Raw genomic sequence first — 72,089 nt, forward strand, 5'->3', positions numbered from 1 at the left:
CCAAAGTCGACAAAAGAGCTACGCTGACATTAAAAGAAAAGATATAGAATTTGAAATTGGAGAGATGGTCATGCTTAAAGTTGCACCTTGGAAAGGCGTTGTTCGATTTGGTAAACGAGGGAAATTAAATCCAAGGTATATTGGACCATTCAAGATTATTGATCGTGTCGGACCAGTAGCTTACCGACTTGAGTTACCTCAACAACTCGCGACTGTACATAACACTTTCCACGTCTCGAATTTGAAGAAATGTTTTGCTAAATAAGATCTCACTATTCCGTTAGATGAAATCCAAATCAACGAAAAACTTCAATTCATCGAAGAACCCGTCAAAATAATGGATCGTGAGGTTAAAAGACTTAAGCAAAACAAGATACCAATTGTTAAGGTTCGATGGAATGCTCGTAGAGGACCCGAGTTCACCTGGGAGCATGAAGATCAGATGAAGAAGAAATACCCGCATCTATTTCCAGAAGATTCGTCAACACCTTCAACAGCTTAAAATTTTGGGACGAAATTTATTTAACGGGTAGGTACTGTAGTGACCCGAACTTTTCCATGTTTATATATATTAATTGAGATTGATATTTACATGATTAAATGTTTCCAACATGTTAAGCAATCAAACTTGTTAAGACTTGATTAATTGAAATATGTTTCATATAGACAATTGACCACCCAAGTTGACCGGTGATTCACGAACGTTAAAACTTGTAAAAACTATATGATGACATATATATGGATATATATATATATATATATGTAGTTAACATGATACTATGATAAGTAAACATATCATTAAGTATATTAACAATGAACTACATATGTAAAAACAAGACTACTAACTTAATGATTTTTAAACGAGACATATATGTAACGATTATCGTTGTAAAGACATTTAATGTATATATATCATATTAAGAGATATTCATACATGATAATATCATGATAATATAATAATTTAAAATCTCATTTGATATTATAAACATTGGGTTAACAACATTTAACAAGATCGTTAAACTAAAGGTTTCAAAACAACACTTACATGTAACGACGAACGATGACTTAACGACTCAGTTAAAATGTATATACATGTAGTGTTTTAATATGTATTTATACACTTTTGAAAGACTTCAATACACTTATCAAAATACTTCTACTTAACAAAAATACTTACAATTACATCCTCGTTCAGTTTCATCAACAATTCTACTCGTATGCACCCGTATTAGTACTCGTATAATACACAGCTTTTAGATGTATGTACTATTGGTATATACACTCCAATGATAAGCTCTTAGCAGCCCATGTGAGTCACCTAACATGAAATATCTCATAAAATTACAAAAATATGAGTAATCATTCATGACTTATTTACATGAAAACAAAATTACATATCCTTTATATCTAATCCATACACCAACGACCAAAAACACCTACAAACACTTTCATTCTTCAATTTTCTTCATCTAATTGATCTCTCTCAAGTTCTATCTTCAAGTTCTAAGTGTTCTTCATAAATTCTACAAGTTCTAGTTACATAAAATCAAGAATACTTTCAAGTTTGCTAGCTCACTTCCAATCTTGTAAGGTGATCATCCAACCTCAAGAAATCTTTGTTTCTTACAGTAGTTAATCATTCTAATACAAGGTAATAATCATATTCAAACTTTGGTTCAATTTCTATAACTATAACAATCTTATTTCAAGTGATGATCTTACTTGAACTTGTTTTCGTGTCATGATTCTGCTTCAAGAACTTCGAGCCATCCAAGGATCCGTTGAAGCTAGATCCATTTTTCTATTTTCCAGTAGGTTTATCCAAGGAACTTAAGGTAGTAATGATGTTCATAACATCATTCGATTCATACATATAAAGCTATCTTATTCGAATGTTTAAACTTGTAATCACTAGAACATAGTTTAGTTAATTCTAAACGTGTTCGCAAACAAAAGTTAATCCTTCTAACTTGACTTTTAAAATCAACTAAACACATGTTCTATATCTATATGATATGCTAACTTAATGATTTAAAACCTGGAAACACGAAAAACACCGTAAAACCGGATTTACGTCGTCGTAGTAACACCGCGGGCTGTTTTGGGTTAGTTAATTAAAAACTATGATAAACTTTGATTTAAAAGTTGTTATTCTGAGAAAATGATTTTTATTATGAACATGAAACTATATCCAAAAATTATGGTTAAACTCAAAGTGGAAGTATGTTTTCTAAAATGGTCATCTAGACGTCGTTCTTTCGACTGAAATGACTACCTTTACAAAAACGACTTGTAACTTATTTTTACGACTATAAACCTATACTTTTTCTGTTTAGATTCATAAAATAGAGTTCAATATGAAACCATATCAATTTGATTCACTCAAAACGGATTTAAAATGAAGAAGTTATGGGTAAAACAAGATTGGATAATTTTTCTCATTTTAGCTACGTGAAAATTGGTAACAAATCTATTCCAACCATAACTTAATCAACTTGTATTGTATATTATGTAATCTTGAGATATCATAGACACGTATACAATGTTTCGACCTATCATGTCGACACATCTATATATATTTCGGAACAACCATAGACACTCTATATGTGAATGTTGGAGTTAGCTATGCAGGGTTGAGGTTGATTCCAATATATATATAGTTTGAGTTGTGATCAATACTGAGATATGTATACACTGGGTCGTGGATTGATTCAAGATAATAATTATCGATTTATTTCTGTACATCTAACTGTGGACAACTAGTTGTAGGTTACTAACGAGGACAGCTGACTTAATAAACGTAAAACATCAAAATATATTAAAAGTGTTGTAAATATATTTTGAACATACTTTGATATATATGTATATATTGTTATAGGTTCGTGAATCAACCAGTGGCCAAGTCTTACTTCCCGACGAAGTAAGAATATGTGAAAGTGAGTTATAGTCCCACTTTTAAAATCTAATATTTTTGGGATGAGAATACATGCAGGTTTTATAAATGATTTACAAAATAGACACAAGTACGTGAAATTACATTCTATGGTTGAATTATCAAAATCGAATATGCCCCTTTTTATTAAGTCTGGTAATCTAAGAATTAGGGAACAGACACCTTAATTGACGCGAATCCTAAAGATAGATCTATTGGGCCTAACAAACCCCATCCAAAATACCGGATACTTTAGTACTTCGAAATTTATATCATATCCGAAGGGTGTCCCGGAATGATGGGGATATTCTTATATATGCATCTTGTTAATGTCGGCTACCAGGTGTTCACCATATGAATGATTTTTATCTCTATGTATGGGATGTGTATTGAAATGTGAAATCTTGTGGTCTATTATTATGATTTGATATATATAGGTTAAACCTATAACTCACCAACATTTTTGTTGACGTTTTAAGCATGTTTATTCTCAGGTGATTATTAAGAGCTTCCGCTGTCGCATACTTAAATAAGGACGAGATTTGGAGTCCATGCTTGTATGATATTATGTAAAAACTGCATTCAAGAAACTTATTTTGTTGTAACATATTTGTATTGTAAACCATTATGTAATGGTCGTGTGTAAACAGGATATTTTAGATTATCATTATTTGATAATCTACGTAAAGCTTTTTAAACCTTTATTGATGAAATAAAGGTTATGGTTTGTTTTAAAATGAATGCAGTCTTTGAAAAACGTCTCATATAGAGGTCAAAACCTCGCAACGAAATCAATTAATATGGAACGTTTTTAATCAATAAGAACGGGACATTTCAGTTGGTATCCGAGCGTTGGTCTTAGAGAACCAGAATTTTGCATTAGTGTGTCTTATCGAGTTTGTTAAGATGCATTAGTGAGTCTGGACTTCGACCGTGTTTACTTGAAAAATGATTGCTTAACAAATTTTGTTGGAAACTATATATTTTTAACATGTGAATATTATGTGATATATTAATCTCTTAACGCGTTTGATATTATGTGATAGATGTCTACCTCTAGAACAAGTCCCATTGACTCACCTAATAATAATGAAGGGTCAAATGTAAATTGGAATGATTCGTGGACTGATTCACAAGTTTCCGAAGAGGAACCGGAAGAAGAGTTGGAACCGGAAGAAGAGTCGAAACCGGAAGAAGAATCGAAACTGGATGAAGAAATAGAACCGGTGGGGGAAATAATAAAACGGTTAAGTAAAAGAAAATCTCAACCAACCGACCAAGGTTAATTATGGTCAATGGTGTTTCCGCCAAGGAAGCAAAATATTGGGAGGATTACCAATTCTCCGATGAATCGGATTCCGACGAGAATTCCGATGATGTTATAGAAATTACCCCAACTGAATTTAAAAAGGCAAAAGAAAATAATAAGGGAAAGGGCATAAAAATAGAGAAATCTAATTCCAACCCCGATGAACTTTATATGTATCGTCAACCCCCGAAGTCCTTAAGTTGTAACAATGACCCGGGAACCTCTAAACCACCAGGTTTTTCTAAACCAATGTGGAAAACGACGGCTCGTATTAGGGGAACATCATATATCCCTAGAAACTTGACAAAACGAACCAAAACCGAAGAAGAAGAAACAATCGAGTCGGAATAAGATAGTTGTATTCGTGTGGTGCAATATATGTAATATAGTGTGCTTATGCTTTATGATATATGTAAAAATTGCTTGTATTAATAAGTTTTTTTTTTTTTTTATGAATCTAACTCTTGTCTATTTTACAGTATAAAAACACAAAATGGATAGACAACCCAATATTTTAAGAGACCTACCCGGAGACAAGATTGATGAAATCTTGTCTAGAGTCGGTCAGAATTCTTCGGCACAACTATTTAAGGCGAGATCAGTTTGTAAGACATTCGAAGAACGTTCCAAGAATGCCTTGGTTTATAAAAGGCTTTCGTTCGAAATATGGGGGATATCACATTGGGAAATCCACAAGTTACGATGTGTTTACTTTGACGCATATATTGCGGGGAACCCAAATGCTATTTTACGCAATGGGTTAAGAAATTATTTTGACTCAATATATCCGAATATTGGACTTCGTGATTTAGAAAAAGCGGCTAACATGCAACATAAAGAAGCTTGTTATGCTTACGTATTAGTAATGTTCGCTTCTCACCAAAGTGAGAACAAGAACATCGGGCTACAACTATTAAACAAAACGTTCCCACAAGTGACGGAGTCGGTAATTGGGGTAAGAAATGAGGTTTTTAGATTGTTACGGGACTGTTGGACATTACGTAACCCTCTTCCCTTTGACGACGTTACAACACGCTGTCTTATCAACGGCCATAACGGTTATGTTCCACAAGACCAAGGATGGGAAGTAATCCTAGTAAAACCAGAATGCATGACTTGTTTCTGGACGTATGAATTACGTGTCTTTATTGCCTTTGCTGAACGACTTGTATACTAGCTAGAATTATCTTCACAACCATCTTGTATCAAATTTATTGTGTGCTATATTTCATGCTATATGTAAAATAAGCGGTATTGTAAGTTTGTAAAATATTGTGTAAAAGTTTGAACGCGAAATATTATTATAATCAGTTTTTCATATAGAATTGTAGTAGTTGAATTGTATATTAGCTACTAAGTATGAATTTAACGGGTAGGTACTACCCGAATTTAAACTTATAAAATGCTAATATGAAGAAAAAGCTTTTATAAATGAGTTCATATTATGCTACGAAATACTATTAACTACTCTTAATATTCTGTATGATTAACTTGTTCCATTTGACTATTTTGAAGGAAATGGCACCGACTACTCGACACACCGTGAATATGAATGAAGAGGAATTCCGTACTTTTCTAGCTTCAAACATAGCCGCAGTACAGGCTGCGCTACATATCAACAATAACCCTGGATCTAGCAGTACAGGAAATCGTGTAGGATGCACCTACAAAGAATTCACTGCCTGCAAACCTTTGGAATTTGATGGAACCGAAGGACCGATCGGATTGAAACGGTGGACCGAGAAGGTCGAATCGGTGTTTGCCATAAGTAAGTGTACTGAAGAGGACAAAGTGAAGTACGCTACGCATACCTTCACAGGTTCTGCGTTAACATGGTGGAATACCTATCTAGAGCAAGTGGGACAAGACGATGCGTACGCACTACCGTGGTCAGCATTCAAGCACTTGATGAACGAGAAGTACCGTCCCAGAACCGAGGTCAATAAGCTCAAGACAGAACTTAGAGGGTTACGAACCCAAGGATTTGATATTACCACGTACGAAAGACGATTCACAGAATTGTGCCTATTGTGTCCGGGAGCATTCGAAGATGCGGAAGAGAAGATCGACGCGTTTGTGAAAGGATTACCGGAAAGAATCCAAGAAGATATAAGTTCACACGAGCCCGCCTCCATACAACAGGCATGTAGAATGGCTCACAAACTAGTGAACCAGATTGAAGAAAGAATTAAAGAACAGACTGCTGAAGAGGCCAATGTGAAGCAAGTCAAAAGAAAGTGGGAGGAAAACGGTGATGATCTTACTTGAACTTGTTTTCGTGTCATGATTCTGCTTCAAGAACTTCGAGCCATCCAAGGATCCGTTGAAGCTAGATCCATTTTTCTCTTTTCCAGTAGGTTTATCCAAGGAACTTAAGGTAGTAATTATGTTCATAACATCATTCGATTCATACATATAAAGCTATCTTATTCGAAGGTTTAAACTTGTAATCACTAGAACATAGTTTAGTTAATTCTAAACTTGTTCGCAAACAAAAGTTAATCCTTCTAACTTGACTTTTAAAATCAACTAAACACATGTTCTATATGTATATGATAAGCTAACTTAATGATTTAAAACCTGGAAACACGAAAAACACCGTAAAACCGGATTTACGCCGTCGTAGTAACACCGCGGGCTGTTTTGGGTTAGTTAATTAAAAACTATGATAAACTTTGATTTAAAAGTTGTTATTCTGAGAAAATGATTTTTATTATGAACATGAAACTATATCCAAAAAGTATGGTTAAACTCAAAGTGGAAGTATGTTTTCTAAAATGGTCATCTAGACGTCGTTCTTTCGACTAAAATGACTACCTTTACAAAAACGACTTGTAACTTATTTTCCGACTATAAACCTATACTTTTTATGTTTATATTCATAAAATAGAGTTCAATATGAAACCATAGCAATTTGATTCACTCAAAACGGATTTAAAATGAAGAAGTTATGGGTAAAACAAGATTGGATAATTTTTCTCATTTTAGCTACGTGAAAATTGGTAACAAATCTATTCCAACCATAACTTAATCAACTTGTATTGTATATTATGTAATCTTGAGATACCATAGACATGTATACAATGTTTCGACCTATCATGTCGACACATCTATGTAGCAACCCGACTTCATAAACCCAAAAACGCGTACAAAAAAAAAAAATTTGGCAGTGCATCTGGACGGCGTCCAGCTCAGAAGGGTGGGACGGCGTCCAAAGTTTGGGATGGCGTCCAGCTCAAACAACTGGGACGGCGTCCAAGCAATTGGGACGGCGTCCCAATGGTCTTCCAGCTACTGATCACGGGTCCAACTCACACGAGCGGAAAACCCGCTTCCCGACACTTTCAAACGAAAACCTTTTTACCACAAGTCAATATAAGTGAAACTAAGAGATTTTCATCATCAAATCAAGTTTTACATCAACGGGCCCACATCGCCCATTTTACGACTTTCGTTCAAAAATAAAAGTTTCGACCAAATATAAGTTTAAGTTCCAAACGACACTAGAGCATGGTGTTTGGGGTTAAACTACCCAATCTCGGTCGAACTCCAAAAGCTAACACCCAAAAGCATCCCCTAACAAAACAAGCGGGAGATCACTAATCCAAATGAATGCTCTTACCCTTGTCAATGCCCGAGCCTATAAAAAAAGTAAACAACGAGAGGGTAAGCAAAGCTTAGTGAATGCAATAATTATACATACATATATATAACCCATCTATTTGCAATCACAATTACCGAATACCTTGTACGAACTTGAAACTCAAATTAGCATAACATCATACCCGAAATACTTAACAAGTCGCACATTATCACAAAACCGCATTAGCATATACTCAACACAATATATTTAAACAATATGCCAAACAATCAACAATCTCAATATGGTTAACCATAACGCTATGGTGCTACCGGCTCGTGGTTCACACCATACGCAATTGAGTCATACTCTTTTATAGTGCTACCGGCTCGTGGTTCACACTCGATGCTACCGGCTCGTGGTTCACATCTTAGTTTATAGTGCTACCGGCTCGTGGTTCACACTCGATGCTACCGGCTCGTGGTTCACATCTTATTTTATAGTGCTACCGGCTCGTGGTTCACACTCGATCACACACATGTTATGGCACTACCGGCTCGATGGTTCATACCATAACACCCACAAATAAATACGTCATATACACATACGTATAATTACTCCACTCACCTTAGAGTCTTCGTGAAAGATAACCGAACTTGCCACTTCAATGTAACGTACCTATTACATTTTAGCACATAATCAATTCACAACTCAAGTCGGTCAAGCAACTCACTCAAAAATCTAGAGTCTTTTGACCCAAAGTGCAATCCCGACCCATTTTGCACCCTTAACCCTAATAATGGGTTAACTTCACCTAAAACCCTAATTCTAGCCATTAAGGTCTTAACACACATTTAATTACCAAGTTGACTCGTTTTCATACATGCAAGACAACCTAGGTCATCAAAGACCCATTTGACCCATTTCAAGGTCAACACACCCATTTGGGTCACCCACAACCCAAATGACACCCACTAACATTAACTATTAGTGTACTAGTGTTTACTTAGGTCTTTAAGACCTATTTACACCATTTACCCTTTCAAAACCCTAGGTTAGTCACCATTTGGGTCTTCATGACCCAAACTTACCCAAAACCCCCAAATCACTCATACATGGGTTTTATGTACAACATTAACCCAAACCCTAACCCTTAAACATATTTACTAGAGAAATCAATTTTAGGGCTTACCACCACAATCAAAACGAAGCTAACGAGGAGATGAACAACTTCAATGCTCGAGCTAGAACCCGAAACAAGCTTCTTCCTCTCCTATTTGAGCTTTCTCACACTTAAGAGCACTCTCTCTCTAGAATTTAAGTAGATGATGTTTGGTGGTTGTGAATGGAGTAATGAGGCTCAACCAAACTGATCTAGGGCCTTTAATTCGTCCACCAAGTGAAATTACCAATTTACCCATCTAAAATATTTAAAAACCCAAATCTGGCTCGACAGATCATCTGGACGGCGTCCAGGCCTTCATAATGGGACGGCGTCCTAGATTTTTGGACGGCGTCCAGGCCTTCATAATGGGACGGCGTCCCAGATTTTTGGACGGCCTCCAAACCAAAAGAAAACAGGATCTTACAACTCTCCCCCACTTGAACCGGATTGCGACTTCGCAATCCACGCCGCATGACAAGCAGGAAGATAAACCAAGACAAACTCTTCGGGCTCCCAAGTAAACTCGGAACCTTTACTTCGCTGCCATTGAACCTTGAAAGTTCTCACCTCTTTATTCCTCAACATTTTCACCTTCTAGTCAAGGATAGCAATCGGTTCCTCGACATATTCTAACTTTTTGTTTAGCTCGATCTCGTCTAAAGGCATCCATGAGGAATCATCCACAAGACACTTACAGAGGTGGGAAACATGAAATGTATTATGGATCCCCGCAAGCTCTTCGGGTAATTCCAATCGATATGCAACTTCACCAACACGAGCTGAAACCTTGAACGGCCCAATAAACCGAGGAGCTAACTTTCCCCGTTTTCGAAATCGAATAATACCCTTCCATGGCGAAACCTTAAGCATCACCATATCGCCTTCTTGGAACTCAATCAATCGCCTACGTCTATCGGCATACGACTTTTGCCTATCTTGAGCCTTCTTCAAATGTTCCCGAATCAAATCGATCTTGCTATTGGTCTCTAAAACCAAATCGGCACTCCTGATCTCTCTTTGACCCACTTCTCCCCAACAAACGGGAGTTCGACACCTACGCCCATAAAGCATTTCGTAAGGTGGCATCCCGATACTAGTATGATAACTATTATTGTACGAGAATTCCACCAAAGGCAAATGCTCATCCCAACTACCACCAAAGTCAATGATGCACGCCCGTAACATATCTTCCAAAGTTTGATTCGTACGTTCGGTTTGACCGTCCTTTTGAGGATGATACGCCGTGCTCAACTTCAATTGCGTACCCATATCTTCATGAAACTTTTCCCAAAACCAAGATGTAAAACGGGTATCTCGATCCGAAATAATAGATATAGGAACCCCATGTCGCGAGACCACTTCCTTGATAAAAAACTTAGCCAAGGCCTCCGACGATATCGCTTCTTTAATGGGAAGAAACAAAGCGCTTTTTGTCAATCGGTCAACTATAACCCAAATCGAATCGAATTGGGTTCTCACCGTTTTAGGTAACTTTGTAATGAAATCCATGGTAATGTGTTCCCATTTCCACTTCGGGATTTCTAACGGTTGCAACTTACCATACGGCTTTTGGTGTTCGGCTTTTACTTGTAAACACGTGACACATTGCTCAACATACTTCACAACATCACGTTTCATGCCCGGCCACCAATAATCTTTCTTCATGTCAAGATACATTTTCGTCGCGCCCGGATGAATGGAGTATTTTGACTTATGTGCTTCATCAAGTAGCACTCGTCGGTAATCACCCATCTTAGGCACCCACACCCTTCATTGGAAAGACAACAAACCACGCGGACCTATAGTAATAAACTCCGATTGGCCCACGATTCACTCCGTATGCTTGTTGTGAACATAAGCCTCTATTTGAATCTCACCAAGCTTTTCAAGAAAATCGTTGGTAATAATCAAACGTAACGACCCCACTTTTATCGCCGGATGTTGACTCTTTCGACTCAACGCATCCGCGACCACATTCGCCTTACCCGGATGATAAAGTATTTCACAATCGTAGTCTTTCACCACATCCATCCACCTACATTGGCGATAATTCAAATCTCATTGATTAAAGAGATGTTTCAAACTCTTATGATCCGAATAAATCGTACACTTGACACCATACAAGTAATGGCGCCAAATTTTCAACGCATGCACTACCGCCGCCAACTCAAGATCATGAGTCGGATACCTTGTTTCATGTTCCTTTAATTGTCGAGAGGCATAAGCGATGACTTTACCTCTTTGCATTAGAACACACCCGAGACCATTTAAGGAAGCATCACAATAAACCACCATGTCTTCAACACCTTCCGGTAACACTAACACCGGAGCTTGACACAACTTCTCTTTTAACAATTGAAAAGCAATTTCTTGCTCGTTCTCCCAACCAAACCTCGCATTCTTCCTTGTCAATTTCGTCAACGAAGAAGCGATCTTAGAAAAATCTTGGATAAACCGACGATAATAACCGGCCAATCCGAGAAAACTTCGGATTTCCGTAGGCGTAGTCGGTCGTCCCCAACTCTTCACCGTTTCGATCTTCCCCGGATCTACTTGAATACCGTTTTCGTTCACAATATGACCAAGGAATTGAACTTCCCTTAGCCAAAATTCACATTTGGAGAACTTTGCATACAACTTCTCCTTTCGTAGCGTCTTCAATACTTCACGCAAATGATGTTCATGTTCGTTCATACTTTTCGAGTAGACTAGTATGTCGTCAATGAACACTATTACCGACTTGTCCAACATAGGTTGGCACACTCGGTTCATAAGATCCATGAATGCCGCCGGTGCATTCGTAAGACCAAAGGGCATAACTACAAACTCATAATGCCCGTAACGCGTTCGAAAAGCCGTTTTCTCTATGTCTTCCTCACGGACCCGCATTTGGTGATAGCCGGACCGTAGGTCGATTTTAGAGAAATACGTTGCACCTTGAAGTTGATCAAACAAAACGTCAATCCTAGGTAATGGATAACGATTCTTGATCGTCACTTTATTCAACTCACGGTAATCAATGCACATACGCATACTACCATCTTTCTTCTTCACAAATAACACCGGAGCGCCCCACGGTGAAGCACTCGGTCGAATAAAACCCTTCTCGAGCAACTCTTGGGTTTGATTTAACAACTCTTGCATTTCCGTTGGTGCTAAACGATAAGGAGTTTTAGCAATGGGAGTAGCTTACGGAACCAACTCAATACGAAACTCAACTTGTCTTTCTGCCGGAACACCCGGTAATTCGTCCGAAAAAACGTCTTCGAATTCACTAACAACCGGAATTTCACGAATAGGTGGTGGCTCATTGCGAGTATCAACAATGTGAGCAAGGAAAGCCATGCCACCGGTAACAACAAAACGACGTGCCCGTGCAAAAGTGCATATCGGCACCGGTCTCCTTCGCTTATCACCATGAATAATTAACTCTCCCCCACTTGGGGTCTTCACACGAATAAACTTATCATGACATGTAATATCGGCTCTATAACGATCGAGCCAATCCATACCAACGACAATATCAAAATCGCCCAAGGTCATTGGAATGAGATCAATTTTAAAGGTTTCGGCACCAAAAACAACCTCACAATTTTCACACACATCAACCACTAGCACCGTCTTGCCGTCCGCTATTTCGACTTCTATCGGACGACTTAACTTAGCTAACGGTCTATTAAGTTTAGGCACAAATTTAGGAGACACAAACGACAAATTTGCACCGCTATCGAAAAGAATCCTTGCCTGATTAGAATTAACCATGTAAGTACCTGAGACAACTTCGTGCGATTGTTTGGCTTCATCATTGGTCATCAAGTAGTTGTGACCCCTAGCCGTGCCCGCCGCTTTCTCTAACCGTTTAACATTATCATTATTCAAATCGGGACATTCCGGCCTCTTATGCCCCTCTTTACCACAATTAAAGCAAGTGATTTTGGTCGACGCCTTGGTGCAATCACGGGCCATGTGTCCTCTTTGATTACAATTATAACACGTGGGCCCGAAACCCCCGGAAACACCCTTCTTCACACTATTAAAGCTTTCGGAGCCTTTCTTGGACTTCTTATTTGAAAAGTTCGAATGACTTGAACCCTCAAACTTCCTCTTTGAAAAAGTAAAATCGCTCTTTCTTGGCACCTCCGGCTCAAAACCCCGAGCAAATTCAAATAACTCGTCAAAAGACTTAGCCATACCCCGACTAATCTTACCCTTGTACTCATCATTTAAAGTGCGGTAGAAATCCTTCATTAGCTTGTGATCATCACCAACATACTCCGGGCAAAAACGAGTCTTTGCCAAGAAGGTAGACTTTAGAGTAACTAAGTCCATTGAACCTTGTTGCAAATGGTGCAACTCGTCCCGGATTCTATCGAGATCGGAAGAAGTTCAGTATTCCTTGAAAAACTCCTTCTTAAATTCTTCCCACGTCAAGCCCATACATTGTTCCTCACCATACAAGTTGATTTTATCATCCCACCATAACTTAGCCTCTTCTCGTAGCATGCTAGAGCCATACCTCGCCTTCTTCTCGGGAGGACATTCCGAGGTACGGAAAGCTCCCTCGATGTCGGAGATCCAACATGTACTTTTTAAAGGATCTCGTACCCCATTAAACATCGGGGGTTGAGCGTCCTTGAAATTCTTGTAGTGGAAGTCCCGCCTTCCTTCACCTCCTTCACCACGAGGATAAATGTTTCTAGCATCAAGGGCCCCTTCGATAGTGGCCTTCATTCGTTCATTTATCAAATCGGTCACCTGCCCATCGACCGAATCTTGAAAGACCTTTCGGACGTCCGTAAGAAAATCCGCTTTTAACTTTTTAAAGACGGCCTCTACCTTGGCCGAAAACTCGGCGTCCTCGTTTGTACTTCCGTTATCATGATCGGGACCGTTTCTCGTCTTCATTCTATAAAACGAAATAGGTTAAACCACAAAAACGAAAGGACAATTTACATATGTATATACATATATGCCACACTACTCCATCTCGCTCAATAATCGTCGTACATTGCTTGTTTAACACGATTTGCACCCGTGACAACGGTAGCTACTCGTTGTTACGCGAGCACGTCGCATTCACTTGCTAATACAACGTCCGTCTTGCTTGATGATTGCTAAACACAACGCAAAACAATTAGCACAAGGTTAATTCTCATAAACCAAAGCACTAACAATTCCCGGTTAGACCCAAAGTCCTACAAGTCCCGCATAAGGCGCTCACACAATAAAGTCTAAGTCTAGGTACCTATCTCAAGTCGCCTAAATCCCTTAGACCATGCTCTGATACCACTTGTAACAACCCGACTTCATAAACCCAAAAACGCGTACCAAAAAAAAAAATTTTGGCAGTGCATCTGGACGGCGTCCAGCTCAGAAGGGTGGGACGGCGTCCAGCTCAAACAACTGGGACAGCGTCCAAGCAATTGGGACGGCGTCCCAATGGTCTTCCTGCTACTGATCACGGGTCCAACTCACACGAGCGGAAAACCCGCTTCCCGACACTTTCAAACGAAAACCTTTTTACCACAAGTCAATATAAGTGAAACTAAGATATTTTCATCATCAAATCAAGTTTTACATCAACGGGCCCACATCGCCGATTTTACGAGTTTTGTTCAAAAATAAAAGTTTCGACCAAATATAAGTTTAAGTTCCAAACGACACTAGAGCATGGTATTTGGGTTTAAACTACCCAATCTCGGTCGAACTCCAAAAGCTAACACCCAAAAGCATCCCCTAACAAAACAAGCGAGAGATCACTAATCCAAATGAACGCTGTTACCCTTATCAATGCCCGAGCCTATAAAAAAAGTAAACAACGAGAGGGTAAGCAAAGCTTAGTGAATGCAATAATTATACATACATATATATAACCCATCTATTTGCAATCATAATTACCGAATACCTTGTCCGAACTTGAAACTCAAATTAGCATAACATCATACCCGAAATACTTAACAAGTCGCACATTATCACAAAACCGCATTAGCATATACTCAACACAATATATTTAAACAATATGCCAAACAATCAACAATCTCAATATGGTTAACCATAACGCTATGGTGCTACCGGCTCGTGGTTCACACCATACGCAATTGAGTCATACTCTTTTATAGTGCTACCGGCTCGTGGTTCACACTCGATGCTACCGGCTCGTGGTTCACATCTTAGTTTATAGTGCTACCGGCTCGTGGTTCACACTCGATGCTACCGGCTCATGGTTCACATCTTAGTTTATAGTGCTACCGGCTCGTGGTTCACACTCGATCACACACATGTTATGGCACTACCGGCTCGATGGTTCATACCATAACACCCACAAATAAATACGTCATATACACATACGTATAATTACTCCACTCACCTTAGAGTCTTCGTGAAAGATAACCGAACTTGCCACTTCAATGTAACGTACCTATTACATTTTAGCACATAATCAATTCACAACTCAAGTCGGTCAAGCAACTCACTCAAAAATCTAGAGTCTTTTGACCCAAAGTGCAATCCCGACCCATTTTGCACCCTTAACCCTAATAATGGGTTAACTTCACCAAAAACCCTAATTCTAGCCATTAAGGTCTTAACACACAGTTAATTACCAAGTTGACTCGTTTTCATACATGCAAGACAACCTAGGTCATCAAAGACCCATTTGACCCATTTCAAGGTCAACACACCCATTTGGGTCACCCACAACCCAAATGACACCCACTAACATTAACTATTAGTGTACTAGTGTTTACTTAGGTCTTTAAGACCCATTTACACCATTTACCCTTTCAAAACCCTAGGTTAGTCACCATTTGGGTCTTCATGACCCAAACTTACCCAAAACCCCCAAATCACTCATACATGGGTTTTATGTACAACATTAATCCAAACCCTAACCCTTAAACATATTTACTAGAGAAATCAATTTTAGGGCTTACCACCACAATCAAAACGAAGCTAACGAGGAGATGAACAACTTCAATGCTCGAGCTAGAACCCGAAACAAGCTTCTTCCTCTCCTATTTGAGCTTTCTCACACTTAAGAGCACTCTCTCTCTAGAATTTAAGTAGATGATGTTTGGTGGTTGTGAATGGAGTAATGAGGCTCAACCAAACTGATCTAGGGCCTTTAATTCGTCCACCAAGTGAAATTACCAATTTACCCATCTAAAATATTTAAAAACCCAAATCTGGCTCGACAGATCATCTGGACGGCGTCCAGATTTCTGGACGGCGTCCAGGCCTTCATAATGGGACGGCGTCCCAGATTTTTGGACGGCGTCCAGGCCTTCATAATGGGACGGTGTCCCAGATTTTTGGATGGCGTCCAAACCAAAAGAAAACAGGATCTTACAACTCTCCCCCACTAGTTACAAAAAATCAAGAATACTTTCAAGTTTGCTAGCTCACTTTCAATCTTTTAAGGTGATCATCCAACCTCAAGAAATCTTTGTGTCTTACAGTAGGTTATCATTCTAATACAAGGTAATAATCATATTCAAACTTTGGTTCAATTTCTATAACTATAACAATCTTATTTCAAGTGATGATCTTACTTGAACTTATTTTCGTGTCATAATTCTGCTTCAAGAACTTCGAGCCATCCAAGGATCCGTTGAAGCTAGATCCATTTTTCTCTTTTCCAGTAGGTTTATCCAAGGAACTTAAGGTAGTAATTATGTTCATAACATCATTCTATTCATACATATAAAGCTATCTTATTCGAAGGTTTAAACTTGTAATCACTAGAACATAGTTTAGTTAATTCTGAACTTGTTCGCAAACAAAAGTTAATCCTTCTAACTTGACTTTTAAAATCAACTAAACACATGTTCTATATCTATATGATATGCTAACTTAATGATTTAAAACCTGAAAACACGAAAAACACCGTAAAACCGGATTTACGCCGTCGTAGTAACACCGCGGGCTGTTTTGGGTTAGTTAATTAAAAACTATGATAAACTTTGATTTAAAAGTTGTTATTTTGAGAAAATGATTTTTATTATGAACATGAAACTATATCCAAAAATTATGGTTAAACTCAAAGTGGAAGTATGTTTTCTAAAATGGTCATCTAGACGTCGTTCTTTCGACTGAAATGACTACCTTTACAAAAACGACTTGTAACTTATTTTTCCAACTATAAACCTATACTTTTTCTGTTTAGATTCATAAAATAGAGTTCAATATGAAACCATAGCAATTTTATTCACTCAAAACGGATTTAAAATGAAGAATTTATGGGTAAAACAAGATTGGATAATTTTTCTCATTTTAGCTACGTGAAAATTGGTAACAAATCTATTCCAACCATAACTTAATCAACTTGTATTGTATATTATGTAATCTTGAGATACCATAGACACGTATACAATGTTTCGACCTATCATGTCGACACATCTATATATATTTCGGAACAACCATAGACACTCTATATGTGAATGTTGGAGTTAGCTATACAGGGTTGAGGTTGATTCCAAAATATATATAGTTTGAGTTGTGATCAATACTGAGATACGTATACACTGGGTCGTGGATTGATTCAAGATAATATTTATCGATTTATTTCTGTACATATAAATGTGGACAACTAGTTGTAGGTTACTAACGAGGACAGTTGACTTAATAAACTTAAAACATCAAAATATATTAAAAGTGTTGTAAATATATTTTGAACATACTTTGATATATATGTATATATTTTTATAGGTTCGTGAATCAACCAGTGGCCAAGTCTTACTTCCCGACGAAGTAAGAATCTGTGAAAGTGAGTTATAGTCCCACTTTTAAAATCTAATATTTTTGGGATGAGAATACATGCAGGTTTTATAAATGATTTACAAAATAGACATAAGTACGTGAAACTACATTCTATGGTTGAATTATCAAAATCGAATATGCCCCTTTTTATTAAGTCTGGTAATCTAAGAATTAGGGAACAGACACCCTAATTGACGCGAATCCTAAAGATAGATCTATTGGGCCTAACAAACCCCATCCAAAGTACCGGATGCTTTAGTACTTCGAAATTTATATCATATCCGAAGGGTGTCCCGGAATGATGGGGATATTCTTATATATGCATCTTGTTAATGTCGGTTACCAGGTGTTCACCATATGAATGATTTTTATCTCTATGTATGGGATGTGTATTGAAATGTGAAATTTTGTGGTCTATTATTATGATTTGATATATATAGGTTAAACCTATAACTCACCAACATTTTTGTTGACGTTTTAAGCATGTTTATTCTCAGGTGATTATTAAGAGCTTCCGCTATCGCATACTTAAATAAGGACGAGATTTGGAGTCCATGCTTGTATGATATTGTGTAAAAACTGCATTCAAGAAACTTATTTTGTTGTAACATATTTGTATTGTAAACCATTATGTAATGGTCGTGTGTAAACAGGATATTTTAGATTATCATTATTTGATAATCTACGTAAAGCTTTTTAAACCTTTATTGATGAAATAAAGGTTATGGTTTGTTTTAAAATGAATGCAGTCTTTGAAAAACGTCTCATATAGAGGTCAAAACCTCGCAACGAAATCAATTAATATGGAACGTTTTTAATCAATAAGAACGGGACATTTCATTCTTCCACCATTCTGAATTTTTATTTTTTTTAGGTTTTATGAGATGAAGACTTCCTGTGAACTAAACCATGGTCTAATGCTACACGCTTTGATCACTAAACGTAATAATGACACCCTTCCAAGTGAATTGGTATCATTAATCAGAGGTAAATTGGATGGAGTAAGAAAAGAATCTAGGAACGAAAATAATAAGTTACAGTTTGGTAAAGGAAAATCGAAATTCGCAGCGAAAAGAAGAGCACGACACCTTGAAAGATGTCACAAATGCGGAAAATGGTCACATGAAGGAAAATGTTCGACGAATCAGACATATTCCAATACCGAATTCGTTACTTTATGCAGAGATGGACCGTTCATATGTTTTGAAGAAAAAACGTTGAATGCTCGAGGTTACGCCTATGTAGCTATGGAAAACCAATTAGTCCGACTATCTTATGAGTGGGCTAAAGCAGGTCACTGAGAATTCTATTTCACAGGTAAGTATGTACAGTTTTTATTTTTATTTTATTGCTTTTAACCTTTTGATAATAAACGCTAAATTGTTCGCTATAAAGTATTAAATTAGTATTCAATAAAATTAGGTTTTGCGACCGAAATTATTGATGTCATACAAAAATTTATTACATCACTGCGAAATTTACCGTTTATTCTTAAGGTATAAATATCTTTAATCAATCAACCCAAAATATTTCAAAAATTCGTCAGGAGTAAAACTAGGTAATATAGCCGAAATTACTTTACCGAAAAGAGGAGCGTATATTTTTAACAATATTTGATTGATTAAAGTGAGATAAAAGACCAAAAAGATTTTTAATTTTATTTTTACTTTGTTTTTAAAATTAATATTAAATTATTATTGTAAACTTTTTAAAATCAATATATTTAAGTTTGTAAATATTTGAAAAATTAATATTTTTAAAAATAAGTTTGTATGTTTAAAAAAAAATTTTAATATAAAGTTTGTATTAATAATATGAATTTTTAATTTTATGCATTTTAAATTTAAGTTTGGTGTGAATTTAAAAACAAAAATTTACTTTATTTCACTAAGATAAAAATATAATTTTTAAAATTCGTCGTGAGTTGAAAACTAGGTCATTGAACTGAAATTGCTCTACCCAATGGAGGGACGAGAACTTTTATTATTATTATTTTTAATCTTATTGAATTAAAGTATGCCAAAAACATTAAAAAAAAAAAACCAAAAATCTTTGCTTTTAAAACAAAGGCCAATATGTTTGGAAACTTTGGTAAAATTTAATCAATTTTCTACGCTAATCACCCTCAATAATTTAAATTGTTACTGATTTTTTGCAAATGAGGGCATTGCAAGATCTTAAGTGTGGGAAAGGGTTAAATTCTTTCGGATTTTTAAAATTTTTAACTTATACACTTAGTTACCGTTAAAAATACTAGTAACACAGTAGTTGTATTAGAATCTAGTGCTCTCTGATAATAAAGAACAGCCCTAGTCTTATATACTGACTACCCAATTCTAGTAAAAATTTTCAAAATTTTTAAATAAATGAATTCAAAATCGTGTTTATACATATTTATGAACGATAAAACTAGGTGTTAACACCGAAATTATTGTTACCTCGTAAAATACATAAATTGAGAAACAACCCAAAATGTTAGAATTCATGACAATAAAAAGGCAAAGAAAGGAAAATAAAAGCCAAGTGTGGGAAAATTTACCAAGTTATTTAAAACATATATCACATGTTTTTGTACAAATAATTGAAGATACTTTTGTTTTGGACAAAATTAACCATTTTACCCGGAAAACTGTAATATATTTGAAAGAAAGATGGATCTACACGATGAATCAATTCCATCATTAAAAGAAAGTAAAGTCTTCCGAAAAAGACACGCGATTCTTGATTTAGGTCAGGAAGTTGTCGTCCAGACCACCTGTAGGTTGACGAAAAATCTAGAAAAGTCATCACTAAAATCAGCAGGTAATCCACGGACCTCAGCATCAAACAGGGTCGCCAAGTGATCAGACTTATCCTAACCATGAGAGGATCTGTCTTGTAAAATGGGGAGGACGCCGTGCAAATTAGCTTGATAAGACTAATGAATCAGATCCCCAGAAAGGATAATCTCCTTAAAAGATCAAAAATCAGCTTTTAAGCCTGATATTACTCAATCCTAGAGATTGATCTTAAAGATTGAGAATTACAAACTCATGGAATTCAATGATATCTAAACTCGAGCTTGAACGAGAAAATATTTTGATAAAAATTACAAACCGATTTGTTTTCTGAAAACCCATTTTCAATGCGTTCATTACCATTGAACGTAAAATCCTAGGAATTCACCTGGAATTCATTAGGTCACCTGAACCAAATCGGGTGTCAACGGCAAGAACGGTGGTTGCATAGCATGGTCAAAGACAGGACCTTGTGCCAGATCGGAAAATTATAAGGGTGAGCTTTACTATTACTCCTACAAAGGATAGTAATTGAATCCGACACGTTATAGACCATAAATAAAAGCATGTCAGGGGACATTGCCTTAACAGTTGCTTGTTCAACGCTTTCCTTTACAACCGGACGGTAGTTTACCGAAAGGTAATATACGGAGCAAGTAAACTGGACGTGTTGCTTTCCCAATACAAGGTTAGCAAGTGGGTAACACAAAACCATAAGTTTTGAGCTAAAATTTTCAAATCTGAAACCCACACAACCCACATAAACATTTTGCAAACACCGGTGAAGGGTTATTCCGGAAAACTTATCTAGGGTAAAAGCTAGATTAAATTTTCAAAAGATCAAATGTTTTCATAAAGATCCAATTTCCTTAAGGATCTAAATTTTTATAGTCATGTGGGACTGTAAACCACATCGTTATTATCATTGTTTATACCGCCGTATAGAAATCACTGATGTACAAAGTGTGAAGAATAAAGAAGTGATTCTAGTAGTTTTATTTCAAGACTATATTGCTTGAGGACAAGCAACGCTCAAGTGTGAGAATATTTGATAATGCTAAAAATGAACATATATTTAATAGCATTATCCCTCAAGAAAGACAAGCTTTTAGTTGCAACTGTTCTATTTACAAGTGATATTCATTTAAATAATAAAAGGTGAAGACAAAAGACAGATTCGACAAATTGAAGACGCAAACGACTAAAAAGCTCAAAAGTACAAAGTACAATCAAAGTGGTTCAAATTATTGATGAGAAACGTCTCAAAATTACAAGAGTACAAGACGCGAAACGCAAAATACAAGATATTAAATTGTACGCAAGGACGTTGGAAAATCCGGAACCGGGACCTGATTCAACTTTCAATGCTCGATGCAACGGACTAAAAATTACAAGTCAACTATGCACATAAATATAATATAATATATAAATAATTCTTAAAATTATATATATATTATATTTATATTTTAAAATCCATCGGCAAGCTAGGATCCAAAGTGTGTGAGCTGGAATCCAGTGCTCCGCACTCGCGGTACTTTTGTGAAGGAAACTACAGCACTCACGGAACTCTACAGTACAACGTGGGCCTATAAAAGCCATCGAATTCTGCACAAATTTTACATCTTTTTCTCTTCTCATTCATACGTAAATATATATATATATTTATATTATAATTTTAATTTTAATTTTAATTTTAATTCTAATTCTAATAATAAGGGTATGTTAGCGAATGTTGTAAGGTGTAAGTCGAAATTCTGTCCGTGTAACGCTACGCTATTTTTAATCACTGTAAGTTATGGTTAATGTTATTTTTATATTAATGTCTCGTAGCTAAGTTATTATTATATTTATTTAATATCGAAGTAATCGTGATGTTGGACTAAATATTAAAATTGGATAATTGGGCTTTGTACCATAATTGGGGTTTGGATAAAAGAACGACACTTGTGGAAATTAGACTATGGGCTATTAATGGGCTTTATATTAATTAAATGATACCTCGTTAATTTAATATATAGACTTATAATTTGACGTATTTATATATAACCACATACGCTTAACTGGGTACGGTGGGCGGGATATCTATAAATACCAATAATTGTTCATTTTACCAGACACGGAACTGGATTAATAGTTAATAGACTTGTTGAAACAGGGGTGGATTACATTCAAGGGTAATTGGTGTAATTGTTAACAAAGTAGTAAAACCTTGGTTTACACGCAGTCGATAACCTGGTGTATTCATTAAACAAAGTATTAAGACCTTGTTACAATTCGAATCCCCAATTAGTTGGAATATTTGACTTCGGGAATAAGAATAATCTGACGAAGACTTTCGCACTTTATGATTATGACTGATGGACTATTATGGACAAATCCGTATGGACATATCGAATAATCCAGGACAAAGGACAATTAACCCATGAGAATAAACTAAAAATCAACACGTCAAACATCATGATTATGGAAGTTTAAATAAGCATAATTCTTTTATTTCATATTTAATTGCACTTTTAATTATCGTACTTTTTAATTATCGCAATTTTACTTTATCGCACTTTTATTTATCGCAATTTCATTATCGTTATTTGCTTTACGCTTTAAATTAAGTTATATTTATTTTTTTACATTAGGTTTTAACTGCGACTAAAGTTTTAAAAATCGACAAACCAGTCATTAAACGGTAAAAACCCCCTTTTATAATAATAATACTACTTATATATATTTTTGTATTTTTATAAGTTAAAACTAATATAGCGTTAAGCTTGTTTAATTTTCCCTGTGGAACGAACTGGACTTACTAAAAACTACACTACTGTACGATTAGGTACACTTCCTATAAGTGTTGTAGCAAGGTTTAGGTATATCCATTCTATAAATAAATAAATAAATATCTTGTGTAAAATTGTATCGTATTTAATAGTATTTCGTTGTAAAAATAATACTATTTCCTAGTACACCTCGCATAACATCAGTTATAATCTGTGAATCATCACGTTCCATTAGAAACTCAGCATGACTTACTATAATATAATCACGTTGATAAAGTGTCATTATATTATACTAATTCATGCTTCAGTTCCCAACACTGCTTCAAAAATATTCATAATTTAAACTCGAAGGTTTACAGAATATAAAAACTAAACAGTTTCTTTTATGATGTAATACAGATAACTCGAGGAGATAAATGATTTCAGATAAGAATAGTTATGAAAATATCTTCAGAAATATCGAGGATATTTATAATGAAAGATACGATGATATCTTAGAATTTCTAATATCGAAAGATGATGAAGAAGATTTTGTCCGTAAAAGTTTAGAGTCAGGAGCAAGGTATTCATTAATGACTTCAGCAGACACTGAATCATTTGTATTCTTTGAAGGCAGGTTTAGTCTTTGTGATTTGTCCACAGCCTCTTTCATGGTTTGCTCAATCTGTTTTCCCGTTCCAAACCTTCTATTTTTCTGAGCTTTGCCAACACACTATTCTTTATTATCAAACTTTTGGCTGATAAAGTCGTTTACAGTTTTTGCTGCTTTATCAGCATTTTTCCAAAATTCAGAGAACTAGTTTCGCAGTTTGAGGTGTTTTTCAGAAACTTCACCTTTGAAGTAAAGAAGTCTAGGAGATAGACATTATATGTATATATATATAACTGTTGGCGTAGAATTGCTGCGAAATTCGAAATAGTGATTGCTAATTCCCGGTAGTTGGTATGGCAATTACCGTTACAAGATGTGGATGAGTACATGATAGGGTTTCAATGAACAATTATAATGGTTTTTCGGAGAGACTTTAAGTCACAGATTAATGAATTTACTGGTACATTTACTGTTAATGTGGTGGAACATGAAAGGTTCCCTAGTAACAAAAATGTATATGCCAGGGTTACAAGTCTGAAAGGTCGTCGTTGACTGGTTGAACGGTTGATAATACTGGATACTTTTGAAAAGGAATTGCAAGGTTATTTTCGGTAAAACAATGCTAATGGATCTTGCACAGATTTAAAGTCAAAGTATAGCTTTGAAAGATGTAGAGATCTGAGAATGATGTCACCGGTTCAAAGTTATGACTTGAATTCTGATCCGTCAATATCAGAATATGTAATTGAATTTGTATGAAAATGATTGTATATCGTTGTGAGCATTGTTAATAATTTTTGAATTAAAGTTGAAGAATGTACAGTGTAACATATTAATTGCGAACTTAAATATTTCCCGGGTATTATCTACCGGTTAAAGATTTCACAATTAATATTTTTTACAAAAGAATTTTTATTACTGTCTCTATGAAAATATATGTATGTATATTTTCTTCAGATGTAATACAGATTTAATGAGTTAATATCATATTAAGCTCATTTGATTTTCGGCTTGACTTAGAAATGATTAATCTTTTAAAGATTACATAATCTTTACGGAGTATTTCGCTAATGAAATCAATACTTCATTATTTATTCTTATTGATATTCCTTGGTGAAGGGTGTGGTGATCGTGGAATTCTTATGAACTTCATAAGATATAAATGATGTTTTCGAGTACATCGAAGATAAAAGTGTAAAATCAAACATGTAGTTGATTAATACACTAAGTTCATTATGAAATTGAATTCATTGAGTTGAAACAGATATTGTAGTTAACGATGGTTAAGCCGTTAATGAAGGATGTATATCATAGCATATTAGTAAAATGAATTAACCGAGTAATACCTAATAGTTAAGATTCACACGTAATAGCTTAGTACGAAAAAGATTTATGATGGTTTTAAAATTTATATATATAAGATATACATATAAATTCTTTAGAGGAATTGAGTTATTACTTCATAACTCATTGATACAATATACTCGTTGTTGACAGTGTAGTGACCCAAACTTTTTCATGTTTATATATATTAAATGAAATTGTTATTTAAATGATTAAGTGTTTCCAACATGTTAAGCAATCAAACTTGTTAAGACTTGATTAATTGAAATATGTTTCATATAGACAATTGACCACCCAAGTTGACCGGTGATTCACGAACGTTAAAACTTGTAAAAACTATATGATGACATATATATGGTTATATATATAGTTAACATGATATTATGATAAGTAAACATATCATTAAGTATATTAACAATGAACTACATATGTAAAAACAAGACTACTAACTTAATGATTTTGAAACGAGACATATATGTAACGATTATCGTTGTAACGACATTTAATGTATATATATCATATTAAGAGATATTCGTACATCATAATATCATGATAATATAATAATTTAAAATCTCTTTTGATATTATAAACATTGGGTTAACAACATTTAACAAGATCGTTAACCTAAAGGTTTCAAAACAACACTTACATGTAACGACTAACGATGACTTAACGACTCAGTTAAAATGTATATACATGTAGTGTTTTAATATGTATTCATACACTTTTGAAAGACTTCAATACACTTATCAAAATACTTCTACTTAACAAAAATGCTTACAATTACATCCTCGTTCAGTTTCATCAACAATTCTACTCGTATGCACCCGTATTCGTACTCGTACAATACACAGCTTTTAGATGTATGTACTATTGGTATATACACTCCAATGATCAGCTCTTAGTAGCCTATGTGAGTCACCTAACACATGTGGGAACCATCATTTGGCAACTAGCATGAAATATCTCATAAAATTATAAAAATATGAGTAATCATTCATGACTTATTTACATGAAAACAAAATTACATATCCTTTATATCTAATCCATACACCAACGACCAAAAACACCTACAAACACTTTCTTTCTTCAATTTTCTTCATCTAATTGATCTCTCTCAAGTTCTATCTTCAAGTTCTAAGTGTTCTTCACAAATTCCAAAAGTTCTAGTTTCATAAAATCAAGAATACTTCCAAGATTGCAAGTTTACTTCCAAGTTTTCTAAATCCATTCCAAGTAATCATCCAAGATCAAGAAACCTTTGTTACTTACAGTAGGTTATCTTTTTAATACAAGGTAATAATCATATTCAATCTTTAATTCAATTTCTATAACTATAACAATCTTATTTCAAGTGGAAATCTTACTTGAAATTGTTTTCGTGTCATGATTCTGCTTCAAGAACTTTCAAGCCATCCAAGGATCCTTTGAAGCTAGATCTATTTTTCTCATTTCCATAGGTTTATCCAAGGAACTTGAGGTAGTAATGATGTTCATAACATCATTCGATTCATACATAAAAAGCTGTCTTATTCAACGTTATAAACTTGTAATCACTAGAACATAGTTTAGTTAATTCTAAACTTGTTCGCAAATAAAGTTAATCCTTCTAACTAGACTTTTAAAATCAACTAAACACATGTTCTATATCTATATGATATGCCAACTTAATGATTTAAAACCCGGAAACACGATAAACACCATAAAACTGGATATACGCCGTCGTAGTAAAACCGGGGGCTGTTTTGGTTGGGATAATTAAAAGCTAAGAAGAACTTTGATTTAAAAGCTATACTTCTGGAAAAATGATTTTTCTTATGAACATGAAACTATATCCAAAAATCATGGTTAAACTCAAAGTGAAAGTATGTTTTTCAAAATGGTCATCAAGATGTCGTTCTTTCGACGGAAATGACTACCTCTTTCAAAAACGACTTGTAACTTGTATTTCCGACTATAAACTTATACTTTTTCTGTTTAGATTCATAAAGTTAAGTTCAATACGAAACCGTGGCCACTGGAATCACTCAAAACGGATTAGAAACGAAGAAATGGCGAGTAAAACAAGATTGATAAAAACTACTCATTTTACCTACGTGAAAGTTAGTAATAAATCTATTCCAACCATAACCTAATCAACTTATATTGTATATTATGTAATCTTGAGATACCATAGACACGTATACAATGTTTCGACCTATCATGTCGACCCATCTATATATATATTGCGGAACAACCATAGACACTCTATATGTGAATGTTGGAGTTAGCTATACAGGGTTGAGTTTGATTCCAAAATATATATATAGTTTGAGTTGTGATCAATACTGAGATACGTATACACTGGGTCGTGGATTGATTCAAGATAATATTTATCGATTTATTTCTGTACATCTAACTGTGGACAACTAGTTGTAGGTTACTAACGAGGACAGCTGACTTAATAAACTTAAAACATCAAAATGTATTAAAAGTTTTGTAAATATATTTTGAACATACTTTGATATATATGTATATATTGTTATAGGTTTGTGAATCAACCAGTGGCCAAGTCTTACTTCCCGACGAAGTAAAAAATCTGTGAAAGTGAGTTATAGTCCCACTTTTAAAATCTAATATTTTTGGGATGAGAATACATGCAGGTTTTATAAATGATTTACAAAATAGACACAAGTACGTGAAACTACATTCTATGGTTGAATTATCGAAATCGAATATGCCCCTTTTTATTAAGTCTGGTAATCTAAGAATTAGGGAACATACACCCTAATTGAAGCGAATCCTAAAGATAGATCTATTGGGCCTAACAAACCCCATCCAAAGTACCGGATGCTTTAGTACTTCGAAATTTATATCATATCCGAAGGGTGTCCCGGAATGATGGGGATATTCTTATATATGCATCTTGTTAATGTCGGTTACCAGGTGTTCACCATATGAATGATTTTTATCTCTATGTATGGGATGTGTATTGAAATATGAAATCTTGTGGTCTATTGTTACGATTTGATATATATAGGTTAAACCTATAACTCACCAACATTTTTGTTGACGTTTAAAGCATGTTTATTCTCAGGTGAATACTAAGAGCTTCCGCTGTTGCATACTAAAATAAGGACAAGATTTGGAGTCCATGTTTGTATGATATTGTGTAAAAACTGCATTCAAGAAACTGATTTCGATGTAACATATTTGTATTGTAAACCATTATGTAATGGTCGTGTGTAAACAGGATATTTTAGATTATCATTATTTGATAATCTACGTAAAGCTTTTTAAACCTTTATTTATGAAATAAAGGTTATGGTTTGTTTTAAAAATGAATGCAGTCTTTGAAAAACGTCTCATATAGAGGTCAAAACCTCGCAACGAAATCAATTAATATGGAACGTTTTTAATCAATAAGAACGGGACATTTCAGACAGCACTGACTGTGCTGGTGAGGCTAAAGGTACTGTTGATGTTATTGGTAAAACAAGTCTAGCTTGTGTCTTACGCATCATTCTTGTCAGGGTTTCTATTCTCCCTTCTACATCTCTATTCATCTGATTTATGGTTAGAAATAGGATAAATAATCTCTAAGATTTTAGAGATTACATAATCGTCGTAGGATATTTCTCCAATGAAGTTATGAATCAATACTTCATCGGTTATTGTTGTTGGTACTCCCTGGTATCTATGGTGCGTATAACGTTGATGTTCAAGGTACATATTGTGATGTTGAGGCTTGCGGTGCGGATGTTGTTGGTGGTGGTAATGGTACTGTTGGTGTTGTTGTCAGTGGTACTGTTGATGCCGGTGATTCTGCTGGTGCTTGTAACCTTTGCACCATATTCTCCAAAGCCACCACCCGAGCGCGAAGCTCGTTGACTTCTTCTACTACACCGAGATGATTGGCGGTTCGGACGAGCGGATGAATAAGATCCAGAATTTGAGAGAGTATATGATCATGACGAAATATTCTGGAGATGAGAGAGAAAATGGTATTACGAACAGGTTTGCCGGTAAGTGCTTCAGGTTCTTCGCCAAGAGGGCAATGTGGTGGATGGAAGGGATCGCCTTCTTCTTGTCTCCAATAATTAAGTAGGCTACGAACCCATCCCCAATTCATCCAGAATAGATGATGGCTAATTGGTTGATCCATTTCGGTTACACTGTCTTCGGAATTCAGGTGAATATCCATATCGGAAAGGCTGTCAGAGTTTAAGGAATTTGAACTAGATACGGGATCATCTTGTATAATTAGGGAGATGATTTTTGATATGAATTAGACTATAGAATTTAGTTTGGTATTCTTCAATACATAATTTACATATGTATATATAATACCAAATTCCATAAATCACGGAGAAATTTTCGGAAAATGTCAGGAAAAGTTTACAGTAACAGATACGCTAAGATATGAATTTTGTCTATACACTATTCATGCAATCAATGCAGTAAAACGTGTCTAGACTAGGAATAATAAGCATGTAATTTCCGACAAGAAATGATAAGCAAAACTTTTGACATGCAGACACGGTCGAAGTCCAGACTTACTAATGCATCCTAACAACTATCAGTTAGACACACTCAGGCAAGACCTGGTTCGCTAGGACCAACGCTCTGATACCAACTGTGACGATCGCTCCAAATCCATATGGAAGAACACGTCATTCATCGATTTCATTGCGAGGTTTTTGACCTCTATATGATACGTTGTAAACATTGCATTCTTTTGAAAAGGCACACCATAAATGAATATTTAAATCAAAGGTTTTCTACATCTAATGATATCTACATATAGACAATCACCGTAAATAATAGTTTACAACAGTACTTCCGTTGACAATGCAGTCAAAATAAGATATATGGTGATGATTTGGTGAATGCAACGTTTCCTTGAAAAATATGCCATGTAAGACTCCATGCACATAGCTTGTCTAACATATAAGCAAACAGCGGAAGACTTCTAGGGAACCTGAGAATAAACATGCTAACAAGTGTCAACAAAAAGGTTGGTGAGTTCATAGTTTTAGTGTTTCGCATAATCTGTATATAAAAGTGGATCACAAGATTTCAGTTGTTTCATCCAGAAACGTTTATCAAAATATTCTACAAAATTGAGCACCCTGGTAACTAAACTTAACGTATATATAATTTATACCCTTTGTATAATCATCTTAATAATACACGCAAACCAACGTGTACGCTTCTCAAATAGCATACGTCCGTTAAAAGGCTAGTGCTCTAGCTCGGACGGGGATATCAAGCTCTATGGATCCATATATTACTACTAGCGCCCACCAGTTCTTATAACTGGCAGTTACTAGTTACCAAAGCTAAGGGATTTTCGGTTTAAACTCAGTGTAGAATTTAGTATGTACTTGTATCCATTGCGTTTAAAATAAATTGCATGTATTCTCAGCCCAAAAATATATATTGCAAAAGCAATTAAAAAGGGAGCAAATGAAACTCACCTTAGCAGCATATAAAGTCGTTCACCAAAATGTGACCGAAACTCGGATTACCAAATAACCGTAGATCTCAACCTAGAGAACATATGTTGGTCAATAAATGTCTATCAAGCTAGGTCTGGTCTTAGTGTATCACAATCTTAATGCTCGAGATCGACATACAAAAGTTATCCAAAGTCATTTCAAAAAGTCAATTTTGACAATAGTTCAACAAAACGAGACATACCTTATATAAGGAGTCATTTACTCGGTTGGTAATATTCAAAAATCTATTTTATCAATCTCGTAAACAAGTTGTTTAAATCTTAATTGCAGATTCAAAAGCAATTTCAATTACGTCAGTCATAATTCAGTTGATCATATCTCTTAATCCGTTCATCGAAACTATTCGATATCTAAATGAAAAGTCATTGATTTTTCGCCAGCTTTTCAAAAACATGCATATCATATACCTTTTACCAGTAACATGTGTATTAAATTCGTGATCTATTATAAACTATTTAACGACAAAATTAATCGTGCTAGCATGCATAATCCTATATACTCGAGCACTAGTCAGGGATACACTATTAATATATAATAGATAAGATATAAATGCTTACGTATCAATATTGTGATTCAATATTGTAGGAAAGTACGTAGACGCAACGGAGATGATAAATACTAGTTTGACTCACGAGCAAAACACTTGAACAATACTCAAAACCTCCTTAGTAATAACCCATAGTTTCCTTAGCTCTATCCCGCTTGAAAACCCGTTTTAAAAGTGACACGCTCATGACCTCGTCGTAGTATTTTAAGTGATATAATTAGTAATAATAATAATACTACTAATAATAATAAAATAAATAATAATAATCTTAATAATAATAATAATAATAATAATAATAATAATAATAATAATATTAATAATATTAATATAAATAATAAATAATAATAATATTACAGAGGGAGTAGTATAGGTGTAAACAAAACTCGAGCAGAAACTAGCATTTTATGGTAACTTTTTAGAATCTGATGCCCATGCGATCGCATGGGTTTTTAGTGTATTTTCCATGCGATCGCATGGCCGCCTGATCCAGCTCAAAATGTTTTTATTTTCTTGTTTGTCGATATATTATTATATAATATATATAATTTAAATAATTAATTATATATTATATTAAATTCATGTGCATAGTTGACTTGTAATTTTCGTTCTGATGACTCGTACGTTGTCACTCGACTTATGTCCCAGTTCCGGTTTCTCGAACGCATTTTCGTACGCTTAGAAAACTCGCAATTTACGTTTTGTGACTCGTACCTTTGTCAAAATATAGTATTAAATTATCAATAAACTATATCTTTCAAAGTGTATCTTAAACTTTCGAGTGTTTTGGTCATTTACTTCTATAAATCATTGTCTCGCTATTTGTTAATATATATATAATAACAAATCGTTTTATGACCAAGTTAATATATATTTTCAACATTCATAAACACGTTTTAAATATATGTCGCAAGTTATTCATATAATTAATATTCCAACTTATCATATATATTCAAATAAATATTTAAACCAATAAGTTTAATGTACGGTATCAAACAATTAATACATTGCTACGTTTTCAAGTTATAGTATATATATATATGTATCTATATACATATAATTGTTCGCGAATCGTCAAGAATAACTGAAAGGTATATGAATATATGAAAGTAGTTCAAAAATTTTGAGATTCAGTTTTACAGACTTTGCTTATCGTGTCGAAAATGTTAATCATACGAAGATTAAGTTTAAATTTGGTCAGAAATTTCCGGGTCATCACACGAAGTAAGTGGACGATCTGGAGGTTTTGTGTTTTCAATTTGTTCAAATTTTGAATGAGTATTATACGGATTGCTTCTGTTATGAGCTTTATTGAATGGACCCTTTAAGTCTTTTCGTCAGCTTTATTGAATGGACCCTTCAAATTTTGATGTTGTTGGCAATGACAGATTTGATATTCGGTTTTAAAGCTGGATATAAAGTGGTTAAGTTTCTTTCAAGATTGGAGTCTTATCGCAAGCTTTTCACATTGTTATGTGGGCATCAAACACAAAAATTGTCATTCACATCATCATTATTCTTGGATGTTACAACCATGGATTTGGTTCCACAACGCATAATGTTTTGTTACATAATCATTGTAATCTCTCAAGATGAGAAATGTTTGTTTTGACTCTTTCAATTTTTGTTTAAATTTTGGTGACCTTGTTCCCAAAATTCAATCCATTGTATCTTCGGGCCAATATCATTGTTCGATTAATTTTGCTTCCAACTCATTGTTTGATGAATTTTGTTTCCAATTTATATTATCTTATTTTTTTGGCCAAAAAAAAAAAAAAAAAAAAAAAAAACTATAATGATTACACGCCGAAGCTTGAAAACCTTATGAAATACTGGGTAGTATTCATTATCTGTTTTTTTGACTAGCAAATGTAGTACTATTAGGAGTGGGCAGTGTGGCAAGCACATGAAGTGTTGGGGATTTAGGGTTTTAAGAAAACAATTTTGTCATCATTTAATTATTATCATGTACATACATATAATAACAATAACTTTAAGCGGAAGCGTATTAATTATATTGAATTAAATAAATCACCAAAAACGGATCAATATGATTTATACGGTTAAATAAATTAATAACAAGAGAGATAAAAGATTATACCTTTCTTGAAGAACCGGATTGAAGGAAGAGAAACTAACAACCAAAAGTATGATTGCCGCTAGGGTAGTCCACACTACACTTCGAACAACGTCAAACAGATGTGCTAGTCCCGTCAAGTAATAATAAACAATCACTAGGATTATTTATATGAATTGTAAAGACCAAAAATATAAAATATTTGATTATGTTTTCGTTCTTCAAACTAAAAGAAAAGGTTTTGTTTGTCGCACACGTCGAACCACGAAAACAAATGTTGAGGTATTCTGCCGTCGAAAAGAACACGTTTTATTATGTTCCCTTTTATTTTCGTGGTACAAAAGAATAGTGTGTTTTGTATATTATATCAAAATAAACCAATAGAGGCTATATTTATATAACAAAGTAATAAGTCGGTTCCGTAAAACGATTTCGATGTCAGTTGTAAAAAGGGATCACAATTCTATTGTGATTACTTTTACTTATCCAATTTAGCCCAACGTCTTGTTAAAGTCCAGTACATATATTCCTTTACAATTCCAATTGTAAAGAGTAAATATAAATATTATATATTATATTAATTAATACATTAATTAATTTCATTATTACTTTAATAATATATATTTCATATATATTATTAAATGACGTCTAGGTGTATAAGTGTGTGACCCCGAAAGCTCACATTAATTCAGCTATATAGTTATGTGTTGTACCTTGCGTATTAATCCTATATGAATATCCGTTACACCACCCACACGCAGACACGCTAAACGGCTTCCCCACCCCTTCATTCCACACGACCACACCCATCATCCATCTATTTTATTTCCTCCTATTATTAAATTTCACGTTTTTTTTCTCTTCAAAATAACTACGTAGTATTAATTAATTAATTAATGATGATGATAGCAAAAGTTTCTTTCTTCAAATAGTCAAGAAAGTAATAACTAATGATGATAGCAAAATGTTTTTTCTTCAAAACGTCAAACAATCAGCCAATCACATGTCTACGTCACAAATATACACATTTTCATGAATATTTATAATAGTTCTAACTCGAATCTACAACTTTAAAATTGTTGTTAGTACCAAAAAAAAAAAACTATGGCTTGAGTGGTATGAGGTGTGATTCAATTTGGGGTACTGCTAACTCAGGTTCAATTCTCACTCCAAGCAGGGAATTTCCAACCTTTGATGGTACTGCCAACATCAATGCGATTTGGGAAGGTCTCTTGAGGGGGGGTTTCCCAACCTTCGATGGTACTGCCAACATCGTCGCGAATTGGGTTTCCTCCTAACGTGTGTGTGGGTGACAAATGAGAGTATTCGATGTCGATATCGCCGTTATAAAAAAAAAATATATATACCCAAAAAAACTAATTATACATTGATACATTTGTTTTAAGGATCACTTTCTGTAATGATTAGCATATATCTTAAACACTGTCAACTTCATATGGCAAAGAAAAAAAAAATATTAAAGACCTTCTTTGATCACACAACAAATAGGAATTTGTAATCATCAATCAAAATCATAATAAAGTTTTATATAAAAAAGAAAAATGCGAAAATGACAAATTCAATGATACACTATTTATGTTACCAAAAAAAATTCTTAAAAAATAAAAACAAAAACAAAAACAATATCGTCACATTCAATTTTGAGTTATTGACCTGGATCATGCCAATATCTATCTTCAAATAAATATAAAATAAATAAATAAATAATAAATCCTGCCATACGTATTCATCTTATACATACACAAACAAAAACTTGCACATTTTTCATCAAACACACCTCTTACCTTCTATTACTATTATTACTACTATATACTGGTATATACATTTATCAAATTCTCATAAATCAAATATTCTTGATAATTAACAATGGCAAGGTGGTGGGACAGTGCTCGCGAGCTACGGCCATTACTGCACTTGTTGTTGCCGCTTTGTTTTCATTGGGTCGCTGAAGAAATGACAGTTTCTGTGCTCGTTGATGTCACGACAGAAGCTCTTTGTCCTGGCGAAAATACGTGTTCTGAAGCTATTTATCTCAATGGTCTTCAACAAACTGTACGTATACATGCTATCTTTATTTGATCATAATCATAATTTATGCTTAATTACTACTCCGTAGTAGATATATTATCAAGTTATGCAACGGATAATTATTATCTCTTCACCTTTTTTTTACATAGTTGTAGCGTGATTGTGATAAAATTAGTACAGTAGTATTAATTGGACGATTCCGATTAAATGCAACGTGGTGATTAAATTAGTGTTAGGCCATGATCATAAACTAATATGCTGTTTAATTACTTTCTAGGTATTATTATTAAAATTGTTTATTATTTATTAGTGGATGATGATCACGTTTTTTAACTACTCCATATTAGCTTACTTGACCAGAAATTCCCCAATTTTTTTAATTTGATTTAATATTTATCTTTTGGTCCTAACCATCCAAAAATATGATAGTGGTTGTGTTGAGGACTTGAGGTCATGATATATTAACGAGAGAATTTCACTTGCAACATATTTTACGATGTTAAGAAAGGGTTAGAAACGGTTATAAAATAATCCAGTTAAATTGCGTACATTAGAGTAAAAACACTTGTCCACACAGATTGGCAAGAACATAAAAACCATATCCGTTTTCCTTTTTTTTTTTTTTTTTTTTTTGGTGCTTCGTCTATTTGTGTATGAAATGATAATAAGTACTGTAGTAATTTTTGCTTTCTAGCTAAACTGACCATGTTTTGCATATGAATGGGTGGGTCATGATGAAGAGTTGAATGGCACATGGATTCTGCCAACCTTTGGTTGTTTCGTGCATGTACATTTTTGTTCCTTTTCTTTTGAATGTTTCTAATTTTGTGTTTGTGATAACCTTATACTTCAAAAGGGAAAGTAGCGTAATAAAATAAAGAAAACCCAGGATATAATGAGTCATGAATGAAATGGAATTTGACCCAATGGTAAATGTCAAACCTTAACAAATATAAATAATTTCGAGATAGTCTAATTCCGTTATTAATCGTTTAGATAGCATTTGGATTAAAGCCTATTGGTACTCATATAAATAATTTTAATTGTTCATTGTTATAAACTAGTGACTGAAGCCGATTGTGGTGAGATTTGGTAAAAATCCTTTTATAAATGGCTCTGTTGTCTTGGGGAGGGTTGAGCTTGCTTCTTCTCCAAAGTCTTCTTGGTCATTGATACGAGCTGTCCTTAATAGAACCGATCTTATTCTCTAAACAATCGGAATTTCGTACTTCTGTTGGATCCTCCCTATCTCCTGATCGAGCTTGTGTAGGTAGATGTTGTCTGGTAGGGCCGATAGTAATACATTGTGTGGGACGGAGTATAGTAAGGGCCCTTCTCCGCCCCTACGAGTCGTCTAGCAAAAAAGACTTTCTGAATGGGGTAAAAGAACTTGGGGCCACCGATCTCTTCCTTAAAGATGGGGATGAGTCGATATCGGCGGATGGTGTGAAAACACTTCCTGATGTCGAATTCCAAGAACTAGCGAGAGGTTCCCCACTCTTCTTTGATCCGTCTTAGGGCCGAGTGGCAGCCTCGACCCGAGCGGAAGTGCGATGTGTCTGGAAACTCGGGATTGTAAATGGGTTCGAGTACCATCGCCTCTTTCATGATCTTGTTTATATGTAGAACTACTGTGAGCGGTCTAAACTTCAACCCGTATTTCTTTCTTCATATTATATTGTAAAGGGGAGCAAAGCCCAATTTTTTCTCCCTATGTTGATAGATCAAGGGCCCTCCCACCGTCGGTAGTGGCTAGAGGTGGTGGCGACGTGATGCTAATAGCGGTGCCGTGGTCGGAGGTCGGCGGAGCTTGTTTGTGGTGGTTGATGGAGATTGAAAATGGTGGTGTGTACTTAAGAAATTAAATAAAATTAGAAAATGTATAAACACCAAAAATCCCTTGTAAACAAAACTAAATTAGTTACAGTTCACATGGTGTATTTGTAATTTCACAGTTGTTCGTAAATAGTATATATGTATAATGTATAATATAATATAATATAATTTTCAATAATATAATACAAAGTTGTTCAATAATTACTAGTAATAAACTTAACATTACTACTACGGAGTATTTTTTAAAGACAATAAATTCCTAATATATACGTAAAAAAAAATAAGACTAGCAAACAACTAGTAATTACAGTTACAATTCTTAATGATAACATCGACCGCGGACTTTAAAATAGATATTAGAAATCATAAACACAATTTTAATCTACATCAAACACTACTACTACTACTACATGCTAAATAAAGATTCAAGATTACTAAAACGATACATACATACCAAACTTTTATTAGGAAAGTATGGTATGCTTATCTTTCTACATTGTGTAATATATACTTTCATCAAATCAAATATTCAGTTGTTTTTTCAGTGCATCTCATTTTTGGATTTGCTGATATGATAGGTTTATGTTTCGTGTCTGTATTGTCATGTACGTAGATTGTAGGAATATTCAAGATGATCATGCTTCCAGTTTTAGGACAACTTTCAGATGAATATGGACGTAAACCGCTGCTCCTCGTTACAGTATCCACAACTATAGTCCCCTTTAGTAAGTGTGTTCTTCAAACATATTTTATGCCCAATTTATTCATCAATATATTGCATTACATTACATTGGGTAATTATAAAACTATTTTATTTTTATTACCATTTCATCTCTCAGCCCTGCTAGCCATAAGTGAGTCGAAAGCATTTGTGTACGCTTATTATACTCTTCGAACAATTTCATATATCATCAGTCAAGGAAGTATTTTCTGCATTGCTGTCGCGTATGTGGTAAGTCTCGTTTAATTATACTTTCCTTTTCTAAGCATTAAACAAAGGTTTGATTTAGTTATTATTTGATTATTAAAATTGTTCAAAAAGATAAAGGAATATGTATCACTTTCTGATGCTGCAAACTAGTCCAGATGACCTCAAAAGTCAAACCGTATCTGTTGGGATATTTTTCAACACAATATGGATTATTCACATAGATTACATAAACGGGAAGAGTTAAAAGTCTCCTTTTTCGCAGGCAGATATTGTTGATAACAGAAAGAGGGCGGCTGTTTTTAGTTGGATAACAGGTTTATTTTCTGCATCACATGTTATAGGAAATCTCCTGGCGCGTTTTCTTCCCGAAGAGCATATATTTGAGGTATGATGATCTTACTACAGTAGTATACAGTGTAAAAACGAGCGGGTCGTAACAGGGTCAGGTTAGAATGGGTAATTAGTAATACGGGTCAAATTAAGTGACCAGCTTTTTCTGTTCCTTTTACCTTCATTAATATTAATATGTTTAAGTCTAGTTTCTTCAAAATATATGATTCAAGGTGTCGAAAACTTTATCAGTACAAATTGGGCGACTTTTGACCCGTTTGACCTTCTAACTCAACTGGTCAAAAGTGCTACTTCTAGCTTAGCATAATATGCCATTTGTAATTTTCTTTAAACTTTTTTCTAATAAGATTCTTCTAATTCAGGTTTCAATAGGTCTGTTGATCGTGTGTCCGGTTTATATGTCAATCTTTCTGGTTGAGACAGTTAAGTCGACCCCGAAGCCCGAACAACACTCGTCTTATTTGAGTAAATCACTTGCAGTTGTTCAAGAACGTTATAAGACGATGAAATATGCTGTAACTATCGTCTTAAGCACGTATGTGTATTTCAACAATATTAGTACTAATTAATTTCTTAAGTTATTTCTAATGTTACTACTTCGGTGTTATTCATTACAGTCCAACGTTGAGCAGCATCTCTGTCGTCTCTTTCTTTTATGAACTGGGAATGTCTGGCATCAGCACTGTTTTACTGGTATACTTAATATATAGTATCTGTGAATATATTCACATTTCTTATAAATGGTTAGATACTTATAAGATTCAGATGTTAGATACATTACTAAAAGTCAACGTTAGTCAACATCCGACTCGGCCCTGACTCATCCACGGCTTCCTTTTAATGTTGGCAGTATTACCTGAAAGCAGCATTCGGTTTTGACAAAAATCAACTTTCAGAAATTCTAAGCATGGTTGGTGTAGGTTCAATTGTTTCTCAGGTTTGTTCTTCTACTTTAAAATACAATTGTGCTCTTAATTTAATAATTGAATGTTTATATAATTGTGTTCTTAATTCTAACAAAAAACATGTCTTCATTGGTTTCTAGTTAGTGGTGCTTCCGCTAGCTAATCCATTAGTTGGAGAGAAAGTAATATTGTGCGCAGGCTTACTAGCATCGATAGCTTATGTACGTTCACTTCATATTCGCTCGACCAATACATTCTTTTTGTAATATAATCTCATAAATTTGGAGTTTTTGCAGGCATTGCTTTATGGCTTTGCATGGGCTTCTTGGGTAATATCTTTGTAACTCATTTCATTTGGTTCGAATGGGTTGATTTTGGCTGTGCTTTATTGCAAACGAGTGAATCATATAAATTGGTACGCATTTGCAGGTACCGTACCTTAGTGCATCATTTGGTGTCATCTTTATCCTTGTTAAACCGTCTGTAAGTTCTCTTACTCGAAATTGACTCTACGTCCTTAGTTTGACTTGGACTGCTCATTGTTAAGTATCTGATGACACTTGATCATTTCAACAGACTTATGCAGTTATATCAAAAGGGTCAAGATCAACTGATCAGGTTTGTATAATCATTTTAATTTACATTTTACTACAATTTCACTTCCATTTTGTATGTCCTATTTTCTCTTATTTGGTGCTGCCCATTAATTAAGCGGTGGAAACAAAAACTTAGATTTATTAAGTGTATTTGGCTAATTGAATCTCAGGGAAAAGCGCAGACTTTTATTGCTGGTGTGCAATCAATTGCGAGCTTATTATCACCATTGGCGATAACTCCATTGACTAGTAAGTTCCGATCTTTGTTCAAGTTATTAACTGTTGTAACCATGGGAATTAGTATGACCCATTTACTTATTAACTGGTTAAATATAATGGGTCAAGCAAAGAAACAGGCCAAACGGGTTGAAAGTGATCAAAAGTGTATGGCTAACGCGTACAACCTACCAAATTGCTAGTTGTAAAATAATTTTATTAATTTCATAATCACCTTTTACATACATTTTATCCGTAAAAGGAACGTTCAAAAACTGGACAAAAAGTGTTTCTTGTCAAATTTTTATTACCGTCCCTATATATAAGATTTTGACTGCAAGTTGACTCTTTATTCGTTGTTGCAGCATGGTTCTTGTCCAGCAATGCACCTTTTGACTGCAAAGGCTTTGGTATCATTTGTGCCTCTTTATGCATGGTAAGCCTACTCAACCAACACTAGGACCACAAACTCATCATACATTATAACCACGCAGGCTTGCCTGAGTGGCCACCGAGTTGCCCAATGAAGCACACCAACCGGGTTCAATCCTTGGCTATGTCAAATTGTTCAAAAGGGGAGTGTGACTAGAGGGTGCGCATAATGCGCAATTTACCCGGTACCAGGTCTCGCGCTCGGGAGGCTTGATTACCTGAGGTTCTACCTTCTATGGGGGAGCCAATGTGCTCGTTCATAGGAGGGTTTCCTTGCTTACCAAAAAAAAAAAAAAAAATCATACATTATATTATATTATACGGAGTACATTATATTATATTATACTTACAACACAAGGTTATATTGTTGTTTCAATTTATTTAATTGTCGTATTGTTATTGTTCATTAAGGTTGAATGCGTAATTTTTATTTTTAGTCTAATGCAGAAGCTTCCTTTTATTTTTATTATAATTTTTCCCCCTTCTCTGTAAACACGTCCAATTTTAATTTGTTTTTGGGCTTTCCTATTTTTCCCCAACGAAGTGGGGCCACCAACCTTCTAACGGTCTGTATACAAATATTTCAGGTTATCTCATTGTGTTTTGCATGCTCGCTTAAAGTGGAATCACCACAGGATGATGAAGATAATATGGAAGCACCACTAGTATCTTAAAGTTTGTAGGAGCAGCTTATAGCAAGATCTCAATGCAAATGTTAACAGTTTGCCATCTTAAAATCTTCTTGTCTTTGGTTTATCTTGTTGGTATCTAAATTAAAATTTGATTGGTTTGTTGAGTAATCATTCGAATAATACTTGTGTTTATCACCAAATATTCCGCATAATATATTTGGTCGCTTTCACTCAATCCTGTTTTCATCTCCCAATCAGCTCAAAATATAAAAGTAGTGGTAAATTTTAAATGGTAAAATATAAAATGGACATTTATGAAAACAAAACTCAAAATAATCTAATATATAATTTTATAAAAGACTAAAAACATGATGTCATTAAAAAGGTTTATTAAAGCTTAAAAAAATTAAAAAATAAAAAGAAAAAAGACTAGCCTATATGCTGATGTCATTAAGGGTAATCAATTTTTAATTAAAGAATTAAAATTCAATTAGAAAATTACGCAGTAGAGGGTTTTAAAAGAAAAGAAAATACAATTACAAATTTACGGAGTAATCATTTGACCAGCTCCATGTAGGATTAATGTGCAAGGTACAACATATAACTATATGGTCAACTTCATTTGAGCCTTCGGGGTCACACACATATACACCGAGACGTCAAATAAAATATATATATGATGTATATATATTACTCAAGTAACAAAATAGTAAATCGAAATTAATTCATTTACTATTCATATGAATAGTAAATGAAACGAAATTAATTAATTTACTATTCACATGAAAGCGACATGATAGAAATTATTAATTATAAGTTACATAACATACCCCTAAAGTATTTGAGAAATACGACTTTTTAAAATCGAGGATTTTGGGAATCAAAATATAGATAGAAACAAAATAACTTTGTACGCGTTTTGTTTCACGGACTTCACAATTCAATGTTTACTTTTACACATATATTATAAATATAAGCGTTGATTGGTTTTTGGAAGAGTAAGTCAGACAAAAAGAAAAGGAAACACATAATTGCAATTCTCATATTCTTTTGACAAGAAAATATATCAAAGCAACATTATATTGCTTTCTTGATTTCTTTCTTGAAAGTAATCATACGAAGTATTATCATTTTAGTAGTTTCACACAATTAATCAAGGGTTGATTAATTTGTTACTTGGTTTTGGACTAACATCCATTGACGGTCGTTTGAAGTGTAGTGTGGACTATCCTAAGAGACGGTCATATTTTTGATCGTAGGTTTCTCTCCTTCAATCAGTTTCTTCAATAAAGGTATATCGTTTACTCACTTTGTGAATTACATATTTTGACAATTATTAGTGGTGTAACTGGATCTTTGGGATCGTTAATCATGTGCATGTTTTATTAAATTTAAATATATGTATATTTAATTTTGTAAATGGTTTATAAAATAATAATTGATTATTATTTTAACTATCCGCTGCGTTAATCTGATTTAAAAGTACACACGATTTTCCAACAGTGGTATCCGAGCCGCTTTTACAACATCTTAATTGTCGCATGATTTTCTTTAGATTTAGCTTTGTGGTGAATTGGTAAAAGTTGAAACCTTTTTGGTTTTTAAAGTCAACGCGGTTGATTTAGACTTAACCTCATGACGCACAAATATGATTGAAAGAATATCACTATTTTAAATTGTAGATTTAATTGTTATGGCTTGAATATTTATTATAATTGTTTATTGTTATATTCCATGGTTATACACATGCATTATAACCATGGACAAGCCATATATAGGTTTTAATAATGTTGTTATTAAAATTGTGATTGCATACATAGCCCGTAATGCCCCGACCTATGTGTTTGATTATATGTGATTGTTGATTACGGCAATATTATGTCATGTTGATTATTTATTTTATTAGAAAGGCCATTTTGAAGCCAAAGTTGTATTATATTTATTTTACATTTTCATAGTATTGTATTTAAGTTTATTCTAAATTGTAAAAGTATTAGATTAGTTGTACTTTTCAATTTTAAATAAATGTAATAAGATGAATATTAAAGATAAAGATGCAACGTGGATTTTGATTTAGAAGATGGCGAACATGTCAAGTTGACAACGATGGTGTTTGTCAGTTTTCACTTGATTCTTGAATTAAGTGGGAGCTACGATATTACCCTTAGTTTGACCTCTTGATCCCATGTCGGCTCATGGGATCAAGCATAGGATTTTTGGGCTAGGCTATGTGTGTGTGATGCATAGTTGTGTTTTAATTTTGCATTTATATATAGTTGTTGATTAGAATATATATGCTAAATGTTTTTGATGAAAACATTAAATAAAACTGGTAACGAGTTTCAAATATTAAAATTGATGATTTTAAAAGGTTAAACTCTAACGAGTTTAAAGTTAAATAATTTTGAGACTCAAGTTATATATGTTTTTGATGAAAACATCAAATAAAATCGTAAACGGTTTCAAAGATTAAAATTGATGATTTTAAAAGTTAAACTCTAACGAGTTTAAAGTTAAATGATTTTGAAAGTCAGATAATATATATGGGCGACATCTTTTAAAACTGTTTTAAAACGATACACAATGTGTATTTGTTATTTTTATATATAAAATTGTGATGACCCGGAAATTTTTGACCAAATTTAAACTTAATCTTTAATGTTTCCGACACGATAAGCAAAGTCTATGAAGTTGAATCTCAAAATTTTGAACTATTCAATTACCCTTCGATTGTTTTCAATGATTCGCAAACCATTATATGTAAATAGATACATATATATACTATAACTTGAAAACGTAACAACATTTTAATTGTTTAATACCGTACATTAAACTTATTGGTTTAAATATTTATTTGAATATATATGATAAGTTGGAATATTAATTGTATGAATAAATTGCGACGTATATTTAAAACGTGTTTATGAATGTTGAAAATATATATTAACTTGGTCATAAAACGATTTGTTATTATATATCAACAAATAGCGAGACAATGATTTATAGAAGTAAATGACCAAAACACTCGAAAGTTTAAGATACACTTTAAATGATATAGTTTATTGATAATTTAGACTATATTTTGACAAAGGTACAAGTCACAAAACGTAAATTGCGAGTTTTCTAAGCGTACGAAAATGCGTTCGAGAAACCGGAACCGGGACATAAGTCGAGTGACAACGTACGAGTTATCGGAACGAAAATTACAAGTCAACTATGCATGTGAATTTAATATAATATATAATTAATTATATAAATTAAATATATTATATATATTATATAAAATTATGTTGACAAACAAAAAGTTAAAAGTTTGTGAGCTGGATCAGAGGGCCATGCGATCGCATGGCCTTGAAGCACAAATCCCATGCGATCGCATGGGGTACTTTTTCAGAAAAGGTTCTATAAATTGCTCAGTTTTCACACTTCTTTCTCTAAATTATATATTACTCCGTATTTATTTTATTTATTATTATTATTATTATTATTATTATTATTATTATTATTATTATTATTATTATTATTATTATTATTATTAATCTTATTATTATTAATATTATTAATTAGTATTATACATAAAATACTACGACGAGGTTATGAGCGTGTCACTTTCAAAAATGAATTTTTGAGCGGGATAAAGTTAAGGAAATTATGGGTTATAGCTATGGAGGTTATGGGTAATGTTCATGGGTATGATTTACAAGTCAAACCTACTGTTATCATCTATGTTGCGTCTACGTACTTTTCTGCAATATTGAATCACAATATTGATACGTAAGCATTTATATTTTATCTTTTATACATTAATTGTGTATCCATGTCTAGTGCTCGAGTATATATATTTATACATGTTTGTATGCTAAATTTCATCGTTAAACAGTTTATAATGAATTACGAATTAAATACATATATTACTGGTAAAAGGTATATGATATACATGTTTTCGGAAAGCTGGTGAAAAATCAATAACTTTTCATTTAGACACCGAATAGTTTCGATGAACGGATTAAAAGATATGATCAACTGAATTATGATTGACGTTAATTGAAATTGCTTTTGAATCTGCAATTAAGATTTAAACAACTTGTTTACGAGATTGATAAAGTGAACTTTTAAATATTACCAACCGAGTAAATGACTCCTTATATAAGGTATATCTCGTTTTGTTGAACTATTGTCAAAATTGACTTTTTGAAACGACTTTGGATAACTTTTGTATGTCAATCTCGAGCATTAGGATTATGATACACTATGACCTGACCTAGCTTGATAGACATTTATTGACCAACATATGTTCTCTAGGTTGAGATCTACGGTTATTTGGTAATCCGAGTTTCAGTCACATTTTGGTGAACGACTTTATATGCTGCTAAGGTGAGTTTCATTTGCTCCCTTTTTAATTGCTTTTGCAATATATATTTTTGGGCTGAGAATACATGCACTTTATTTTAAACGCAATGGATACAAGTACATACTAAATTCTACACTGAGTTTGAACCGAAAATCCCTTAGCTTTGGTAACTAGTAACTGCCAGTTATAAGAACTGGTGGGCGCGAGTAGTAGTATATGGATCCATAGGGCTTGATATCCCCGTCCGAGCTAGAGCACTAGCCTTTTAACGGACGTATGCTATTTGAGAAGCGTACATGTTGGTTTGCGTGTATTATTAAGATGATTATACAAAGGGTACAAATTATATATACGTTAAGTTTAGTTACCAGGGTGCTCAATTTCGTAGAATATTTTGATAAACGTTTTCTGGATGAAACAACTGAAATCTTGTGATCCACTTTTATATACAAATTATGTGAAACACTAAAACTATGAACTCACCAACCTCTGTGTTGACACTTGTTAGCATGTTTATTCTCAGGTTCCTAGAAGTCTTCCACTGTTTGCTTATATGTTAGACAAGCTATGTGCCCGGAGTCTTACATGACATATTTTTCAAGGAAACGTTGCATTCACCAAATCATCACCAAGTAACTTATTTTGACTGCATTGTCAACGGAAGTATCATTGTAAACTATTATATTACGGTGATTGTCTATATGTAGAAATCATCAGATGTCGAAAATCTTTGATTTAAATATTCAATTATGGTGTGCCTTTTCAAAAGAATGCAATGTTTACAAAACGTATCATATAGAGGTCAAATACCTCGCAATGAAATCGATGAATGACGTGTTCGTCCATATGGATTTGGAGCGATCGTCACAGTTGGTATCAGAGCGTTGGTCCTAGCGAACCAGGTCTTGCATGAGTGTGTCTAACTGATAGTTGTTAGGATGCATTAGTAAGTCTGGACTTTGACCGTGTGCATGTCAAAAGTTTTGCTTATCATTTCTTGTCGAAAATTACATGCTTATCATTCCTAGTCTAGACACGTTTTACTGCATTGATTGCATGAATAGTGTATAGACAAAATTCATATCTTAGCGTATCTGTTACTGTAAACTTTTCCTGACATCTTTCGAAAATTTTTCCGTGATTTATGGAATTTGGTATTATATATACATATGTAAATTATGTATTGAAGAATACCAAACTAAATTCTATAATCTAATTCATATCAAAAATCATCTCCCTAATTATACAAGATGGATCCCGTATCTAGTTCAAATTCCTTAAATTCCGACAGCTATTCCGATATGGATATTCACATGAACTCCGAAGACAGTGTAACCGGAATGGATCAACCAATTAGCCATCATCTATTCTGGATGAATTGGGGATGGGTTCGTAGCTTACTTAGTCATTGGAGACAAGAAGAAGGCGATCCCTTCCATCCACCACATTGCCCTCTTGGCGAAGAACCTGAAGCACTTACCGGCGAACCTGTCTGTAATACCATTTTCTCTCTCATTTCTAGAGTATCTAGTCATGATTATATACTATCTCACATTCTAAATCTTATTCGTCCGCTCGTCCGAACCACCGATCATCCCGGTATAATAGAAGAAGTCAACGAGCTTCGCGCTCGGGTAGTGGCTTTGGAGAATATGGTGCGAAGGTTACAAACACCAGCAGCAGCACCAGCAGCATAACCAGTACCACCATCATCAACAACAACAGTACCATTACCACCATCAACAACCACATCCGCATCCCACACCTCAATATCACATCTAAAAACTGTACTTCATATATCAACATCATACGCACCGTAGATACCAAGGAGTGCCAACAACAATAAATGATGAAGTACCGATTCATAACTTCATCGAAGAAATATTCTACGGTGATTATGTAATCTCTAAAATCTTAGAGATTATTTATCCCAGTTCTAACCATAAATCAGATAAATAGAAGGAAGAATAGAAACCCTGACAAGAATGATGCATAAGGTACAAGCTAGACTTGTTTTACCAACAGCATCAATAGTACCCTTAGCCTCACCAGCACAGTTAGTGCTGTCAACATCATTAGAATCATCAGCACCTCTAACATCACAAGCTCCGCCAGTTCAAGAAAGCACCGTGGATATTATTACAAGTCAACAACGCGTATATTTGTATCAACGAGTTATGAAATATTAACTCATTCCCTCTGAAGAATTTATATGTATATCTTATATATATAAATTTTAAAACCATCGTAAATCTTTTCGTACTAAGCAATTCTGTATGAATTGAAAAAGGGTAAATATTACTCGGTTAAATTCATATTATTAATATGCTATGATGTACATCCTTCGTTAACAACTTAACCTTCGTTAACTACAATCTCTGTTTCAACTTAATGAATTCCATTTCATAATAAACCAAGTGTATTATTCAATTACATAATTGATTTTACATTTTCATTTTCGATGTACTCGAAACTTTCCAGAAAACATCATCTGTGCCTTGTAAGGTTCACAAAGATTCCACAAGCATCAACATCCTTCACCGAAAAATAAGAATAAATAATGAAGTATCGATTACATTAGCGAAATACTCCGCAAAGATTATGTAATCTTTAATGTTTTAGAGATTAATCATTTCTAAATCAAGCCGAAAATCAAATGAGCTTAATATGATATTAACTCATTAACTCTGAATTACATCTGAAGAAAATATACATACATATATTTTCATAAGGACGGTAATAAAAGTTCTTTTGTACAAAGTATTAATTGTGAAATCTTTAACGGGTAGGTAATACTCGGGAAATATATAAGTTCACAATTAATATGTTACACTGTACATTCTTCAACTTTGATTCAAAAATTATTAACAATGCTCATAACGATATACAATCGTTTTCATATAAATTCAATTACATATTATGATATTGACGGATCAGAATCCAAGTCATAACTCTGAATCGGTGACATCATTCTTAGATCTCTACATCTTTCAAAGCTATACTTTGACTTCAAAACTGTGCAAGATCCTTTGATGTTGTTAATACCGAAAATAATCTTGAAATTCTTTTCAAGATATCAATTTTCATCACACTTCCAACCAGTCAACTTCGACTTTTCAGATTAACTTTATTGTAACCTTGACATATACGTTCTTGTTACAAGGGAACCTTTCATGTCCCACCACATTAGCAGTAAATTTACCAACAACTTCATTGATCCTTGACCTTCCGAAAAATCCTTATACTCATTGAAACCCTATCATGTACTCATCTACATCTTCTAACGATAATTGCCATACCAACTACCGTGAATTAGCAATCAGTATTTCGAATTTTGCAGCAATTCTATGCCAACAGTTATATATAAACATATAATGTCTATCTCCTAGACTTATTTACTCCGAATGTGAAGTTTCTGAAAAACCCCTTAAACTACGAACTAGTTCTCGAAATCTTGAAAAATGCTGATGAAGCAGCAAAAACTGTAAACGACCTTAACAGTAAAAAGTTTGATGATAAAGGATAGTGTGCTGGCAAAGCTCAGAAAAAGAGAAAGTTTGGAACTGGAAAACGGATTGAGCAAAGTATGAAAGAGGCTGTGGATAAATCCCAAGGACGAAACCTGTCTTCAAAGAATCCAAATGATTCAGTATCTGCTGAAGCCATTAACGAATACCTTGATTCCGAATCTAAACCCTTGCGAACAATATTCTTCATCATCCTCTGATATTAGAAATTCTAAGATATCATCGTATCTTTCATTATAAATATCCTCCATATTTCTAGAGATAATTCCATAATCATTCTTATCTGAAACAACCCAACCAGTATTAAAACCGGCCCATAAAAATTTTTCCTTTTAATACGCGTTAAATAATACTTTAGGTCCCGTTACACATATTCCAAAACGTATTTGTTATCAAAGTAAGTTCATCGAACTTAAAACATACATTAATGATTTAAACTCCTTAATACAATGGTTCATTAATTAAATCGTAAACCGGTTATAATCATTATGACCCGACTAGTTACGTTTACACAAAACCGAGCATGGTGATTTGGGACTACGCTACCTAAATCCTAATCGAGTCCAAAAGCAAGATCTTCTAAAGCAACCTAGCCGAGATCTCTAATTCCCAAGCTTACCCGAGCCGCCAAGCATGCGAACCTATAAAAATATCAACAACGAGAGGGTAAGCTAACGCTTAGTGAGTGAGAATATAGTACATACATATATATGCATAAAATGGACACGCCACAAAATAGCAAATACCGCATACCGGAGCATCCAAACATAAAGGCAAGCTAGTCTAAGCATACCGTAAGATCACTAAGCAATGAGCTAAAGATACATCAACAAAATATAAGTTTGCCAACAACGATGTGAACAATGCCAATAAGCTACACCCGGAGGGTTAGCTACAACACGACAATACAACATTATATGTATACAATATATATGTATATATATGTATATATCTCTCGAATAACATAATTTGCTTACGCTTACAACACAATAACCATGGTTAACCAATCGTACAAGGGAACGATACTAGTAAGAGACCGTCGGAGTTCGTAACATCCATTAGCGTTACTTAAACACCGTGTAATCACTAATCCCCAGGGTGATGTCTTAAACACCGCGACTAATTCACCCCCATGACAATGTGGCGTCTTAAACACCGCGACGAATCCACACGTCAATCAAAATAATGAGTGGTGTCTTGAACACCGCGACAATTCCACTCCCATGACAATGTGGTGTCTTAACCACCGCGACAATACCACATGCTAATCAAACAATGAGTAGTGTCTTAAACACCACGACACTACTACTCGTTACTTAGAATCTGGTGTCTTGAACACCGCGACAATACCACATTCATACTGCACAAATAAATACATTATATACGTACACGCATAATTATTCCACTCACAATATTAACCCTTCGCCATTGGGGTTATATAATCAACATCACACGCCCATGTGATAGAGTACACGCAAGGTGTGCACCTCGTCAAAGATGGTCAACCAAAACGCACAACTGTGCCAATTGGACCTACACACAAGTCCATCAATCCACCTATATGTGAAGTGAGCTCTATAACCGAGAACCACTTCACCCGACCCGCACCCATCCTACACATACATATGCATATAGGATATTAACACTCACCTTAATCCTTGATGAATGCAACCAAGTAATCCGCAACTCGTCAATGGAAAGTACCTATTCCATTATCACAAATTCAACAACACACTTAGATTGGATTTACAAACCAACCCAATTTGACACTTAGTGCAAATTCGACCCAAATGTAATTCCAAGTACAAACCGCGCCCAAACTAACCAATAATTACTAACACGGGTGAAAATGGTCCTAATATGCCAAGTAAACCCAAACACAAGTGTTAAACACATGTCTCACCCATTTTGACACCAAAACCCTAATTTTGACCCATTAAGTCAAAATCTCACCGTTTACAAGTCTTGACACCAAAACACATTTAACTCGGTTTAATACTTCAACTTAATCCATTTTAAGTTTATAAACCTTAATAAATCAACAATCGGGTCAAAATCATCACCAAACCCTAATTTTGGCTCTAGTCAAAATTAGTCAACTCCAAGAACCCTAAATGTCCCCAAAACCTCAATAATCACTAATACTAGTGATTATACACCATTTACAAGTCTTACAAGCATGAACTTGCACACCAAACCCAAAACCCGACATTAACAACAAAAAACCCGAAACTTGGTGTTAACCTTCAATTAACAACTAAATGGGTTTCACCTATGAATCATACAATCAAAAGCCCTAAACTTGAATGATGAACACGAAAATGAATTTCGGAGTTAGAGCTTACCACTAGTATCACCGTGTAGCTAAGAACGAGGAGAACACACTTGTCGACTACGCCAAAGATCAAAACCCGCTTCTTCCTTTCCAAAATTCCACTTGAATCACTTGGGTGTTTGAGTTTTCTTGAGAGAAAATGAAAAGAAAAGATAAAAGAAAATAAGGAAATGAATGGGTGGATGAGGTTAAAGCCTCAAATCTGGCTCAATCGTGAAAAGACCAAAATGCCCTTGAACTTCATTTAAATTTACAAGAATCTGGTGCCAGTTCACACCATTCGCCGCGCCGCGGCCTAATTCGTCGCGCCGCGACGATTGCCTCGAACTGGTGACTTTGTTAACAAGCTTTCTGATCTGGATTTATTTGAAACGCCGCGCCGCGGCTCCCTTTGTCGCGCCGCGACACCCAACGTGGCCTGACACATTTTCTCGCATACAAGACTTTAACACCCAAACATGTATCGAACCCTTCATACGCCTGTCGTACATACACAATACACCTATAAATCATGTACGGGGAAAAACAGGGTGTTACAACTCTCCCCCACTTAGACTCGATCACGTCCTCGTGATCCTTGTCATTTAACCAAACGGACCACACTTCACGGTCCTCAAACATAAGTCCAAACCGACTTTCCTAAGCAATTCTTCCCACTGAATTGCCTTTAACAACTAAATCGTCACCCGCGATTTATCAAATCCACAATCCGAGCACTAAAACCATGCTCATTCCCTAACATCGGGAAAACTCAACCAATCTCGTACAGAGATATCAACCCCTTAGCGTACCCTTACCGAGTACAACGCTAAAAGCAACCAAGTCTCAACCTAAGGTCAACAATCCGAAACGATGAAGACCGAACCAACGAATCCTGACGGATAACACCAATCACTAAACATCCCTTGTAGTGCGCAATACGATCAATACGCAACTACCGTAACATCATAATCAAAAGGCTAAAACCGATAGCGCCCAAAACGACTATGAAAACGCCAAATCCAAAGGTGTACAAAATCGACTATCGTCACACCCGTAACAACACGTGAGCGAAACACGGCTATCGCATCACTAATCATACCACATGGTCCTCGCGACCCCACAATCGGCGTATAAAAACACCCGATCGATCACACAACACGGTCCTTACGACCCCACCATTGGTGTATAAAACAACCAACAGATCAACATCACGGTCCTTACGACCCCACCATCGGTGTATAAAACAACCGACAGATCACACAACACGAAGGCTGGCCGAAAACACACGCGCCTTAGTGAATCCGAACTACACGCGATTCACTACCATGATGAAGTCAGCGAACCCGAATATCATGCTTCACCAATCAATAATCCCATGATGAAGTCAGCGGACCCCGAGGGTCATGCTTCACCGATCTCAACACCGGATGAAGTCAGCGGACTCCGAAAGTCATGCTTCACCGATATAACACCTCGCTCATGATGAAATCAGCGGACCCCGAAGGTCATGCTCCACCAATCGCATACTCCCATGATGAAGTCAGCGGACCCTAAAGGTCATGCTTCATCAATCACCAATACCATGATGAAGTCAGCGGACCCGAAAGTCATGCTTCATCAATCAACGCCCTTTTGGCCTCGAACGACGAGTAGCGTAACATCGCGCTCTGCTACGCCATAGTGAATCCTAACGGATACCACTAACCATTCACATACACGAGCAAGAACCACCTATATCAAACATAGGCACAAAACAATTATTCTCTAGAAGAGAATCCGACACACACCTCCCTTAACCGAAGGATTTCACCTTGCTCGCCAAACACGTCCATTATCTCTCAATCGAGATTTACCACATTACCACCTCGGTGATAATTCAAATCCAAACCATAAGTACAATTTATCCGAAATTGTAATCTACCACAAATCGACCAAAATCAGGTCTCGACAACATTTTCCGGATCTACCAAAAGCATCATCCGAAATCTCACACTAAAACTTCCTCGTGCGGGAGTGTAACTCCCCCATTTGGAACTACGTCCCATATCCACAACTCGTACAACCGTACAATGCTACCTAAGGTAGACTTTACAAAGATTGGGCTCACACGACCCGTCACCATATCTTGCTCCAGCCTTGAGCACACAAAGGATTTCAATCAATCCTTAAACACTTCGAGCAAAAAGTGTACCACGATTACACAAACCATACCTTCGCAATCATCCAATTGCTTTAGTTTGTCAAATTACACCTAGTCACTCATGTACCTAAGGATTTCACTTCGGTACCCTAAGTACAATGTAACCGCAACATAATCGGAGTCGAACACCACGCTAGTAGGTATAAAAGAGGCACCTAATGTTGCGTCATATAGACTCCATTACCAACACACATCGAGATTTAAAACACTCGATCTCAAGGGTTCCAACCAACCGACGAACCTCATGATTCATCACTTCATCATAAAAGCGAACACGCGCTTAACAACCAAACACCAAAACCATTCCCGTGGCTTGGTAGAAACGTTTTCCAAATACTAAGGAATGTTTGGTTGCACCAAGTCTTACGCCCTTTGCCCGTCAATCAAACATCAACATATGGTACTTCCTTTAGGAACGTCACCCACAACAATAACATGCACAACAAAAGGCATACTACACAAACTCAAACGGCACTTAATAAATAATCAAAAGACATATTTATTAAATTGAAACGTACCTTAACGTCTCCTTGCCGCACCCGTCCCCGCTAACTTGGGACATTCCGACTTACGATGTCCTTCTTTTTGGCAATTGAAGCACACCATACCATCACCCTTTGGTACCGAACATTCCCAAGACTTGTGACCCCTCACGCCACAATTGTAACATCTAGCCGCACTAGAATCCGACATACCCGTTCGCGTACCACCCGTGCTCACACTCGAACCCTTAGCCCTCTTACTCGGAGCACCATACGAAACGACCCTTCGCTCACTTGAAGGTTCACCCTTTTTCGATCGTGAATACGACTCGAAACCTCTAGCCAAGTCGAATAATTCCGAAAACGATTTCGCTTGACCCCGGCTAATTTTACTTTTCAAGTCATCATTCAAGGTCCGATAGAAATCCCCCATCAACAAACGATCATTCCCCAAATACTCCGGACAAAAACGAGCCTTCGCCATAAAGGTCGTCTTGAGAGTACTCAAATCCATAGATCCTCGTCGCAAATTTCGCAACTCATTACGCAATTCCCACAAATCGGCCGAAGTCCGGAACTCCTCGAAGAATTCCTCCTTAAAGTCGTCCCACGATAAAGCCATAAACGTCTCGCCACCGACAAGATCAATCTTACCATCCAACCAATCCCTTGCCTTACCCTGCAACAAACTCGTAGCGAGTCTCGTCTTTCTCTCAGGAGGGCAATCAATAGTACGGAAACACCCTTCGACGTCCGAAATCCATGTTGTGCTTATCAAAGGATCTGGCTTTCCGTCGTACATTAGGGGTTTAGTCCTCATGAAGCTCTTAAGACAACGCTCCATTTAGCTACTACTTTGAAGTTCAGAATACTTCCTATCCATTTCTTCTCGAAACGCACTCATTTGCTCCGCAACGGCGGCCGCAACTCTAGCGTTAAACTCCAAATCGTTCGTCTCGATCCCACTTCCCGTCGCCATTCTAAGGAATGCAAAGCGATTAGATCACGAACGTATAAAACCACACACACAACACCGGCCCATCTTGCTAAACACTCGTCGTACATCACTTGTTAGACACGATTTGCACCCGTAATAAGGTTTGCAAGTTCTTATTACGCACACACACCGCATCGACTCGTTAGTACAACGACCGTCTCGCTCGATGATATAAACAAACACAACCAAAATTCTACGCGGTACAAACACACGCGAGAATTATTACCACAACACAAATAATATATTAATAATATCCGCATTACCAATATAAACGTTAGTCAACCTATAAACAAGGCACTAACTAAACTCATTCCGACCCGTAATCCTACAAGTCTTGCAACAAATTAAGCACACACAAAAGTCTAAGTCTAGGCACCTATCTCAAGTCACCTAAATCCCTTAGACCATGCTCTGATACCACTTGAAACAACCCAACCCGTATTAAAACCGGCCCATAAAAATTTTTCCTTTTAATACGCGTTAAATAATACTTTAGGTCCCGTTACACATATTCCAAAACGTATTTGTTATCAAAGTAAGTTCATCGAACTTAAAACATACATTAATGATTTAAACTCCTTAATACAATGGTTCATTAATTAAATCGTAAACCGGTTATAATCATTATGACCCGACTAGTTACGTTTACACAAAACCGAGCATGGTGATTTGGGACTACGCTACCCAAATCCTAATCGAGTCCAAAAGCAAGATCTTCTAAAGCAACCTAGCCGAGATCTCTAATTCCCAAGCTTACCCGAGCCGCCAAGCATGCGAACCTATAAAAATATCAACAACGAGAGGGTAAGCTAACGCTTAGTGAGTGAGAATATACTACATACATATATATGCATAAAATGGACACGCCACAAAATAGCAAATACCGCATACCGGAGCATCCAAACATAAAGGCAAGCTAGTCTAAGCATACCGTAAGATCACTAAGCAATGAGCTAAAGATACATCAACAAAATATAAGTTTGCCAACAACGATGTGAACAATGCCAATAAGCTACACCCGGAGGGTTAGCTACAACACGACAATACAACATTATATGTATACAATATATATGTATATATATGTATATATCTCTCGAATAACATAATTTGCTTACGCTTACAACACAATAACCATGGTTAACCAATCGTACAAGGGAACGATACTCGTAAGAGACCGTCGGAGTTCGTAACATCCATTAGCGTTACTTAAACACCGCGTAATCACTAATCCCCCGGGTGATGTCTTAAACACCGCGACTAATTCACCCCCATGACAATGTGGCGTCTTAAACACCGCGACGAATCCACAAGTCAATCAAAATAATGAGTGGTGTCTTGAACACCGCGACAATTCCACTCCCATGACAATGTGGTGTCTTAACCACCGCGACAATACCACATGCCAATCAAACAATGAGTAATGTCTTAAACACCGCGACACTGCTACTCGTTACTTAGAATGTGGTGTCTTGAACACCGCGACAATACCACATTCATACTGCACAAATAAATACATTATATACGTACACGCATAATTATTCCACTCACAATATTAACCCTTCGCCATTGGGGTTATATTGTAGTGACCCGAACTTTTCCATGTTTATATATATTAATTGAGATTGATATTTACATGATTAAATATTTCCAACATGTTAAGCAATCAAACTTGTTAAGACTTGATTAATTGAAATATGTTTCATATAGACAATTGACCACCCAAGTTGACCGGTGATTCACGAACGTTAAAACTTGTAAAAACTATATGATGACATATATATGGATATATATATAGTTAACATGATACTATGATAAGTAAACATATCATTAAGTATATTAACAATGAACTACATATGTAAAAACAAGACTACTAACTTAATGATTTTTAAACGAGACATATATGTAACGATTATCGTTGTAAAGACATTTAATGTATATATATCATATTAAGAGATATTCATACATGATAATATCATGATAATATAATAATTTAAAATCTCATTTGATATTATAAACATTGGGTTAATAACATTTAACAAGATCGTTAACCTAAAAGTTTCAAAACAACACTTACATGTAACGACTAACGATGACTTAACGACTCAGTTAAAATGTATATACATGTAGTGTTTTAATATGTATTTATACACTTTTGAAAGACTTCAATACACTTATCAAAATACTTCTACTTAACAAAAATGCTTACAATTACATCCTCGTTCAGTTTCATCAACAATTCTACTCGTATGCACCCGTATTCGTACTCGTACAATACACAGCTTTTAGATGTATGTACTATTGGTATATACACTCCAATGATCAGCTCTTAGCAGCCCATGTGAGTCACCTAACACATGTGGGAACCATCATTTGGCAACTAGCATGAAATATCTCATAAAATTACAAAAATATGAGTAATCATTCATGACTTATTTACATGAAAACAAAATAACATATCCTTTATATCTAATCCATACACCAACGACCAAAAACACCTACAAACACTTTCATTCTTCAATTTTCTTCATCTAATTGATCTCTCTCAAGTTCTATCTTCAAGTTCTAAGTGTTCTTCATAAATTCCAAAAGTTCTAGTTTCATAAAATCAAGAATACTTTCAAGTTTGCTAGCTCACTTCCAATCTTGTAAGGTGATCATCCAACCTCAAGAAATCCTTGTTTCTTACAGTAGGTTATCATTCTAATACAAGGTAATAATCATATTCAAACTTTGGTTCAATTTCTATAACTATAACAATCTTATTTCAAGTGATGATCTTACTTGAACTTGTTTTCGTGTCATGATTCTGCTTCAAGAACTTCGAGCCATCCAAGGATCCATTGAAGCTAGATCCATTTTTCTCTTTTCCAGTAGGTTTATCCAAGGAAATTAAGGTAGTAATGATGTTCATAACATCATTCGATTCATACATATAAAGCTATCTTATTCGAAGGTTTAAACTTGTAATCACTAGAACATAGTTTAGTTAATTCTAAACTTGTTCGCAAACAAAAGTTAATCCTTCTAACTTGACTTTTAAAATCAACTAAACACATGTTCTATATCTATATGATATGCTAACTTAATGATTTAAAACCTGGAAACACGAAAAACACCGTAAAACCGGATTTACGCCGTCGTAGTAACACCGCGGGCTGTTTTGGGTTAGTTAATTAAAAACTATGATAAACTTTGATTTAAAAGTTGTTATTCTGAGAAAATGATTTTTATTATGAACATGAAACTATATCCAAAAATTATGGTTAAACTCAAAGTGGAAGTATGTTTTCTAAAATGGTCATCTAGACGTCGTTCTTTCGACTGAAATGACTACCTTTACAAAAACGACTTGTAACTTATTTTTCCGACTATAAACCTATACTTTTTCTGTTTAGATTCATAAAATAGAGTTCAATATGAAACCATAGCAATTTGATTCACTCAAAACGGATTTAAAATGAAGAAGTTATGGGTAAAACAAGATTGGATAATTTTTCTCATTTTAGCTACGTGAAAATTGGTAACAAATCTATTCCAACCATAACTTAATCAACTTGTATTGTATATTATGTAATCTTGAGATACCATAGACACGTATACAATGTTTCGACCTATCATGTCGACACATCTATATATATTTCGGAACAACCATAGACACTCTATATGTGAATGTTGGAGTTAGCTATACAGGGTTGAGGTTGATTCCAAAATATATATAGTTTGAGTTGTGATCAATACTGAGATACGTATACACTGGGTCGTGGATTGATTCAAGATAATATTTATCGATTTATTTCTGTACATCTAACTGTGGACAACTAGTTATAGGTTACTAACGAGGACAGCTGACTTAATAAACTTAAAACATCAAAATATATTAAAAGTGTTGTAAATATATTTTGAACATACTTTAATATATATGTATATATTGTTATAGGTTCGTGAATCAACAGTGGCCAAGTCTTACTTCCCGACGAAGTAAAAATCTGTGAAAGTGAGTTATAGTCCCACTTTTAAAATCTAATATTTTTGGGATGAGAATACATGCAGGTTTTATAAATGATTTACAAAATAGACACAAGTACGTGAAACTACATTCTATGGTTGAATTATCGTAATCGAATATGCCCCTTTTTATTAAGTCTGGTAATCTAAGAATTAGGGAACAGACACCCTAATTGACGCGAATCCTAAAGATAGATCTATTGGGCCTAACAAACCCCATCCAAAGTACCGGATGCTTTAGTACTTCGAAATTTATATCATATCCGAAGGGTGTCCCGGAATGATGGGGATATTCTTATATATGCATCTTGTTATTGTCGGTTACCAGGTGTTCACCATATGAATGATTTTTATCTCTATGTATGGGATGTGTATTGAAATATGAAATCTTGTGGTCTATTGTTACGATTTGATATATATAGGTTAAACCTATAACTCACCAACATTTTTGTTGACGTTTTAAGCATGTTTATTCTCAGGTGATTATTAAGAGCTTCCGCTGTCGCATACTTAAATAAGGACAAGATTTGGAGTCCATGCTTGTATGATATTGTGTAAAAACTGCATTCAAGAAACTGATTTCGATGTAACATATTTGTATTGTAAACCATTATGTAATGGTCGTGTGTAAACAGGATATTTTAGATAATCATTATTTGATAATCTACGTAAAGCTTTTTAAACCTTTATTTATGAAATAAAGGTTATGGTTTGTTTTAAAAATGAATGCAGTCTTTGAAAAACGTCTCATATAGAGGTCAAAACCTCGCAACGAAATCAATTAATATGGAACGTTTTTAATCAATAAGAACGGGACATTTCAGTTGGTATCCGAGCGTTGGTCTTAGAGAACCAGAATTTTGCATTAGTGTGTCTTATCGAGTTTGTTAGGATGCATTAGTGAGTCTGGACTTCGACCGTGTTTACTTGAAAAATGATTGCTTAACAAATTTTGTTGGAAACTATATATTTTTAACATGTGAATATTATGTGATATATTAATCTCTTAACGCGTTTGATATTATGTGATAGATGTCTACCTCTAGAACAAGTCTCATTGACTCACCTAATAATAATGAAGAGTCAAATGTAAATTGGAATGATTCGTGGACTGATTCACAAGTTCCCGAAGAGGAACCAGAAGAAGAGTCGGAACCGGAAGAAGAATCGGAACCAGAAGAAGAATCGGAACCGGATGAAGAAATAGAACCGGTGGGGGAAATAATAAAACGGTTAAGTAAAAGAAAATCCTCAACCAACCGACCAAGGTTAATTATGGTCAATGGTGTTTCCGCCAAGGAAGCAAAATATTGGGAGGATTACCAATTCTCTGATGAATCGGATTCCGACGAGAATTCCGATGATGTTATAGAAATTACCCCAACTGAATTTAAAAAGGCAAAAGAAAATAATAAGGGAAAGGGCATAAAAATAGAGAAATCTAATTCCAACCCCGATGAACTTTATATGTATCGTCAACCCCCGAAGTCCTTAAGTTGTAACAATGACCCGGGAACCTCTAAACCACCAGGTTTTTCTAAACCAATGTGGACAACGACGGCTCGTATTAGGGGAACATCATATATCCCTAGAAACTTGGCAAAACGAACCAAAATCGAAGAAGAAGAAACGAGCGAGTCGGAATAAGATAGTTGTATTCGTGTGGTGTAATATATGTAATATAGTGTTCTTATGCTTTATGATATATGTAAAAATTGCTTGTATTAATAAGTATTTTTTTATGAATCTAACTCTTGTCTATTTTACAGTTTAAAAACACAAAATGGATAGACAACCCAATATTTTAAGAGACCTACCCGGAGACATGATTGATGAAATCTTGTCTAGAGTCGGCCAGAATTCTTCGGCACAACTATTTAAGGCGAGATCAGTTTGTAAGACATTCGAAGAACGTTCCAAGAATGTCTTGGTTTATAAGAGACTTTCGTTTGAAAGATGGGGGATATCACATTGGGAAACCCATAAGTTACGATGTGTTTACTTTGACGCATATATTGCGGGGAACCCAAATGCTATTTTACGCAACGGGTTAAGAAATTATTTTGACTCAATATATCCGAATATTGGACTTCGTGATTTAGAAAAAGCGGCTAACATGCAACATAAAGAAGCATGTTATGCTTACGGATTAGTAATGTTCGCTTCTCACCAAAGTGAGAACAAGAACATCGGGCTACAACTTTTAAACAAAACGTTTCCACAAGTGACGGAGTCGGTAATTGGGGTAAGAAATGAGGTTTTTAGATTATTACGGGACTGTTGGACATTACGTAACCCTCGTCCCTTTGACGACGTTACAACACGCTGTCTTATCAACGGCCATAACGGTTATGTTGCACAAGACCAAGGATGGGAAGTAGTCCTAGTAAAACCAGAATGCATGACTTGTTTCTGGACGTATGAATTACGTGTCTTTATTGCCTTTGCTGAACGACTTGTGTACTAGCTAGAATTATCTTCACAACTATCTTGTATCAAAGTTATTGTGTGCTATATTTCATGCTTTATGTAAAATAGGCGGTATTGTAAGTTTGTAAAATATTGTATAAAAGTTTGAACGCGAAATATTATTATAATCAGTTTTTCATATAGAATTGTAGTAGTTGAATTGTATATTAGCTACTAAGTATGAACTTAACGGGTAGGTACTACCCGAATTTAAACTTATAAAACGCTAATATGAAGAAAAACCTTTTATAAATGAGTTCATATTATGCTACGAAATACTATTAACTACTCTTAATATTCTGTATGATTAACTTGTTCCATTTGACTATTTTGAAGGAAATGGCACCGACTACTCGACACACCGTGAATATGAATGAAGAGGAATTCCGTACTTTCCTAGCTTCAAACATAGCCGCAGTACAGGCTGCGCTACATACCAACAATAACCTTGGATCTAGCAGTACAGGAAATCGTGTAGGATGCACCTACAAAGAATTCACTGCCTGCAAACCTTTGGAATTTGATGGAACCGAAGGACCGATCGGATTGAAACGGTGGACCGAGAAGGTCGAATCGGTGTTTGCCATAAGTAAGTGTACTGAAGAGGACAAAGTGAAGTACGCTACGCATACCTTCACAGGTTCTGCGTTAACATGGTGGAATACCTATCTAGAGCAAGTGGGACAAGACGATGCGTACGCACTACCGTGGTCAGCATTCAAGCACTTGATGAACGAGAAGTACCGTCCCAGAACCGAGGTCAATAAGCTCAAGACAGAACTTAGAGGGTTACGAACCCAAGGATTTGATATTACCACGTACGAAAGACGATTCACAGAATTGTGCCTATTGTGTCCGGGAGCATTCGAAGATGAGGAAGAGAAGATCGACGCGTTTGTGAAAGGATTACCGGAAAGAATCCAAGAAGATATAAGTTCACACGAGCCCGCCTCCATACAACAGGCATGTAGAATGGCTCACAAACTCGTGAACCAAATTGAAGAAAGAATTAAAGAACAGACTGCTGAAGAGGCCAATGTGAAGCAAGTCAAAAGAAAGTGGGAGAAAAACGGTGATAAGAATCACCAATACAACAACAACAGCAATTACAACAATAATCGCAACAATTATCCCAACAATCGCAACATCAATCGCAACTACAACAAACGGCCCAACAACAACAACAACAGCAACTACAACAATCATCCCAACAACAATAATAATCGCAACAACAACAACAATCAGAAGCAGCTATGTCAAAGGTGTGAAAAGAATCACTCGGGGTTCTGCACTAAATTTTGCAACAAGTGTAAAAGAAATGGTCATAGCGCGGCGAAGAGTGAGGTCTACGGACCAGGGGTTAATAGAACGAAAGGAACAAATGCTGTCGGAACGAGTAATGGCGGAGCAAGTAGTGTCGGAGCAAGTTATGCCAATGTAGTTTGTTATAAATGTGGAAAACCGGGCCACATTATTAGAAATTGCCCGAACCAAGAGAACACGAATGGACAAGGCCGTGGAAGAGTTTTCAATATTAATGCGGCAGAGGCACAGGAAGACCCGGAGCTTGTTACGGGTACGTTTCTTATTGACAATAAATCTGCTTACGTTTTATTTGATTCGGGTGCGGATAGAAGCTATATGAGTAGAGATTTTTGTGCTAAATTAAGTTGTCCATTGACGCCTTTGGATAGTAAATTTTTACTCGAATTAGCAAATGGTAAATTAATTTCAGCAGATAATATATGTCGGAATCGAGAAATTAAACTGGTTAGCGAAACATTTAAGATTGATTTGATACCAGTAGAGTTAGGGAGTTTTGATGTGATAATCGGTATGGACTGGTTGAAAGAAGTGAAAGCGGAGATCGTTTGTTACAAAAATGCAATTCGCATTATACGAGAAAGAGGAAAACCCTTAATGGTGTACGGAGAAAAGGGCAACACGAAGCTACATTTTATTAGTAATTTGAAGGCACAAAAACTAATAAGAAAAGGTTGCTATGCTGTTCTAGCACACGTCGAGAAAGTACAAACTGAAGAAAAGAGCATCAATGATGTTCCCATTGCAAAAGAATTTCCCGATGTATTTCCGAAAGAATTACCGGGATTACCCCCACATCGATCCGTTGAATTTCAAATAGATCTTGTACCAGGAGCTGCACCAATAGCTCGTGCTCCTTACAGACTCGCACCCAGCGAGATGAAAGAACTGCAAAGCCAATTACAAGAACTTTAAGAGCGTGGTTTCATTCGACCAAGCACATCACCGTGGGGAGCTCCTGTTTTGTTTGTCAAGAAGAAAGATGGTACATTCAGGTTGTGTATCGACTACCGAGAGTTGAACAAACTTACCATCAAGAACCGCTACCCACTACCGAGAATCGACGACTTATTTGATCAACTACAAGGCTCGTCTGTTTATTCAAAGATTGACTTACGTTCCGGGTATCATCAAATGCGGGTGAAAGAAGATGATATTCCAAAGACTGCTTTCAGAACACGTTACGGTCATTACGAGTTTATGGTCATGCCGTTTGGTTTAACTAATGCACCAGCTGTGTTCATGGACCTTATGAACCGAGTGTGTGGACCATACCTTGACAAGTTTGTCATTGTTTTCATTGATGACATACTTATTTACTCAAAGAATGACCAAGAACACGGTGAACATTTGAGAAAGGTGTTAGAAGTATTGAGGAAGGAAGAATTGTACGCTAAGTTTTCAAAGTGTGCATTTTGGTCGGAAGAAGTTCAATTCCTCGGTCACATAGTGAACAAAGAAGGTATTAAGGTGGATCCGGCAAAGATAGAAAATGTTGAAAAGTGGGAAACCCCGAAAACTCCGAAACACATACGCCAGTTTTTAGGACTAGCTGGTTACTACAGAAGGTTCATCCAAGACTTTTCCAGAATAGCAAAACCCTTGACTGCATTAACGCATAAAGGGAAGAAATTTGAATGGAATGATGAACAAGAGAAAGCGTTTCAGTTATTGAAGAAAAAGCTAACTACGGCACCTATATTGTCATTGCCTGAAGGGAATGATGATTTTGTGATTTATTGTGATGCATCAAAGCAAGGTCTCGGTTGTGTATTAATGCAACGAACGAAGGTGATTGCTTATGCGTCTAGACAATTGAAGATTCACGAACAAAATTATACGACGCATGATTTGGAATTAGGCGCGGTTGTTTTTGCATTAAAGACTTGGAGGCACTACTTATATGGGGTCAAAAGTATTATATATACCGACCATAAAAGTCTTCAACACATATTTAATCAGAAACAACTGAATATGAGGCAGCGTAGGTGGATTGAATTATTGAATGATTACGACTTTGAGATTCGTTACCACCCGGGGAAGGCAAATGTGGTAGCCGATGCCTTGAGCAGGAAGGACAGAGAACCCATTCGAGTAAAATCTATGAATATAATGATTCATAATAACATTACTACTCAAATAAAGGAGGCGCAACAAGGAGTTTTAAAAGAGGGAAATTTAAAGGATGAAATACCCAAAGGATCGGAGAAGCATCTTAATATTCGGGAAGACAGAACCCGGTATAGGGCTGAAAGGATTTGGGTACCAAAATTTGGAGATATGAGAGAAATGGTACTTAGAGAAGCTCATAAAACCAGATACTCAATACATCCTGGAACGGGGAAGATGTACAAGGATCTCAAGAAACATTTTTGGTGGCCGGGTATGAAAGCCGATGTTGCTAAATACGTAGGAGAATGTTTGACGTGTTCTAAGGTCAAAGCTGAGCATCAGAAACCATCAGGTCTACTTCAACAACCCGAAATCCCGGAATGGAAATGGGAAAACATTACCATGGATTTCATCACTAAATTGCCAAGGACTGCAAGTGGTTTTGATACTATTTGGGTAATAGTTGATCGTCTCACCAAATCAGCACACTTCCTACCAATAAGAGAAGATGACAAGATGGAGAAGTTAGCACGACTGTATTTGAAGGAAGTCGTCTCCAGACATGGAATACCAATCTCTATTATCTCTGATAGGGATGGCAGATTTATTTCAAGATTCTGGCAGACATTACAGCAAGCATTAGGAACTCGTCTAGACATGAGTACTGCCTATCATCCACAAACTGATGGGCAGAGTGAAAGGACGATACAAACGCTTGAAGACATGCTACGAGCATGTGTTATTGATTTCGGAAACAGTTGGGATCGACATCTACCGTTAGCAGAATTTTCCTACAACAACAGCTACCATTCAAGCATTGAGATGGTGCCGTTTGAAGCACTTTATGGTAGAAAGTGCAGGTCTCCGATTTGTTGGAGTGAAGTGGGGGATAGACAGATTACGGGTCCGGAGATTATACAAGAAACTACCGAGAAGATCATCCAAATTCAACAACGGTTGAAAACCGCCCAAAGTCGACAAAAGAGCTACGCTGACATTAAAAGAAAAGATATAGAATTTGAAATTGGAGAGATGGTCATGCTTAAAGTTGCACCTTGGAAAGGCGTTGTTCGATTTGGTAAACGAGGGAAATTAAATCCAAGGTATATTGGACCATTCAAGATTATTGATCGTGTCGGACCAGTAGCTTACCGACTTGAGTTACCTCAACAACTCGCGGCTGTACATAACACTTTCCACGTCTCGAATTTGAAGAAATGTTTTGCTAAAGAAGATCTCACTATTCCGTTAGATGAAATCCAAATCAACGAAAAACTTCAATTCATCGAAGAACCCGTCGAAATAATGGATCGTGAGGTTAAACGACTTAAGCAAAACAAGATACCAATTGTTAAGGTTCGATGGAATGCTCGTAGAGGACCCGAGTTCACCTGGGAGCGTGAAGATCAGATGAAGAAGAAATACCCACATCTATTTCTAGAAGATTCGTCAACACCTTCAACTGTTTAAAATTTCGGGACGAAATTTATTTAACGGGTAGGTACTGTAGTGACCCGAACTTTTCCATGTTTATATATATTAATTGAGATTGATATTTACATGATTAAATATTTCCAACATGTTAAGCAATCAAACTTGTTAAGACTTGATTAATTGAAATATGTTTCATATAGACAATTGACCACCCAAGTTGACCGGTGATTCACGAACGTTAAAACTTGTAAAAACTATATGATGACATATATATGGATATATATATAGTTAACATGATACTATGATAAGTAAACATATCATTAAGTATATTAACAATGAACTACATATGTAAAAACAAGACTACTAACTTAATGATTTTTAAACGAGACATATATGTAACGATTATCGTTGTAAAGACATTTAATGTATATATATCATATTAAGAGATATTCATACATGATAATATCATGATAATATAATAATTTAAAATCTCATTTGATATTATAAACATTGGGTTAATAACATTTAACAAGATCGTTAACCTAAAAGTTTCAAAACAACACTTACATGTAACGACTAACGATGACTTAACGACTCAGTTAAAATGTATATACATGTAGTGTTTTAATATGTATTTATACACTTTTGAAAGACTTCAATACACTTATCAAAATACTTCTACTTAACAAAAATGCTTACAATTACATCCTCGTTCAGTTTCATCAACAATTCTACTCGTATGCACCCGTATTCGTACTCGTACAATACACAGCTTTTAGATGTATGTACTATTGGTATATACACTCCAATGATCAGCTCTTAGCAGCCCATGTGAGTCACCTAAAACATGTGGGAACCATCATTTGGCAACTAGCATGAAATATCTCATAAAATTACAAAAATATGAGTAATCATTCATGACTTATTTACATGAAAACAAAATAACATATCCTTTATATCTAATCCATACACCAACGACCAAAAACACCTACAAACACTTTCATTCTTCAATTTTCTTCATCTAATTGATCTCTCTCAAGTTCTATCTTCAAGTTCTAAGTGTTCTTCATAAATTCCAAAAGTTCTAGTTTCATAAAATCAAGAATACTTTCAAGTTTGCTAGCTCACTTCCAATCTTGTAAGGTGATCATCCAACCTCAAGAAATCCTTGTTTCTTACAGTAGGTTATCATTCTAATACAAGGTAATAATCATATTCAAACTTTGGTTCAATTTCTATAACTATAACAATCTTATTTCAAGTGATGATCTTACTTGAACTTGTTTTCGTGTCATGATTCTGCTTCAAGAACTTCGAGCCATCCAAGGATCCATTGAAGCTAGATCCATTTTTCTCTTTTCCAGTAGGTTTATCCAAGGAAATTAAGGTAGTAATGATGTTCATAACATCATTCGATTCATACATATAAAGCTATCTTATTCGAAGGTTTAAACTTGTAATCACTAGAACATAGTTTAGTTAATTCTAAACTTGTTCGCAAACAAAAGTTAATCCTTCTAACTTGACTTTTAAAATCAACTAAACACATGTTCTATATCTATATGATATGCTAACTTAATGATTTAAAACCTGGAAACACGAAAAACACCGTAAAACCGGATTTACGCCGTCGTAGTAACACCGCGGGCTGTTTTGGGTTAGTTAATTAAAAACTATGATAAACTTTGATTTAAAAGTTGTTATTCTGAGAAAATGATTTTTATTATGAACATGAAACTATATCCAAAAATTATGGTTAAACTCAAAGTGGAAGTATGTTTTCTAAAATGGTCATCTAGACGTCGTTCTTTCGACTGAAATGACTACCTTTACAAAAACGACTTGTAACTTATTTTTCCGACTATAAACCTATACTTTTTCTGTTTAGATTCATAAAATAGAGTTCAATATGAAACCATAGCAATTTGATTCACTCAAAACGGATTTAAAATGAAGAAGTTATGGGTAAAACAAGATTGGATAATTTTTCTCATTTTAGCTACGTGAAAATTGGTAACAAATCTATTCCAACCATAACTTAATCAACTTGTATTGTATATTATGTAATCTTGAGATACCATAGACACGTATACAATGTTTCGACCTATCATGTCGACACATCTATATATATTTCGGAACAACCATAGACACTCTATATGTGAATGTTGGAGTTAGCTATACAGGGTTGAGGTTGATTCCAAAATATATATAGTTTGAGTTGTGATCAATACTGAGATACGTATACACTGGGTCGTGGATTGATTCAAGATAATATTTATCGATTTATTTCTGTACATCTAACTGTGGACAACTAGTTATAGGTTACTAACGAGGACAGCTGACTTAATAAACTTAAAACATCAAAATATATTAAAAGTGTTGTAAATATATTTTGAACATACTTTAATATATATGTATATATTGTTATAGGTTCGTGAATCAACAGTGGCCAAGTCTTACTTCCCGACGAAGTAAAAATCTGTGAAAGTGAGTTATAGTCCCACTTTTAAAATCTAATATTTTTGGGATGAGAATACATGCAGGTTTTATAAATGATTTACAAAATAGACACAAGTACGTGAAACTACATTCTATGGTTGAATTATCGTAATCGAATATGCCCCTTTTTATTAAGTCTGGTAATCTAAGAATTAGGGAACAGACACCCTAATTGACGCGAATCCTAAAGATAGATCTATTGGGCCTAACAAACCCCATCCAAAGTACCGGATGCTTTAGTACTTCGAAATTTATATCATATCCGAAGGGTGTCCCGGAATGATGGGGATATTCTTATATATGCATCTTGTTATTGTCGGTTACCAGGTGTTCACCATATGAATGATTTTTATCTCTATGTATGGGATGTGTATTGAAATATGAAATCTTGTGGTCTATTGTTACGATTTGATATATATAGGTTAAACCTATAACTCACCAACATTTTTGTTGACGTTTTAAGCATGTTTATTCTCAGGTGATTATTAAGAGCTTCCGCTGTCGCATACTTAAATAAGGACAAGATTTGGAGTCCATGCTTGTATGATATTGTGTAAAAACTGCATTCAAGAAACTGATTTCGATGTAACATATTTGTATTGTAAACCATTATGTAATGGTCGTGTGTAAACAGGATATTTTAGATAATCATTATTTGATAATCTACGTAAAGCTTTTTAAACCTTTATTTATGAAATAAAGGTTATGGTTTGTTTTAAAAATGAATGCAGTCTTTGAAAAACGTCTCATATAGAGGTCAAAACCTCGCAACGAAATCAATTAATATGGAACGTTTTTAATCAATAAGAACGGGACATTTCATATATAATCCACATCACACGCCCATGTGATAGAGTACACACAAGGTGTGCACCTCGTCAAAGATGGTCAACCAAAACGCACAACTGTGCCAATTGGACCTACTACACACAAGTCCATCAATCCACCTATATGTGAAGTGAGCTCTATAACCGAGAACCACTTCACCCGACCCGCACCCATCCTACACATACATATGCATATAGGATATTAACACTCACCTTAAGCCTTGATGAATGCAACCAAGTAATCCGCAACTCGACAATGGAAAGTACCTATTCCATTATCACAAATTCAACAACACACTTAGATTGGATTTACAAACCAACCCAATTTGACACTTAGTGCAAATTCGACCCAAATGTAATTTCAAGTACAAACCGCGCCCAAACTAACCAATAATTACTAACACGGGTGAAAATGGTCCTAATATGCCAAGTAAACCCAAACACAAGTGTTAAACACATGTCTCACCCATTTTGACACCAAAACCCTAATTTTGACCCATTAAGTCAAAATCTCACCGTTTACAAGTCTTGACACCAAAACACATTTAACTCGGTTTAATACTTCAACTTAATCCATTTTAAGTTTATAAACCTTAATAAATCAACAATCGGGTCAAAATCATCACCAAACCCTAATTTTGGCTCTAGTCAAAATTAGTCAACTCCAAGAACCCTAAATGTCCCCAAAACCTCAATAATCACTAATACTAGTGATTATACACCATTTACAAGTCTTACAAGCATGAACTTGCACACCAAACCTAAAACCCGACATTAACAACAAAAAACCCGAATCTTGGTGTTAACCTTCAATTAACAACTAAATGGGTTTCACCTATGAATCATACAATCAAAAGCCCTAAACTTGAATGATGAACATGAAAATGAATTTCGGAGTTAGAGCTTACCACTAGTATCACCGTGTAGCTAAGAACGAGGAGAACACACTTGTCGACTACGCCAAAGATCAAAACCCGCTTCTTCCTTTCCAAAATTCCACTTGAATCACTTGGGTGTTTGAGTTTTCTTGAGAGAAAATGAAAAGAAAAGATAAAAGAAAATAAGGAAATGAATGGGTGGATGAGGTTAAAGCCTCAAATCTGGCTCAATCATGAAAAGACCAAAATGCCCTTGAACTTCATTTAAATTTACAAGAATCTGGTGCCAGTTCACACCATTCGCCGCGCCGCGGCCTAATTCGTCGCGCCGCGACGATTGCCTCGAACTGGTGACTTTGTTAACAAGCTTTCTGATCTGGATTTATTTGAAACGCCGCGCCGCGGCTCCCTTTGTCGCGCCGCGACACCCAACGTGGCCTGACACATTTTCTCGCATACAAGACTTTAACACCCAAACATGTATCGAACCCTTCATACGCCTGTCGTAGATACACAATACACCTATAAATCATGTACGGGGAAAAATGGGGTGTTACATTATCGAAAATCAATTTTCTCCTTACGATATCTGTGTTACACCATAAAAGAAACTATTTTAGTTTCTAAATTCTGAAACTTTCAAGTTTAAAATATAAATGTTTTGAAGTAATGTTAGGAATTGAAGCATGAGTTAGTATAATATAATGACACTTGATCAACGTGATTATATTACAGTAAGTCATGCTGAGTTTCTAATGGAACGTGATAAAGGTTCACAGATCATACCCTCATCAGGAACCATGTTACATAACTCTTTCATTCTATATAATCTCTAAAAATATCAAGAAAATATTTTCTTAATGATTCGGTCTTTTTTGAGGTATTCTGGTAATTTGACAAGTCAGATTGTGCTATTACCATTTCTTTCTTAGAACATTAGTTATGTTCATCTGAAACTTCATACCTACGAATTCTGGACCATTATCCGCTTGACTTAAGGTCGGGAAGAGAAAACGAAAGCATGAAGCTCCGAAATATAATAGAGAATATAAAGCCCGATAACAACCCCGAAATTACAAACCGTGTATATCAATGCGTATAGCAATATAAAGACACGGGAGAATGAAAAACACTATAATCCCAAGGTAATAGTAGAAGAAAATAACTTCCTCTGGTGACAGATGAAAAAGAAGAATGAAGGATACGATAGCCAGCAAAATATCAAGAATCAGAACTGGATTAAGCATTTTCACAATCTATTGGGATGTATGAAATAAGAAAGAAGATTATAGGAGTGTTGAAAATAAATGAAACGGAAGAGGTCAATTTATAGCGAAATATCAGACATAGCAATCGAGGCAGATACGCATT

General features: G+C 35.1%; 1 protein-coding gene across 1 annotated transcript; it reads left to right on the forward strand.

Annotated features, from left to right (window-relative positions):
* The first annotated feature begins 35,236 nt into the window (after positions 1-35,236).
* On the forward strand, positions 35,237-41,339 carry LOC139892852 (uncharacterized). The gene is made up of 14 exons (XM_071875982.1): positions 35,237-35,422; positions 37,848-37,959; positions 38,074-38,186; positions 38,428-38,550; positions 38,879-39,051; positions 39,134-39,209; positions 39,367-39,453; positions 39,562-39,642; positions 39,718-39,750; positions 39,851-39,904; positions 39,998-40,039; positions 40,188-40,266; positions 40,599-40,669; positions 41,253-41,339. The coding sequence occupies exons 1-14, from the start codon at positions 35,237-35,239 to the stop codon at positions 41,337-41,339; spliced, it is 1,317 nt and encodes a 438-aa protein (XP_071732083.1).
* The last annotated feature ends 30,750 nt before the right edge of the window (positions 41,340-72,089 follow it).

This window comes from Rutidosis leptorrhynchoides, chromosome 2 (assembly GCF_046630445.1).
Source record: "Rutidosis leptorrhynchoides isolate AG116_Rl617_1_P2 chromosome 2, CSIRO_AGI_Rlap_v1, whole genome shotgun sequence".
Classification (NCBI taxonomy): domain Eukaryota; kingdom Viridiplantae; phylum Streptophyta; class Magnoliopsida; order Asterales; family Asteraceae; genus Rutidosis; species Rutidosis leptorrhynchoides.

Bases quoted from the DNA above. Each gene is read 5' to 3' on its own strand.
- LOC139892852 (XM_071875982.1), top strand. From the start codon at position 35,237: ATGGCAAGGTGGTGGGACAGTGCTCGCGAGCTACGGCCATTACTGCAC. The intron at 39,751-39,850 runs GTAATATCTTTG...ACGCATTTGCAG, and splicing joins GCTTTGCATGGGCTTCTTGG to GTACCGTACCTTAGTGCATC. The intron at 40,670-41,252 runs GTAAGCCTACTC...CAAATATTTCAG, and splicing joins TTTGTGCCTCTTTATGCATG to GTTATCTCATTGTGTTTTGC.